Genomic DNA, 72,089 nt, shown 5'->3' with positions numbered 1-72,089 from the left:
CAAATATCTAAGTCCCTGCTTTCAATTCCTTAGGGTATTTACTGTTTGTTCATTTTTAAGCCTTTTCTTCTCCTTTCACCTTGTTCTCTGAAAGTTCCAAGTTTTCTCAAACTTCTCCTGATGCATTCTTCCACTCCCATTTCATGCTTCAAACTTCTAAGCCCAAGGGGGAAGAACAGAGGAAATTACATATTTCCAATAGCACCTCATACTCTCTGGACTTGCTTAATGATCAACGCACTTGCATCTTTAGTCATTCATTTTGATATTATTCAACAAATATTTTGCACACTCATCCTGTGCCTGACACTTTTCTAAGTATTTGTTGTTTATTCACTAAGTCATGTCCGACTCTTGCGACCCCATCAACTGTAGCCCGGCAGCCTCTCTGTCCGTGGGATTTCCCAGGCGAGAATACTGGAGAGGGCTGCCATTTCCTTCTCCAGAGAATCTTCCCAACCCAGGGACTGAACCCATGACTCCTGCCTTGGCAGGTGGATTCTTTACCACTGAGCCACCAGGAAAGCCCTCTAAGTGCTTGGGATACTTCAATTCATGATCTCTGCCAATATTGAGCTTCCATCCCACCTTTGGTTTTTTGTAACCCAAGTTTTTTATTTTATTTATTTTTAACTGAAGGATAATTCTACACTATTTTGTTGGTTTCGCCAAACATCTCCATGAATCAACTGTAGGTCTACTTCTGTCCCCTCTCTCTTAAACTTCCCTCCCACTTCCCTCTCCATCCTGCCCTTCTAGGTTGTTACAGAGCCCCGGCATGAGTTTCCTGAGTCAAAGAGCAAATTCTCATCGACTATCTATTTTACATATGGCAGTGTGTATGTTTCCATGTGTAACCCAAGTTTATTAGAACATTTTCAAATCATAAGAATGGTTTTTATGGGAGAGGAGAAGATAAAAGAATGTTAGTTATTCAAGAATGCATTTCTTAAATATGAATAAACTGGTGGAAGACAGGGCCCTTCTGAAAAGATTTGGACCCTTCAGAAGGAATAGAGTGATTACTTGACACTCTCCCAGCCATTGGCTCCTGCCATCCTAGGAAATAATGAAAGCAGAAAGTCAGGAAGAGAAAGAAGGAAGAGAATGAGGCAAGAGTCTGTTCCAGCATTAGCACATTTGCTTTGCTAAGTCCTATTTCCAGGAGCAAGCTACCAGGGTGTTTGCATCTTTTCATTATGACGTTTGAAAGTTAGATCCCCCGGTGATTTTACCAAATCACTTAGGAGACGACAGTCAGGTATTTTCTGCTGGACTCCGTGTCCACTGAGGATTCTAAAGGAAGTTTTCAGACTCTAACAAATCAAGAAAGATGACTTTTGCAACTGGGCTCCCTAGAAAAAAACACAGCCTCGTTCATTTCTTGTTACAATTCTAAAAAATTTCTGGTGTCACTATATATAGTACACTGCTGAATGCGCAAGCTATTTTAGAAAGAGCCGTGTATCTCTTGGCTCTGAAGTAACTTGAAAAGCATTGGCGCCGTTGCAAACTGGAGCATTATGTGTTCCCCAAAAGGCATGAACTTAGGGTTCGGCAACTGGCATCCACCCAGATGCAAGTTGTGGATGTGTGCAGCCCCAGCTGGTCTTTGGGCAACGCAGCACAGGGGGTCCTCAGTCATCATCCCCTATTCCTAGTTCTTCCTCACTTTTGGATGGGCTTCCCACTTGCTATTGGTTCTTCATGCACCTAATCTCAGATTCCTTTGGCTTTAGAAGCCACAGGCTAACTGCTTTGCCCACTCTTGCCACTGACTGTTCAGCTAACATCTCGGTCACCTACTCATACCTCCTCATCCCGAGGAGAGACTTAGACTATACTCTCCCCATTCTCTCATCCAGACAATACCTTGACAGGTGACCCCTGCAGGCATTGAGGTTAAGCTCACAATGGTAAGGTCTCATATCGAAGGAGACAGTGAGCTGTAATGAAGAACTCCTGGTCTTGGATTTAGAAAACTTGAGTTCCCCCTCAAGATCTACATACCCCTTATAGGCTATATGACCAAGGGACTTGGGTAAGTCCAAACTTTCTATGTCAGGCACACAAGACCCTTTACTGTGGGATTCCTGATAAATTTCCTGGTGTCATCTCTTACCACTACCTCCATCAATCCCTGTGATCCAGCCATTCAGTTCCAGTGGTAAATCTTCATGCTCTGCAAACCTTATTGTCTTTACTACATTTCACTTCAACTTTCCCTACACTTCATGTCATTTCTCCTTTTACCTAACTCCTGCTCATCCTTTGGAACACATCTCAGGGGTTTTCATTGTTACAAAGCCTTCACTGTCATTATACAGCCATCCTCATCCTCTTCTGGCCTTCTTCTCTGGAATTCTTGGGATCAGACACTGTGCCATATTTGATTGTGATATTACACTTACCTGGCACAGAGAAGTACTCAAGAAATGTTTGTAGAATGATGAGAGTTAAGATGCTTCCTATGCCTCCTCCCATAAAAAACTTACAAGATCTGTATTAATATTCCATTTGGCAGGTGCCAACCGAGGCTTCTCATCTATTGGCTAATTATCTGGTTGAAGTCATACAATTACTGGGTGATGCAGATGCTTTGTGAACTCAGGCCTGCTTCATTCCAAATCCCAATCTCCTATGACATCACGCTTCTATTGCATAGAACTAACCTCAGTGATGGACTTGAGGTATTCAAGAAACCCTAATATGGACTTAGCCCCCTTTGAAACCTTCTAGATCTTAACAGAATGAAATATGCCATTTATCACACCTCCAAGTAATGGCTTTACACTTAACAGTGGATCTATGTCTGTGAAAAGCTGCAAAACCACTTCTGCACTATTGTAAGATGAAATTTTCACCTCCTCAAAACTTCAATAAAGAGAGAAGGAGGGGAAGTGGGTGGGAGGAGAAAAAAACATGCAGGGGAAGAAGAGAAAGCAAAACAAAGAAGAGTGGTTATAAGGTGAAGAAAGTTATGACAGCTCATAACTCAGAATGTTATGATCACATAACCGAATGGACAGGCTTCTTTCCTGCAACTGGTAGGACCTGTCAATCAAGGTTTCAAAGACCTTTTCTTCTGGCACAGTCATCTAGCTGCTGTTTTTTTCTATAATAACCTCATTCATGTGGTTGACCTCTCCTGTGCTTTCTGTAAGCAAAGAGATCTCTGGAATAAGAGAGGGTTATGGATAGCTGTCACTAGATTCCTAGAAAAATACAGTGTAACCAAAAATTAAGTTTTCAGGGTCTTTGAGCCCAGTCCTTACCACAAGCAACTGCCGTTACTATAACCCATGGTGTGTGTGTGTGTGTGTGTGTGTGTGTGTGTGTGTCTGTCTGTCTGTCTGTCTGGGCTCAAAAGAGAGAGAGATTCTGTGCTGAGGCAGAGATGAGATGCATCCAGCAATTAACCAATATTGACAGGTCTAATAATAGTTTATCCTCAGCTAATCCTATAATGTACTCCCATAATATGACAGCTAATCATGCAGAGGTCTGAACCTCTAGCAAGCTTGCCTCAGCACCTAACTTCCTGTTATGGGTGGGGCACCAGGTACGTAATTGACTGTTCTCTATTTTAAAGATACTGACACAGCTGTGGCTGCTTTGCCTGTATTTTATTAATTCAGTTATTAATGCTAGAACCTCGTTCTTGCCATGAATTTTAGATAAAATATGGAGCAGAGAGCTTTTGCCTACAACATTAAAGGAAAATTAAAGTAAAAAAAAACAAACAAACACGTAACCAATTACAAATGTTAACCCATCTGAAAGTGGAAATATTCTATTATATCTAGCCCAAAAAATCATTTTTAAAGCTGCCCAGTTCTGTAATATTGCTACCTGGTTTATAAAATTTGCAATAGGTATGCTTTTTCTTTTGTTATTAATATTAGACTCTTTCCTATCTAAGGAATAGGGAAGTTTTTGCTTTTTACAATTTTCCATAGCATGAGAAAGGATAATAAAAATGCATCTTTATTTTCTACCCATTAAGCTCTAACTTATAAGCAATAAAGGACTCTTCATTCTCACCAAAGTTATCTGTATAATAACTATATAAGTGACATATTATTAGGATGATTTTGACTGCATGTAACAAAAAACATGACTGTTCAAATCATAAAGAGTTTCTTGTTTCACTTTTTACAAAATCCAGAAGCTAGTTTCCTCAGGGCTTGAAAACTGTCATCATGGATTCAAATTCTTTCCATATTTCTGCTCTATCACTCTAGGCTTCTCAGCTTGTCCTCAACAGGCTCCCTCATGATTGTATTAATAAGTTGGTTGCAGTTGTCCCAGGAGGTCAAGTAGGCATGACGACAATGGGGATTTTGCTTTATTTAAGGAGTCCCTTCTTATAATGGGGAAACTTTCCTAGAGTCCTGAAGTAATTTTCCCCTAACTTATCATTACAGTCAAAATTAAATCTCACAACCATGCTTAATTCAATCCAATCACAGGCAAAAAATGTGGAATCACTAGGACTGGCCAGTGCCACTTTTCAGCACTGGGTCTTGAGAGAATATCCCCTGAAACTTAGGGAGGTGGAGGAGGGTAGCAGAGTTCTATTCCAAAGAAGGATGGAGGCATGACCATTGGGTTGACAACAAGAATCTCCAACAAACGCAAAAGCTACCTGATACGTTCATCTTTCATTCCTTTAACAAATATTGCCTGGCAATAGCAGCAGCCCAGTAAATATCACACATTGTTCTAAGTATCAGGAGAACATCACAGCAAAAAAAAAAAAATAGACACAGTTCTGACTTCCTGGACCTACTGATCTACTGGGCATTTCCTGCTTATTCATAGTTCGTATGGTTCTAAAGCTGGAAGTGACTATGGGGAGCCAGTATTTCAACCCTCAGTTTTAGAGGTCAAGAAACAGAAGCTATGCCGTAAGTCATTTGCTGGACCAAGTGTGTTAGTCACTCCATTCTTTCTGACTATTCACAACCCCATGGTCTGTAGCCTGCTATGCTTCTTTGTCCAGGCAATTTTCCAGGCAAGAATACTGGAGTGGGTTGCCATTCCCTTTTACAGGGGATCTTCCCAAACCTGGGATCAGACCTGGGTCTCCTGCATTGCAGGCAGATTCTTTACCATCTGAGCCATCAGGAAACCCGAGAATACACCTAATTTTGGATTATCTGCTGTTTGCACTTTTTGAGGCAGTGATTATTCTGGCTACAGAGGCTATATGTGTATTATAAGTTTTCAGATATTGGTCCAAACTTTGATTTATTATACAACAAATCACTTTAGGGAGAACCACTTAGGCTATAAATGATTCTCCAAAAAATTCATGTGGATGACATCCATCTGCTAATAAAATAAAATTTAATTAATAAAATTAGTTCATAACCTTCTGGAGGGGTAATCTCTTTTTAAATCATGAAGTTCAAAGGTCTTCCTCTCATATCTTATTGTAAATCCAGTCCCTCTCTCCTTTCCAACTCTGGGCAGTGCCAGTCAGCCCCTGAGAGTTGTCAAGGAGTCTCTAGTCTGCACTTCTAAGGGTCCATTTACAGCAGTAGTCCCCAGCCTCCAGGACCTAATGCCTAATGATCTCAAGAGGAGTTGATGTAATTGTAAGAGAAATAAGGTACACAATAAATGTAATGCACTTGAATCATCCTGAAACCATCCCCTCCACCCACTGAGTCCATGGAAAATTTTTCTTCCATGAAACTGGCCCCTGGGGCCAAAAAGGTTGGCACCTAGACAGCTGCTCTAGGATCCCTGTTAACAGGTATCTGCTGAGCCACCCAGGGCTTTGGTGTGGTCTGGACATGCCCTGTAATGAACTGCAATGAAAGTGATCAAATATCTGCTCAGAAATGTTAAATTTATGCTGAATTGTTAGTACTGATTACTCCTTTGTGAATTTATTCTACAAACAGAATCACAGAGGTACACCAGTGTACAAGAATATCCACTTTAGCATTACTGTGGAAGGCAACAATCAGAAATAACCTAATGCTCCTCATTACATCACAGCACAGGCCTGAGTATCAGGTGGCCAATAAAATGGAAGTAACTCTATGAACTGGCATGGGTTGACCACCAGGAGACTGGAACAGAAAAATCTCAGTGCAGAACATCATACGTAACATGAAGGCTGTTCCCGGCATAAATAAATATACCAGAAAACAGAAGGAATGTATTGAGTATGCATAGAATGCCTCTAGAACATGGGTCACCAAACTATAGTGTGCTTAGTCACTCAGTTGTGTCCGACTCTTTGCGACCCCATGGACAGTAGCCTGCCAGGCTCCTCTGCCCATGGGGATTCTCCAGACAAGCATACTGAAGTGGGTTGTCATGCCCTTCTCCAGGGAATCTTCCCAATCCAGGAATTGAACCCAGTTCTTCCACACTGTAGTAAGATTCTTTACTGTCTGAGCCCCCAAGGAAGCCCAAGAATACTAGAGTAGGTAGCCTAATCCCTTCTTTGGGGGATCTTCCTGACCCAGGAATCAAACCAGGGTCTCCTGCATTGTAGGTGGGTTCTTTAACAGCTGAGTTATGGCTAAATCCAGCCCACCATCTGTTTCTGTATGCTATGAATGGTTTTCACATTTTTAAATTGTTGGAAAAAATCAGTAGAAAACTAATACAATTTCATGAAAATGACATGAAATTCAAATTTCAACGTCCATGAATAAAGCTTTATTGGAACACAGACAGATCCTCTGTATTCAACAGTAGAGTTGAATAGTTGTGACAAAAACTGAGTCTTCAAAGAGCAAAACACAGTTGACCCTTGAACAATTCGGGGTGGGGGATGTTAACCCACATATAGCTTCTGGCTGGCCCTCCATATCCTGGGTTCCTCTGCATTCAAAGATTCAACTGACTGTGTATTTACTATTGAAGTATTTACTACTAAAAATTTTTTCTCATTGAAAAATAAGTGGACCCACAGTTTAAACCTACATCATTCAAGGATCAGTTGTACTTATTATTTTACCTTTTACAACCCCTGTTCTAGAAGAATAACTAGTTTCCTCTTGGGAAAGATATAGGATTACAAAGACAAGGAAGGAGAAACCTATTTTACTTACTTTTTATAGTTTTATCCATTTTTGAATTTTTATATAATGGGCAAGTATTATCTAATTTTAAAAAACTCAGAATTTTTAAAAACCTGACTGATTTTAAAATTGTAGAAAAGAATAATTGAGCTAAAATATCAAAAATAGTTGTGGAAGACACAGAGGCAGAGAATTCTGGAAAGACAGTGCATTGATGTATCCTGTCTTTCCTACACATACAACTTCATAGCAGCTTCATCTCATTTCCTGTGAGGCTTGAATCATTTCATGCAGTGGATAAGGGAACTGACAGGAGGGAGTTGCTTTAACCCTCTGTGCCAGATGAGAGGCAGGGAAGGAGTGGGGTGCACAGCCCAAGACTGTCTCAGAGCAAGGCTCGGAAGCAGTCAGCTTTAGGGGAGAGCTTGATCCTCAGGGATTCCTGGACCCCTGCAGGAAAAGCTGACATCAGGAAACCTGAGCACCCCCAGACGTGGGCCAGTTTCCAAAGACTGAAGGGGCTGAGGAGAAGGGGAATGGGCAGGCTAAGGGTTCCCACCCCTGGGGCTGAGGCCGGCTGTGCAAAGCCTCCCTCCGCTACCCAGTGCCTTGACAGGGAACTGATGGTTTCCTGCTGCGGCTCTGCCAGCCTTCAGGGTCAGAGCACCACACCTTCCAGGGCTCTCAGGCTCCCACCCCACCCTCCAAGCAGGCAAAGGCATCCCAGCAGCTGAACCCCAGCAAGCAGCAAAGAGAAAAAAACGACGGTAAGAGAGCTGGGTGGTCAGAGAGAGGCAGGGCCAACAAGGATTAGGGCAGGGCTCTGATGAAACAAAGCTTACTGGAGCAGATGGAGGGCAACCTTAAAAAAACTGTAGGCACGTGGATGGACCTAGAGTCTGTTATACAGAGTGAAGTCAGAAAGAGAGAATCAAATATCATATAGTGATGCATATATGTAGAATCTAGAAAAATGGTTTGGATGAACCTATTTGCAGGGCAAGAATAGAGATGCAAATGTAGAGAACAAACTTGTGGACACATAGGGGAAGGAGAGGGTGGGGTGAACTGGGAGTACAGCAGAGACCAGCACAACATTGTAAAGCAACTGCTGCTGCTAAGTCGCTTCAGTTGTGTCCGACTCTGTGCGACCCCAGAGACGGCAGCCCACCAGGCTCCCCCGTCCCTGGGATTCTCCAGGCAAGAATTCTGGAGTGGGTTGCCATTTCCTTCTCCAATGCATGAAAGTGAAAAGTGAAAGGGAAGTCGCTCAGTCGTGTCCGACTGTTTGCGACCCCATGGACCGCAGCCTACCAGGCTCCTCCCTCCATGGGATTTTCCAGGCAAGAGTACTGGAGTGGGGTGCCATCACCTTCTCCATGTAAAGCAACTAAACCCCAATAAAAATTTCAACAGTAATAACAATATGAGCACTACAGATTCAAGGTCAGCACACAAAAAAAGACTTAATTTTAAAAAAAGAATCTGTACATCATAAGAAGATGATCCCTCTTGATACTCAAATTCAGTGGCCTGGACAGTCAACAGGGTGAAGTAAATAAAACCACAATGCAAAACACAAAGATCTCGTAATCACGAGGGGTAAAAAGAAAAGCTTGGACAACAGACCTAGGAAACCAACCAATCTTCATGGCAGGCATCCCTGAAGGAGAAAAAGAGAAGAAAAATAAAATATCTTCTCTGAAAAAAAAAATTGAGTTCCAGAAATAGAGAGCTTAATGAATTTTAGGCAAAATTACTGAAAGAAGAGAGCCGTTTATCCATGTTCTGGCAAAATTCCCAAACTTCAAGGGTAAAGAGAAAATCTTAAAAGCTTCCAGGTAGAAAGAAAAGTTCTCTTAAAAGTAAAAGAAAATCTACACGCTTGAAAATTTTTTATCTTAGTACTATTTAAAAGTGAAGAAAAGTTACAGATTTCTATCAGTAGATGTATAACTAAGAAAATGATAATCTATGTGAAATTTTATACAGCCACTTAAAACAATCATTAAAGTGGGTGAAGGGGGTCAAAAAAGGTACAAACTACCAGTTATAAAATAAGTCTTGAGATGTAACATACAGCATGATGTCTACATAGTTGACAATACTAGATTATATATTTGAAAGTTGCTAAGAGAGTAGATCTTAAAATTCTTATCACAAGAAAACAAATATGTAACTATGTGGTGATGGTTGTTAACTAGACTTATCACAGTGATCATTTTACAGTGTTTACATTTTTGAATTATGTTGTACACCTGAAACTAATATATGTCAATTATAACTCACTTTTTTTAAAAAAAGAAAAACATTAAAAATCTATAGTTACATAGAGAAGTATAGATGTAAGGTAAAACTGTACATTATAAAGTGTGTGAGTGCTCAGCCTTGGCTGACTCTTTGCGACACCATGGACTGTAGCCTGCCAGACTCCTCTGTCTATAGAATTTTCCAGGCGAGAATCCTGGAGTGGATTGCCATGTTCTACTCCAGGGGATCTTCCCAACCCAGGGGTCGAGATTAGAAAATTATGAAATTCTGTGTGCAGTGTGATTAAAACTTTTTAAACCTACATGGAAAGGATAGTAGGAATAAAAGGGATAACGGTAGAGTAATTAATAGGATTGGGTAGTTTCCCTCTTTGTTTTATAAACTTTCTATAATGTAATATCAATAATTTTTGAGTTAAGTAACAGTTAATGTAAAGTTCATTTTTTTTAAAGAAAGTTATATTTTTTAAATTAATTTATTTATTTTAATTGGAGGCTAATTACTTTACAATACTGTAGTGGCTTTTGCCATACAACGACATGAATCAGCCATGGGTGCATATGTGTTCCCCATTCTGAACCTCCCTCCCACCTCCCTCCCCATCCTATCCCCCTCTGGGTCATCCCAGTGCACCAGCCCTGAGCACCCTGCCTCATGCATCGAACCTGGACCTGCGATCTGCTTCACATACGATCATATACAAGTTTCAACGCTACCCTCTCAAATTATCCCACCCTCGCTCTCTCCCACAGAGTCCAAAAGACTGTTCTTTACGTCTGTGTCTCTTTTGTTATCTCGCATACAGGGTTATCGTTACCTTCTTTCTAAATTCCATATATATGCATTAGTATACTGTGTTGGTGTTTTTCTTTCTGGCTTACTTCACTCTGTATAATAGGCTCCAGCTTCATCCACCTCATTAGAACTGATTCAAATGCATTTAAAGAAGAAAGTTATATTTTTAACAAGTAACATGAAAAATCATAATTTTAACCTGTAGATGCTCAAGTTCACCTACAGCACAGGCCTAGCAGCTAGACCTGATGACATGGGCAGGGCTCCAGGATCAATATGCTAACATTAATCTTTCAAACTGACACTGCCTGGGATAGGGGTTTGCCCTAAAACTTTTGAGGGATTAAAATTCTTTTCTTGCTATATGGGATAAAAGAGGCCTCATTTTCCTTAATAGCCTGTGAGTTTGAGCAGGTTCAAGCCAAAGTCTGAAAAGAACATCTTGTCCCTCTTTGAAGCTCCATTCCCCATCTAGTGGGGTGCCCTCCTGATGAGCCTCCTCTATCCCTGCAATGTGAGAAAGACAAAATCAGGCCCTGATGGCAGACAGCAGGCCTGGCAGAAGCAAACAGAACTGAGTGTGGCTAGAAGACAAGGTCAGACAAAGTCATTCTATCACTGTGATAAAGTGAGACAAAAATAAATCCACTCAATAATCACGTCTGAGTGTAGACAGAAATGAGGTGCAGACGCCACCAAAATAATCAACTACCCTCACCTCAGCTTGTCAGAGAGCCTTCCGTCCAATCATAGCTACCCCTGCTTCAGGCCTCCTCGTGTTCCAGAGAAAAACTAAGATACTCAGTCAAACAAATGCCCCAAGTTCCTGATAACACTCAGTCCCTTCTTCCTTGAATTCCCCCCACCCCTCACCCAAATCACCTAACACTAGCTCCAATCCTGTAATATAAACCTTCTGGAGTCTTCTTCCCAAGACTGCCACAGTTCCTGCAGGTGTGCCGTCCCCCTCAATGCAATGAGCCAAAAAGCCCTACCCAGTTCAGCTGCAGGTGTGTTCCCAGGCGTCTCTGGCTTTGGGACACTGGCAAATGGAACTGCACCTTTACTCCCTGGTTGGGGGCACCTTTAGGACAAGCAATCAAAGTTTGGTTGGCAACCTAGCGTAAGTTCTTGCCATTGTATAAAAACTGAATTTCTGGAAAGGATGTGGAAAAAAGAGAACCCCCTTGTATTGTTGGTGGGAAAGTAAATTGATACAGCCATTCTGAAGAGTAGTATGGACATTCCTTAAAAAATGGGAATAAAACTACCGCATCACCAGGCAATCCCACCACTGGGCATAGACTCTGAGAAAACTGTAATCGAAAAAGACACAGGCACGCCAATGTTTACTGCAGCACTGTTTAGGATAGCCAGGACACGGAAGCAACCTAGATGTCAATTGACAGACAAATGGATGACGAATTGGTACATATATACAATGGAATATTACTCAGTCATAAAAAGGGATGAATATGAGTCAGTTGAACTGGCGTATATGAACGTAGACCCTGTTATAGAGTGAAGTATATCAGAAAGAGAAAAACAAATATCGTATATTAACACATATTGATGGAATCTAGAAAAATGGTACGGATGAACCTATTAGAGACACAGATGCACGAATAGAGACACAGATGTAGAGAACAGACTTGCGGACCCAGTGGGGGAAGAGGAGGGTGGGACGAATTGGGAAAGCAGCCCTGAAACATACACTCCGTATGTAAAACAGGTAGCTAGTGAGCCGCTGTACAGTACAGGCAGCTCAACTCAGTGCTCTGGAACAACCTAGAGGGCTGAGATATGGGGAGGGGAGGGAGGTTCAAGAGGAAGGGAACGTATGTACACTCAAGGCTGACTCACATTGTTGTACGGCAGAAACCAACACAACATTGTAAAGCAATTATCCCCCAATTAAAAATAAATTTTAAAAAATAAAAGCAACCCCCTGCCCTGAATTCATTGCTCCTTGCTACCTAGTGTTTATTCAAAGCTCACTTGAGAAAAATAGTAGGATGGAAGCATGTTATCCCCTTCCTTCTCACCTCTGAAACCTACACCTAAGTTCAAGGAGCTCAGCAAAGAACTCTGCCCCCAAACCCCACTGTTTGGCATCCATAGGCCTGCCTTCTCTGAGTTCAGCTTTGCTGTAACCCTAGGAGAGCTTTCACAAAACCTCATCTATAGGCCACTGTCAAGGGGTCGAGATGTTAGTTGGCTTCCATACCATATGGACTGGATAGCTGTGAAGTTTCCATCTTTTTCAAGTGGGTTTCTTGAAAAGGGAGCCAAATCTGTAGCCAGACTAGCCTGCTTTCTGCCACTGGTGTCATTCCTGGCATTTAAGTGTGAGGTGGGGTGAAGAATAAGGAGACTCGCCCAACTGTCGGGGAAGTTCATGCTGGGGAGATAATCACAGGAGGAGAAGGTGGAAGGGGACTTGGAAACAGAAGCAGATGCCCAGGCTCCACAGGGCTCTCATCTGTCCCCCCCCTTTTTAGTGTGTCTAACAAACACAGCTGTCCTGGCCCCCACGCTCGGGATCGTGGACAGAGGTGGCAGAAGGGGGGTATATTCATTTCCTAAGGCTGCCACAGCAAAGGACCACAGACCAGTGTCTTCAATAACAGAAGTTATTTTCTCACACTTCTGGAGGTTAGCAGTCTGAGTGCAGATTGTGGACAGGGTTGGTCGTTCAGAGTTCTCTCTCCTTGGCTTGTCCGCGGCGTTTTCCTCCCTATAGCTTCACATTCTCCTTCCTCTGTGCATGCCTGTGTCCTAATCTCCTCTTCTTCTAAGCACACCAGCCATATTGGATTAGGATCCACTCTGATAACCTCATTTTACCTTAATTATCTTAAAAAAAAAAAAAAACCCTATCTCCAAATACAGCCACATTCTGAGCAACCGGCAGGGCTAAACACAATTCAGCCCTTAACAGTACAAACCTACAGTAGCTTCTGGAGAAGACACAAAGCACACGGCAGCTAAAACACTTACAATGAGGGTCACCATGAAAATGAAAGTTGTCTCTAGGAGATATGGCACCCTGAAGGAAAGAAGCTGGAAAGAGTGATCTTTTGATCACCTTCCTTGATCCCCTGAAAATTTTCTCTGTCCTAATTGCTTATCGGAAGAGTTCATAGATGCTGCTAACGTATCATCTCAATGTCTTTCACTGAGAAAGCATCAACTGAGTTCTATAAAAGTCAGGTTTTTCTTAATTCTCAGTATCATCTGCAGAAAAAAAAAAAATGCTGGCTGCTTTTCTCTTGATCTCCATTAACCCTAGGCTGGCTGTGTGATGCAGGGCCTCTCTGCTTCTCTAATCTGAGCTTTCCGTTGGTTTTAGCAGCTGCTCATGTACTGTAGAAAGAGCATCTTCTTTGTGGACATATCACTCCTGGAAATATCACCAAACTCCGGGCTGATATGGGAAGAAAATGTCACACCCTTTGTAAGAGAATGAATTACTTTTGGTTGTGGGTCCCTCTGAAAAATGAATCCTTTAGGTAAACAGCATAGAGCCTGTGACAATTTCCATGCAATCAACTAAAGACTCCCTTCCCAAGAATAACTCCTGACATTATAATTTAATCACTTCAATATTGGGTTTCTTAGATCAACAAGTAAATTCTCTCCCTGCCTTTACTGAAATCCCTTCAGGTTGACTTTTGCCTTCCTGTGGACCCCATCCATGCAGTATTTCATCCCATTCCTGAAAGTTATACCCATTATAAATTCAGTTGATTGAAGCAGCCCTCAGTTTTCACTCTAAGTAGACATTCTTTCTAATATAAAGACATTAGACGAATAAAAGCAGGTCTCCACTTCAACTCGAGAAGGCTTGAGCTTGAACTATGGAGAATAACTGGGTGTTACTAAGAAAAGGATTGAATGAGAAAAGTCCTGGTATCACATTCAAGGCAGGCAAGGCCAGGAAAGGACTGGAAATTCAGGGGACAGCTTGTGAGGCATTTCAACACCCCAGCATGAGGTGACAGTTCAAGTTCTCAAGCTCCCCAAAGCTGTGAGAAAATACACGATCCTGGGAACAAAGGTAGAATCTTCAGAAATGACCACGGGTAAAGGAGAATTTTTAAAAAGTAGACCAACCAAAAGAGTAGGACAAGGGCTATTTGGAACAGATGACATAATCAAAGTTTTGAGCCAGAAAACAGTAAAACCTTATAGCCCAAACTGCTTGCACTCAAGATGAGGCCCCAGACTTTGAAGGTGAACTCAGTGTCCCCAAATCTTCAGTCCCAGACTCTTTCCACAACCCCTGCTGGAAGAAACAGCAGGATAAGCAACATAGAAATAAGCCAGCAAGTTCCTGGCGGATAAAACGGTCCTAACAGAAGCTCTGTGCCTCCAACGCCTCCCCACAATCAACTCCCTGCCCCATTAGCTTTCTGGCCTATCCCTGTTTCGACACTGATGGGGTGCAAAGCCATGATATATGTCATCACTGAAGCTGCTCAGCATCACTGCCTGGCTCCCTCCACTGACAGGGAGGCACTGATTTAGTGATACTGCCCTTCTTGGTGACAGCAAACAACTGCCAAGAGTCTGAAATGAGAACTAAAAGCCAATAACCTTGCCTATCCCGAGAAGATGAGTGAAGTCAGGACATTAAATAATTCTTTGTCCTGTATTCTCTCCTGATCCCTTACTAGGAAAGAAATAGCTTGCTTTCAGGAAGACCTCATGGATTAGTGCCTACAGTACAAGGCCAGACTTGGCTTTGGGAGGGAAGAAAGGTGAAGGCAGGCTGGTGGGGGCAGGGTGGAGGGAGGGCACACGCCCTGCATTTAATGGTAGTCCCGTCATTTACCAGCTCTGGCTGTCATTGAGGGTTTCTGAGATTATTTCCTCATCAGCAAAAAGTCAGTATAATAGTGCATTCTCTGGAGGTTGTAAAAAAGAAAATGTATGATAATTCTGACATGGAATGCATTAAAAAAAAACAAACTGTAACTATTACTGTCATTAAGAGAAGGAAAGAAAAATTCTTGACCATATTCTGTGTGCCAGGCAGTGGCCAAGTACTGTTGACATAAATTTTCTCATGTAATCCCCATCTCTGCCTTATGCAAGGCATTTTATTTTACTGGTTCAGAAAGGTACAATTATTAGCCCAAGGTCATTTGGCTGGTAAGCAGTGGCTCTAGCTGTCCCCCCAGATCAGTTTCTTTCCAAGGCTTCTTCTAGCAGATGACAGGTTTAGTGAGGTTTTAGTGGCCCAGGTCAAGGCATTTGGCAAAGGATGCTGCTATTTCCCTGGCCCCGCACCACTTCTCCATTACTCAGCTGGTCTGAAAGTCAGCAGAGCTATGACTTTGAAGATAGGCTGGTCACAGCAGTTCTTAGGGCAACTCAAAGGGGCTTGGGGGCATGCTGGCACTAAGTTCTGTTCTCCTTACATTGAGTCAAGCAAAATCCTATTTTTAAGTTGTTTCACCCAATTCTGAACATTACTTCTCTTTGGATAAATAAAGAGTGAGTACTAAAATTTTAAGCTATGAACTTGTCCTCCTACACATACACACATATAGATCATGTGTGTGCATGTGTGTGTATGTTTATACACACATAATACTGGAGTTCTGTGTTTCTTTGCATGTATGTGTGAAAGTTTGCAGCTTCAGTTTTTTTCCTTTTTAGCACCAGACTCATGACCTACACTTCGGGATCCTTTCCCAAGGTGAAGAGGCCTCCTGCCCCATCATTATTTCTTTGTAAACATAACTCATGAATGTCCTTCTAACTTCCATCAGGTCCTCTGGTATTCACACAGCTCTTCATGGCCTACATATGAAGTCACCCTTTCTTCCTAACCTTCAAAATACCGCTAAAACCTTACTTCCTTTGCTTGAAACAGAAAAATAAAAATCTGAAATAAGGTGCTAAATTTGCATAAATAAATTATAACCTCAAAGAAGGCAAGTTTTGAACCCAGGCCTCTGGTGTTAGCATCCGACACCCTTAAGCACTGCATTCTACAGCCTGCTACCAATGCCAGCCAAGTAGCATTTGAAACAAGAGTGATTAGAAAGTGAACTAGATATTACAAGGGCTGGTGGGGGGTGGGATGGGGAGCTACTGTTTAATGGGCACAGAGTTTCAGCTTGGAACGATAAAAAATGTTCTGGAGATGGATAATGGGGATGGTTGCACAACATTGTGAATGAGCTAAATACCACCAATTACACACTTAAAAATGGTGAAGGTGGTCAATGGTATGTATGCATATTTTTCCATAATTAAAAAAAGAAAGACAAAAGAAGAAGCAGTGATCACCACTCTGTGGCAATTCATTTAACTTTTCCAAGCCTTAGTTTTCCCATGAGTAAAATGGCGATATTAACACCTACCTTAGAAGATTGCTGCGATGACTAAACTCTAACATACACAGTGCACCTAGCCCCCACGTAGCACACTGTGATGCTCACCCTATAGCCACTCTCTTTGCTTTGTCCAATGCTAATATCCCCATGCATTTCAACTCCTTGAGCTCAGCTAGAGGAGGTGGGGAAGGTGTGGGCTAAACGGGAAGCCTATTTGCTATTTAGAGCTGGTTGACCATCTGCAAATTCCCAGCACTTAATAGATGTCTCATAACTGTTTGTCCAGGGAATTCTCTGATGGTCCAGTGGTTAAGACTCTGTGCTTTCACTGCTGAGGGCCTGGGTTTGATGCCGGGTTGCGGAACTAAGATCCCACAAGATTGTGTGGCATGGCCAAAAAAAAAATGTTTATCCAACTTAATTGGACTGAATAGATAAACCACAAAGGGAAAATAGAAGGATGTGATGTCCTGTTTTAAGACAGTTCTTGGGCCGTGTACTGGGGACTCTTAATCCACAGGGGATATAAAGAATATTTGTTGTTCATGAGGCAATTCTGTGGTTCACTTGATTTCATTCCAGATTTAGGCTATTTTTTTTAAGGCTGTTATTTTATGTGCAGTTTTACTATCTTGAACAACTGGAGCCAATGGGAAATTGGTGTTTGGGGGGCTATCTGTAATGTCAGTAAGAGGCACAAGAAGCAGATTCGCAGGGTATAAATTACTTAAGGCCCAGTGGGGGATTACACCTAAGTCTGAAAAAGAAAATAGACATTAACTGGATCCACCTTTTACTTTTAAGGTGGCCAAGAGTCTATATAGGAATGATCATTATAATTATGTAATTCGCTACACTGCTTTTAAAACAAAAGCAAGGCGCATAAGATGTGCCCCAAATCTACAAATTCTAGATGTACATAGTACTTTCATTTTCTGCTCTGGTTGGTTAAGTGAAGATGAGGAGGCTGAGTGGAAACAGAAAGGAACATAATAGAGAGAGAGAGAGAAAAGAAAGAATTACAGAGTGGATCAGACAGAGAAGCAAGAAAAAGGAGAAACCATAGAGGAAGGAGGCATGAGTACAGAGAGAGAGAGAAAAACAGAAGAAAAACAGGGTGATAAAAAGTTCTCAATTGGTTCTGAGGCAAGTGGAAGTGTCACCGACTCTCACATCCTGAGGTCACCATCGACCTTGATCATTACCATTTGATGGCCACAATGTTCATGGTCCTCCAAGTCCTCCCCTTGTGTTCCCTGTCTCTGAAAAAGGCTCATCATTCACTCATATACTCACAGGAACCCTGAGCATCCTTGAGCCCTCTCTCTCGTCCTCATCATGGTTGCCATGTTCTGCTAATGTTAACATCTATGTGTATTACAGATCTATTCACCTACCTCCATCTCTACTGCAGGCCCCTCTCCTTTCTCACCTGGAAAGGAAAAGTGTTGCCCATCAGATCTCTGCCCTCTACTCCAGCATCTATGCTACTGGCAGTGATTTCTCAATGGCAAAGCTAGTCGTCCTGGCTAAGATTCTTTCTTCTCTAGTAACAGAAACTCACTCAAACAGGCTCACATGCTAAGTATGGAAATCTATAGTGCATACACTATGTAGAGTTTTTTTTTTTTTTTTTTCCTGCAAGAAATGTCTCCTCTTCTGTGAGTTTCGATGGGCATCACTTGGGGAGAAAGAAGAGAAGCAGCTTCTAGAATTAAAGGAAAGCAGAGATTGGAAGGGAAATGTGACTCTAAGCAGTGAACTCCTAATTCTGAGCCATGCCCCCTGAAGCAGCCGGGCCTCCTGGGAACCTACAGGGCTGAAATAGTGACAGCCCAGGTCAGCCCAGGTGCAGCCCCTAGGCTGAATGTGGTACAAATCACAGTCCCTCAAACTCGGAAAACCACTATGCCAGGGGTCAGGGGACTCACCAGCCATATCACTGAGGCCAAGACTGGCCATAATGAGGGGAGGTCACCAGACACAGGGAGGACAACTAGCTTCAGGGCTACAAGACAATGCAGGCAAGCTGGCCTTCTAGTCACCGGTAAACATTGTGGATATGTCTGGGGCTTCCCTGGTGGCTCAGATGGAAAAGAATCCACCTACAGTTCAGGAAACCCAGGTTCGATCCCTGGGTCGGGAAGATCCCCTGGAGGAAGGCATGGCTACCCACTCCAGTATTCTTGCCTGGAGAATCCCATGGACAGGGGAGCCTGGAGGGCTACACCTAGGGGTCTTAAGTGTCAGACATGACTGAGCAAATAGCACGTACACAAAAGAGAGACCGACTGAACTTTCTGCAAATCGGGGAATGTGGGCGAGATCATCTGATTGCTTGAGTAAGATTATTTTCACAGCCCATCAGCTATAGTCAGGCAGGCCTATCAGAAAAAGAACACACAGCTGCTGAGAAAACACTCCTGCTGAGGAGCTAAAGGGATGAAATTCATCCTATGAAGGAGATGCAGGGCCTGTCACCACCCCCAGACTACCAACTGTGCCATCCAATCCAGAAACTCTTCAATTCCCTTCTCAGGAACCACACTGACAGTTCTCATACTTCAGCCAACATAAAAGTCACCTGCTGCTGCTAAGTCGCCTCAGTCGTGTCCGACTCTGTGCGAGTATTAAAACACAGACTCCTGGGCCCCACCCTGGGATTCTGATTTAGTGGTCTGGGATAGGGCCAGAGAATTTGCATCTCCACGGGCTACAACCCCAAGTAGCATTATCCTACAGGATAGAGTCCAGGCTTTTCTAACATGATCCAGCCTCCACTCCCGGTTCTCTCTTCTCTGTAGCATCCTTACCTGCCACTCCGCTGCACTGCACATCATACACCAGCACTATGCTGTACAGCATGGTATCTGGAAGAGCTCTACAAGACTTCGCTTCCAGAGTTCTACTTGCTCTTCTCCCACAATCCCTCAATTTCTCCCAAAGGAAGAAAACTTACTGTGAGTTAGACTGACTCCAGAATACTAACTGGGCCATGTTTGCTAGTGAGTGGGTGCAAAGGTCAAGCTCTCAATGTGCATCTCTCTCTTCTGTCTACTCCATGTGGAAGGGCCAAGACTCCTGCACACCCCCCACCCCCACTGCCATCCCACCCCCCAGCCAGGTCCCTGTGAGGGCGCTCTGGTCGATCGCTCTGGCCATCCTCCTTCCCTCCCACCCAAGGAAAGTGGTGGGCTGACCCCTAGGAAGAGCAGGCTGAGCCCTGGGTTTCAGTGTCTCCCGGTCTCACTCTCTCTCCTGTTTTCCCATACTACATAATAAAAGCCAGTTTCCATCCAATCTGGACCCACTTCCGCCTTCTCAGTTTATACTGAAGTGTGAAGGGGAGGCTGCTGCAAGGTGAGTCAGTCCTGAGAGGGAAGTCCCTTAAGCTGAACCGATGTGTGTCAATGTCCTTTTGTACAGTCAGTGGTCTGGCAGGATCCACAACATTCAGATGTGGGAGGAAAGAGGGTCCTCAAATTTTGAGCTCAGGACCCATGTTCCAATCAGTATTGGGATTTGGAGGGAAAATCCAAGCAATAATAAATAAGTAAAATGATATTCGTCTTTTCTTTGTCACTATTCTTTGTTGCAAGGTCTCTGCATCTACGTCACTGGGAGGGTAGCAGTATACCTGGATCCACTGGCCTTTGTGTCATCATAATGCTATTCAAATCCCACTCTTATTCCTTACAGGACCTGTTTCATGATGGAAAAGACAGCCCAGGGTCCAATGCCTGGCCCTTTCACAGCCAAACGGAGATTTCAAAAACTGACCTCACAGCACTGTTAGGAGGTGTAGCTGAGAAAAAGAACTTTGAAAAGTGTTTAAAGAGTATGAAACCTCAGTCATTTAGCTAAAGTTTTATTCTTTTCAAGGAGCACCAAGCCTGTGTCTAAGTGCTCAGTGCCAAACTCCTGGTGCCCCTTCTGGGTCAATCAGTTATTCTTGTCTGGATGACCCTCTTCCAAGGCAAGAAAGTCAAATCTGGAGCCTAGGCATTGTCAACCCCTGTCCAGATGGTTTTCCTCCATACAACAGGATGTTAGCCATTGGTTGCATCTTCAGCCACAAGCGTAAAACGGGACTGCTCTGTGTCTGATTAGCTCCAAATATATTAACCAGGGATCTTTGCCTTTTGGACTCACATTGCGTGTGGGAATTCACCCATGACGATATCACATCATTTTAATGAGAACTTTTTACAGCTGACTGGTCGGTATGAAATACATCCTGGGGTAGACCAGGGGGAGATACCACCAAGACCTCCTCCTGAACTCATGGCCACTTCAACAGGCACATTTTGACACCCTCCTTCGCTGCTTTCTGCAGATCACCAAGCTCTCCTCTGTGTTGTCACGTTATACTTTATGCGGTTGTGTGCGCTGACCTGTACCCTAACTTCTTCTGTACAAAAGGACATTGACACACATCGGTTCAGCTTAACGGACTTCCCTATCAGGACTGACTCACCTTGCAGCAGCCTCCCCTTCACACTTCAGTATAAACTGAGAAGGCGGAAGTAGGTCCAGATTGGATGGAAACTGGCTTTTATTATGTAGTGCACACTCACAGGCCTTGTCTTATCTTAACTTCAAAACAACCATGCAATTAGGGCATCGTTAAATCATTTTTATCAGTTGAGGAAACAAAAGACGGAGAGGTTAAGCAACCTATTCCAACTTGGTCACACAGTTTGTGTTGGAAACCAGAATTCAAATGGACAGGTCTGATTGATCAAGAAGTTATTTGTCAAGATAGGAGCACAGAGACATCCTTTGTTTTCTGTTTAACTGCACCAGCCAAATCACCAGCAAACCTACTTTCATCCCCAAGCCCCAGGTGTGCCTATGGTCTGGTCTCTCGGCAGCTTCTTAGAAAATACAGTGATTTCTAAACCAATGACTTTACTTGCGCCTCACCATGTCCGAAGTTCTTGAGAACAGGACACTTCAATTGTTCTGGCATCTACTGTCTTTCTCTCTCGGAACTGGGCAGGAGCACTCACCCTGCACTTGGGCCCACCCTGACGCAGCAGTACATCCCATTCACAGCATAAAGAGAGTGGAGGAGTAGAGCATGCAGATTTTATTACAGAAACAGTGACCCTGAGTATTAGTCATACAACTGTGGCTGAGGGGTATGAGTTGAAAGGATAATGCAAATAACCTCCCCAAACTATTCACCTACATTCTCATAAAACGGCTGACAAAGAAGGCAATGACTAACGTGATTTAAACTTGCATGTCGCAGTTGTCCAGAAAACTATTCCGAAAACAGGTTTTAGGTGGGGGAGGAGAAAACGGATTACAGAGGTGAACAGGACCTGAGACAGATGAATTTCAACATTCAGCTTGATCCCCAAAACTCATCTCCATTTGCCATATTCTTCCTCATCTTCAGGCCCTGGTTCTCACAATCAGCTGGGAATTAGCATCTTCCTGGGAGTTTTTGAACATGCAGATTCTCAAGCCTGCTGTCAGATCTAAAGAATAAGCATCCTTGCAGAGTGGAACTAGGAATTTGTATTTACTAAGCTTTCACTTCTGTATCATCAGTTGACTCTAATGCAACCAATCACTCCAGGAACTGGCTGTTTTAACAGACACTGACACATGAAACAGCTTTCTGGAAGAAAAGTGTCCTTTGCAATAACTCAGAGCTCTTCACTGTTTGAAATGTCTCTGGGAAGTCCGAAGACGTCTTCTGCAGAGGGACAGCATCCGCCCCTTAGTACAATTCACCTCTTCTCTCTCAACTCCCATGAGCCACCTGTCTACTTTTAACATCTCTTCTGTGTAAGAAAATGCTAATAACTTTGTAGCATGATGTTTCCATTTGTATTCTGGACCAAAAAGGAGGAAACACTCTGCTGACAGGCAAACCGTTCACTTTCCCTTGGTGATACTAATGCTTATTATACACAGAGAAAGTGGGAGCCTGGCACTAGCTTCTCTCTTTATGCTCTGCTGCAGCTAAGCTCAGACCCTGACTAAGATTAACAATAGAAACAGGACAGCAAGCAATTCACTTCCTATTCCCAAAGCAATGTTAAGTAAGCAAAGGTTTGTGGCCAGCTCCTCTTTGTGGAATAGTTGTATCAAATAACATTTGTACAGCACTTTACAGTTTCCAAACCACCTTCCCTTTCAATACAGTCTCATCTCATCATCAGAATACCCGAGAGCAGTAGATAGTATTTCCTTTGTTAACCTGTAGCGGCTGAAGCTCAAGTAGTTAAATGACCTATACAAGTTCACACAGCTGGGAAATGGAAAACCCACTTTGGAACCAGGTCTTTTGATTTCACCTCTGTCCTGCCTTGATAAATGCCTAACAAATATTGCTGAATGAATAAATGAAAGGATAAACGGATAGATGGGTGGATGATCTTTTATGAAACACACACAATGGTAAAGATTCCAATTAACTTTAATACACACGATTGGCTGTAACAAAGGATGATGTCAAAACCTAAATCAAGGTACTTCCCTGGTGATCCAGTGGCTAAGACTCTGTGCTCACAATGCAGGGGGCCCGTTTTGATCACTGGTCAGGGAACTAGATCCTGCATGCTGCTACTAAAAGATCTCACAGGCTGCAATGAAGATCAAAGATCCCACACACTGCAGCTAAGACCAAATGCAGCCAAACAAATATTTTTTTAAAAAAAAAACTGAAGAAAAACTCAGCGTTGGAAATGGACTTTCAAACATAAACTGAGTGTGTGAATTTGCTAATTCGACTTTTCTCAGTAAGGCATTTGTCTTCTAGCTATTCCACAGGAAGAACAGCATGGTGAGGAAGACTGCAGCAGCAGAAAGCTTGAGTTCAAACCCCAGCTCTGCTGTTTATGAGCTTTGTGACCTAGGGCAGGTTACTTCTTTGCACCTCAGTTCTCTGCCCATAAAATTGGAATAATAACAATCGAGTACCACTTACAGAGCTGGTTGAAGATTTTAAAAATTAGATCTATGCAATGTATTTTGAATTATATCTGGCACACAGCAAGTTATCAGACATTTCCTTGATACATTAGTAAAAAATATCTGCTCATACACAATCAGTTCTCAACTGTTTATATGTGGATTATTCATTGGGTTTTAGGTTTTAGCTTGGTTTACACCCATAGTGATCTGTGGCCTTGATACTCTGCTGCCCTTGAGGAAGAAGAAAGGAATTCACTCTTGCAGAGCAAGTATCACATACCAGGCACTAGGTCAGACCCTTCACACGTGCTACCTTACGTAATTCTCACCGCTCCACCATGAAGTTGCTATCATTGTCCCCATTCCACAGATGGGGAAAATCCAAGGCTTGGAGAGCTTAATAAACCCTAGCTGGTAAGTAGAATGGAAGGTTAAATCCAGCTCTTTCTCTTTCCCAAGCCCTTGCTCTTTCAGACTGTCTCATACTCAACACAGATATGAATGCTATCCTGACTAAATTCAAACCGTAACCACATGCCTTCCCCCAAATCATGCCATATTGTTGAACGAATAAATGAAGAGATATGCCATATGTCTCCGTCTAGCTCCAATTTTGGGGCAAATCCCAATGTCCTAGAGCAGTGATCCCCAGCCTTTATGGCTCCAGGGACTGGTTTCATAGAAGACAATTTTTCCACACAACAGGGGTGGGGCGGGGGGGGGGGGTGGGTGGTGAGTGATGAGGAGTGGCTGTAAATGCAGATGAAGCTTTGCTTGCTTGTCTGCAAGCAATCAAGCACTCACCTCCTGCTGTGCAGCCCGGCTCCTAACAGGCCACACACAGACTAGAACCGGCCAGTGGCCTGGGAGTTAGGGACCCCTGGCCTAGAGGAACAACTTCCTGGGAAGTCATAGGGCATAGCAAGATGAACCACTCAGCCAAGCCACTATCAAGCCAATGCTTTTACTCAGGAACAAAAGTGTGCCCTGTGACTCAATATGCCAAGTACTATGATAACAGTACTTACCTGAGACAGTGGCTATGATGATTGAGTTGTAAAAGCTCTTACCGCCCATCAAGGTTTCAATAGCTGTCAGCTGTAACAGATAGGAAAGCATAATGCTTTAGTGCATGAACTTGGGAGCCAGATCGCCTGTGCTCGAATCCTGACACTGACTCACTCACTGGTGTGAACTTGGGCAAGTTGCTGAATCTGTGCCACAGCTGCTCACCCGGAGATAACAGTAACACCTACCTCAAAGGGCTGTTGCGAGGATTACATGAGCACTATAAACGAGGCCTTAGAACAGTGCCTGGAACATAGTAACTACTATGTAACTGGGTGGTTTTATTATTAAGAAAATGGGAGGCTTCACTGGGGAGAAAAGAGGTTGGGGAAACATGGAAACAGACACTTAATGTATACTGTGGGTGGGGTTTTATATTAATGCAATTGATTTGGCAATATCCAACAGCATTTCGAATATTTTTGATTTGTGGTTCATCAGTTCCATCCAAGGAATGTAAACTCCAGATATACCAGCACGTGTGTGTGTGTGTGTGTGTACGCGTGTGCATTTGTGTGTTAAGGGAAATACCTAGGGATAAGCGAAAACTCCTTTAACCCAATAAGGCTATATCTATCAGAAGCCTAGGAAGCAACATTCACAAGCAGTATAGAATCACAAAATCCCCTTAAAATCAGGATCAGGAAAGACACATCCCCATCATCATTTCTAGTCAACATCATACTAAAGACTAAGCCAAATGCATTAAGAGAAGAAAAATGAATAAGGATTGGAAGGAAAGAAATAAAGCTGCCATTAAGTGAATATAAGATGACTGTCTACACAAAGTTCAATAGAGTTTATAGAGAATTTATTATTAACAGCAATAAGAGAGCTTAGCAAGGTAGCTAGTTATTAGAATAATGTAAAAAAATAAATTCCATTTCTGTCTCTCCAGCAGCAACAAAAATAAAAGTTTTCAAAACCTCTATTAGTTTTGAAATATATTACTCCGAAACAAACTATCCCAAATTTTAGTGGCTTAAGACAGCTAACATTTATTATCTCTCATTATATCTGATGCTTTGCTGACTACACTAAAGCCTCTGACAGTATGGATCACAGCAATGTATGGAAAGTTCTTAAAGGGATGGGAATACCAGACCACCTCACGTGTCTCCTGAGAAACATGTATGCAGTTCAAGATGCAACATTTAGAACCTTACATGGAATAACAGACGGTTCAAAAGTGGGAAAGGGTTCAAAACTGGGAAAGGGGTACGTCAAGGCTGTATATTGTCACCATGCTTATTTAACTTCTATGCAGAGTACATCACCCACTTCAGTGTTCTTGCCTGGAGAATCCCAGGGACAGGAGAGCCTGGTGGGCTGCTGTCTATGGGGTCACATGCAGCTGGACACGACTGAAGTGACTTAGCAGCAGCAGCAGTAGAGTACATCATGAAAAATCCCAAGCTGGATGAATCACAAGCTGCAATCAAGAATTCTGGACAAAATATCCACAACCTCAGATACTCAGATGATACCACACTAATGGCAGAAAGTTAAGGGGAGCTAAAGAGCCTCTTGATGAGGGTGAAAGAGGAGAGTGAAAAAGCTGGCTTAAAATTCAACATTCAAAAAACTAAGATCATGGCATTCAGCCGCATTGCTGCTAAGTCGCTTCAGTCGTGTCCGACTCTGTGCGCACCAGGCTCCCCATCCCTGGGATTCTCCAGGCAAGAACACTGGAGTGGGTTGCCATTTCCTTCTCCAATGCACGAAAGTGAAAAGTGAAAGTGAAGTCGCTCAGTCGTGTCCGACCCTCAGCGACCCCATGGACTGCAGCCTTCCAGGCTCCTCCGTCCATGGGATTTTTCAGACAAGAGTACTGGAGTAGGGCCATTGCCTTCTCGGTTAGCTGCATTACTTCATGGCAAATACATGGGGGAAAAGTGGAAACAGAGACAGATTTTCTTTTCTTGGGCTCCAGAATCACTGTGGACAATGACTGCAGCCATGAAATTAAAAGACACTTGCTCCTTGGAAGAAAAGCTATGACAGCATATTAAAAAGCAGAGACACCACGTTACTAGAGGCCCATATAGTCAAAGCTATGGTTTTTCCAGTAGTCAAGTGCAAACGTGAGAGTTGGACCATAAAGAAGGCTGAGTGCTGAAGAATTGGTGCTTTTGAGTTGTGGTGCTGGAGAAGACTCTTGAGAGTCTCTTGGATTACAAGGAGATCAAACCAGTCCATCCTAAAGGAAATGAACCCTGAATATTCATTGGAAAGACTGACGCTGAACTGAAGCTCCAATATTTTAGTCACGTGATGTGAAGAGTCAACTCATTGAAAAATACTCTGAAGCTGCAGAAGATTGAAGGTAAAGGAGAAAAGAGCAAGAGAGGATGAGATGGTGAGACAGCATCACCAACTCAATGGACATGAATTTGAGTGAAGTCCAGGAGATAGTGGAGGACAAAGGAGCCTGGCATGCTACAGTCTGTGGGGTCACAAAGAGACAGACATAACTTAGCAACTGAAAAACAACTATATCTGAGGGTTAGGAATCCGGAAGTCACTCATCTGGATGATTCTGGCAAAGCGTCTGTCTCTCAAGAGACTGCAGTCACATGTTGGTGGGGCTTTAGTCATCTGATCCTTGACTGGGGCTAAAGGATCCATTTCCAAGATGGCCCACTCACATGGATGGAGGCTGGGTATTAGCACGCCTCAGTTCTTTCCAGATGGACCTCTCTACGGGACTACTTGAGTATCCTCAGGACATGGCAGCTGCCCTCCTGCACAGAAGGTGATCTGAGAAAAGACAAGGAGGAAGCCGCAGTACCTCTTATGAATTAGTCTCTAAATTAGTTCTGCTTTATTGTTTCATTAGCAGAAAGTCTCTAAGTCCATTTCACACCTAATAGGAAAATTAAGCTCCATTTTTTAAAGGCAAGCACTTCACAGAACATCTTGACAGACTTTTAAAACTACCAGAGATATCATTTTGAGCAGAAAAATCTAATCTACTTAGGAATAAATCTAATGAAAGATGCTTAAATCTTTAAGGAGAAAAATTTTAAACTTTAGTGAAAGACATTAAAGAAGACCTAACTTAATGTAGAGATTTATGTTAGGTAGCCTCAAAAGCAATTCTCTCAAATTGATATATTAAATCAATTTGTTTCTAATCTAAGCCTCTGGCAGAATTTTTTTTTTTTGAACTTGAAAAGCATATTCTGAAATTCATATGGAAATTCAAAGGCCCAAAAATAGAAAATACACTCCTGAAGAAGAAAAAGTACAATGCTGAAGAACACACTCCACATACATCAAAATGTCTCATGGAGTTTGATAGCAATAGCAGTGAAAATAGTGTGGGATTGTCTCAGAAATAGACGAACTCTGCAGTGGACAGAATAGCAATCCTAGACACAGATCTATACAGCTATAGAGACTTGATGCATGCCAGAAGCAACACAGAAAATGACTTGCTATAGTATAGTATAGTATTTATTTATTTATTAAATAGTATAGTATTTAATAAATAATGCTGCCATACTGCTTATTCACAGAGAGAGAAGATGAATCTATATCTTTACCTCAGACCAAATCTTTAAATAAATGAATCTCAAGTAAATTTAAAACTTGAATGTAAATGTCAAAACTCTGAAAGTCACAAAAGAAAATATACAAATATGAGTTGGTGACCTTATGATATGGAAAGGCTTCTTAAGCAGACATAAAAATGATAGCCATGAAAATAACTGATAAATTTAACTATATGAAAATGAAAAACACTGAACAACCAAAAAATTTAAAAAAAGAAGGATAAAGAAAGTGAAAGAGACAGGCCACGCATGGTAAAAATACTTTTACCAAGATTCACAAAATGTGTTTCCATATAACAGAAGGGAAGAGAAACTATTCTGGACAATTCTTGTTCATTTATATCTGGCTAAAAGCAAGGAGGTGGGAATGAACTTGGTGTATTTGGAGGATAATTCAGAATGCTGGTAATCTGGCACTTTCAATCATTCTGCCAATTCTTATTGGGTACTTTCTATTAATAAGAGAGTCCCACGGGCGGAGGAGACTGGTACGTTGCAGTCCATGGGGTCCTGAAGAGTCGGACACGACTGAGCGACCTCACTTTCACTTTTCACTTTCATGCACTGGAGAAGGAAATGGCAACCCACTCCAGTGTTCTTGCCTGGAGAATTCCAGGGATGGGGGAGCCTGGTGGGCTGCCATCTATGGGGTCGCACAGAGTCGGACACGACTGAAGCGACTTAGCAGCAGCAGCAGCAGCATGCTCAGCTACACATGAGTTATAATCCATGGAACTGAAAATGATTTAGTAGTAACAAAAGACAGAGTAAAAAATAAAAGTAATAAATCAAAATGTCACCTTGAATGACACCTTGAATGTCACCTATACTTGTGTCATTAATTGGCAGACATGGAAGCTGAAGTCCAAATCGGAGATGTGATTTGTTGAAGTTCTTAACAACTAGTAAATGTAAGTTGGGACTAGTTCTCTTGATTTCCTCAGCATACTCTTCTGCCTCTCATATTATAGTATGAGGGAGTTTAGACTGTACTCCTTATTGTAGTCTAATTCAGCACTTCAGGAGATTTCATAATATAATTAATATACACATGATTAGAGGCATACAACTTGAGAAGAAACTAGGCATTGTGATGATGCTCAAACCCTATTACCATTTTGTTAGACAATGAGCATAATACAGCCAAACAAGGGAATACCAGACAGTCAATAAAAAGATGATGTAAATCTAGAAATAGATCTGTATATGAAAGAATGACTATGACATAACATTAAATAAAGATTATAGAAAGTTACATTTATCATATCCTATATATGTAAAATTATATATATAAATACAGGTATGTGAAACTATACCATGTATAAAATTATATAAACAATTATATATGTATGGATATATATGTATGTATATACATATAGTGTGGGTATGCTTGTGTTAGTTGCTCATTCGTATCTGATTCTTTGAGACCTCATGGACTGCAGCCCCTCAGGCTCCTCAGTCCATGAAATTCTCCAGGCAAGAATACTGGAGTGGGTTGCCATTCCCTCCTCCAAGAGATCTTCCTGACTGGGGATTGAATCTGGATCTCCTGAATTATGGGCAGATTTTTTCTGTCTGAGCCACTATATCAGTTCAGTTCAGTCGCTCAGTCACATCCGACTCTTTGCAACCCCATGAATCACAGCACGCCAGGCCTCCCTGGCCATTACCAACTCCCGGAGTTCACTCAAACTCACGCCCATTGAGTCGGTGATGCCATCCAGCCATCTCAACCTCTGTTGTCCCCTTCTCCTCCTGCCCCCAATCCCTCCCAGCATCAGAGTTTTTTCCAATGAGTCAACTCTTCGCATGAGGTGGCCAAAGTATTGGAGTTTCAGCTTCAACATCAGTCCCTCCAATGAACACCCAGGACTGATCTCCTTTAGGATGGACTGGTTAGATCTCCTTGCAGTCAAAGGGACTCTCAAGAGTCTTCTCCAACACCACAGTTCAAAACCATCAATTCTTCGGCACTCAGCTTTCTTTATAGTCCAACTCTCACATCTATACATGACCACTGGAAAAACCATAGCCTTGACTAGATGGACCTTTGTTGGCAAAGCAATATCTCTGCTTTTCAATATACTATCTAGGTTGGTCATAACTTTCCTTCCAAGGAGTAAGCGTCTTTTAATTTCATGGCTGCAATCACCATCTGCAGTGATTTTGGAGCCCAGAAAAATAAAGTCTGACACTGTTTCCACTGTTTCCCCATATATTTCCCATGAAGTGATGGGACCAGATGCCATGATCTTCATTTTCTGAATGTTGAGCTTTAAGCCAACTTTTTAACTCTCCTCTTTCACTTTCATCAAGAGGCTTTTTAGTTCCTCTTCACTTTCTGCCATAAGGGTGGTGTCATCTGCATATCTGAGGTTACGGTTATTTCTCCTGGCAATCTTGATTCCAGCTTGTGCTTTTTCCAGCCCAGCATTTCTCATGATGTCCTTTGCATATAAGTTAAATAAGCAGGGTGACAGTATACAGCCTTGACGTTCTCCTTTTCCTATTTGTAACCAGTCTGTTGTTCCATGTCCAGTTCTGACTGTTGCTTCCTGACTTGCATATAGGTTTCTCAAGAGGCAGGTCAGGTGGTCTGGTATTCCCATTTCTTTCAGAATTTTCAACAGTTTATTGTGATCCACAGAGTCAAAGGCTTTGGTATAGTTAATAAAGCAGAAATAGATGTTTTTCTGAAACTCTCTTGCTTTTTCGATGCCATTGTACAGGTATATATAAATATGCAGAGATATAGTGATTTCTGGATGAGTGTTTGTTGTGTTTGTTGAGTGTTTGTTGATGAGTGTCTGTTAAGAGTAGTATTTGCTAGAATATGAGATGGATTTTATTTTCTTCTTTGTACATTTCTCCATTGTTGATTTTTAAAATATTGATCTAGTATCTTTTTTAAAGCAATGAAATTTAAAAGATAGATTTCTTTCTGAATAACTTCAAATATCAGGAGCATGCTAATGGGTTAAACACATATTCATGATAGAACATGGACAATGGAAATAGAGAGCACAGCAAGACCTACTTATCTAGAAAAAGGGATGGGAAAACAAACCTGCATGTAGGACCAAGTGATACAACTTCCTAAAATAATCTGAAGGAGCTTGCATCCTGGATGACACACTAAGTCTCCACCAGCCTTGGACTTCCACGGCTTCAGGCATCTTCTGACAGGAGAAAAACAATGCCTGCATATACAACCTCCTACTTAGCATGCTTTCAGTTATATGCAGCTGAATGAATTTGTAAAAGCTGCATGCAATAAACTGCCTCAAATTGACTTTGCTTAGTCATAGTTTGTGATGTCCCCATATAGCAGGAGCTAAAATTGATTTTTGCCAAATTAAAAATAAATCAAGAGTGAAATTATGAGGGCAAGGAAAATGATTATCTTTGCTGAAAGACTAAGCTACTTATTAATCACAAGCCCTTTAGCAGCACCAAGCGCAGAGTTACATACAAATAGTTCCTATGTCCACTATAATTATTTTTATTTATTCTGTAACACTTTTGGCAATACCTTCCTAATCCTGTTCCAACTTGTCTGAAGTCCAGTATACTGACTTTTCTCATGGAGTTCTTGAAAATTAGCTGCAAAGCCTTAAAGTTTAATCTACAACAACTTAAGTATACGACCACAAACATAGCAGTTACATCTAATATCTATGCTTTCCAGTGAGTGTAACTCACACAAACATGTACATCACTTAAGGGCTAACTCTTCTGTTCCAATTATATGAATAACCTTTACAATCAGAGATACAATATTTTAGAAAGCTGCACAGAAAGTACTTACCTACCCTATGCGATTCTGCCATGACTGAAAACTATTGATCTGTCTTCCTCCCCCCAGAAAAGGTTTGGAGTAAAACTACACAGGCAATGTGAATAATATAATTGAGTCATTATTAATCACTTGTAATCCCTTTCCTTTGCCACATTTATTAATCCTTAAAGGTTTTCAGAAAATCGTTCTACTCCAAAATTCTTCACATACCATCTGTTTAGGCACATTCCTCGTATTCTTACTAGGTTTTCACAGATGCCACTTTTTAAATCGGCAAATCTCCTCAGGAGCATCATCTGGCTCCCATCACCCCTACTTCAGGGAGCCCCTAATCATCACAGTAATACCAGCATCGGAACAGCTGTTCCATATTCTCAGGCAGATTTCCCTCCCTCCATAGAGTTTCTGAATGCAAATTTTGAGATGGGGAAAAAAAAATCTTTTGGGTGCAAGAGTTTTCTGCAGTTGCTTCCTCTGTGTCAAATGCAGGCTGCAACCCTCATTTCTGCTCTTCTGGAGAAGACATGGTCAGAGGGAATCTCTTCTCAGGGTGTAGGGAGCAGAAATGAACACATAGAGACACAGACCAGAGAGAATCCTGGAAAGCCAAAGGGAACAAGATGCAAAGTCGAATTATACCAGGCTTAGTTCTTGTTTAGGTTTTGGCTGCCCTGCACAGCATGTGAGATCTTAGTTCCCTGACCAGGGCCCCATTCAGTGGAAGCACGGCGTCTTAACTACTGGATCGCCAGGGAAGTCAAGGCTCAACTTCGTGAAGGTCAACTGGGTCTGCTCTGCCATGGAAATCAAGCAACATTCTGATTTGTGCAGAAGGGAACAGATTGTCTTTGGAAGATATGTGGAAATACAACTGTGACTCAAAACAAAATGGAAGACCGAGAATTTTTCCACGGAATTAGATCACTGAAGGCAATTACTTTGGATAACTGATTTGTTAACTGCCAGGATCTGATACAGAAATTACCCCAAAATACTCTTTCCAGATCTATAACTTGCTTGTTCCACGTGAACACAATCTCAAAGTGAAGCTACATGCTGCAGTGATGCTGGAAAGGCCCTGGTATGAAACAGGGCTCTGCCCTTCTTCACTGTTGTTGGGAATGTAAACTGGTACGGCCACTTTGGAAAACAATATGGAGGTTCCTTAAAAACCAAAAACTAGAATTACCATATGATCCAGCAATTCCACTCCTGGGTATATATCCAGACAAATTTACAACTTGAAAAGATATATAGCAGCGCTATTTACAACAACTAAATGTCCATCAGCAGATGAATGGATAATGAAGATATGATATATATATATCATGTGATATATATAGTGGAATACTACTCAGCCATAAAAAAGAATGAAATAATGCCATCTGCAGCAACATAGATGAACCCTGAGATTATCATACTAAGCGAAGTAAGCCAGACAGAGAAAGATAAATATCACATGACATCATTTAAATGTGGATCTAAAATATGACACAAATTGCCTGCCTACAAAACAGAAACAGACCCACAGACATAGAGAAGAGATTTGTTGCTCCCAAGGGGGTGGGGGGAGGGAAGGAATTGGAGTTTGGGATTAGCAGATATTTATACAGAGAATGAATACACAACAAAGTCCTACTGTACAGCACAGGGAACTATACTCAGTATCCTATAATAAACTAATGCAAAGCCCCACCCCAAAAAATAGGGTTCTAGAATCAGGCATGTACTAACTTGCTCACTATCTATAAGAGCCTGGATAAGTGGCCTGTTTTATCTGACACCTCAGCTTCCTAATCTCTAATGTGAGCAACTGAACTAGATGACTACTAGGTCACTCCCAGCCTGAAAGTAGCACAGTGCCTTGTGCACAGTACGAATGCTCATATTTTATGATGAACTGGGTGTACCCACTTCCAAAATAGCATAACAGATGTCAAGATCTACTGGATCAGCTGGAGCAAAAAGAACAAAAAGAACCACGTTGAAAGACTATGTATGTTTCAGTTCAGTTGCTCAGTCGTGTCCGACTCTTTGCGACCTCATGAATCACAGCACGCCACCACCTAATCTTCAGACTCCATTCAGTTCAATTCAGTTGCTTAGTCGTGTCCGACTCTTTGCGACCTCATGAATCACAGCACGCCAGGCCTCCCTGTCCGTCACTAACTCCTGGAGTTCACTCAGATTCATGTCCATCGAGTCCGTGATGCCATCCAGCCATCTCATCCTCTGTCATCCCCTTCTCCTTCTGCCCCCAATCCCTCCCAGCATCAGAGTCTTTTCCAATGAGTCAATTCTTTGCATGAGGTGGCCAAAGTACTGGAGCTTCAGCTTTAGCATCATTCCTTCCAAAGAAATCCCAGGGCTGATCTCCTTCAGAATGGATTGGTTTGATCTCCTTGCAGTCCAAGGGACTCTCAGGAGTCTTCTCCAACACCACAGTTCAAAAGCATCAATTCTTCGGCACTCAGCCTTCTTCACAGTCCAACTCTCACATCCATACATGACCACTGGAAAAACCATACCCTTGACTAGACAGACCTTAGTCGGCAAAGTAATGTCTCTGCTTTTGAATATACTATCTATCTAGGTTGGTCATAACTTTTCTTCCAAGGAGTAAGTGTCTTTTAACTTCATGGCTGTACTCACCATCTGCAGTGATTTTGGAGCCCAAAAAATAAAGTCTGACACTGTTTCCACTGTTTCCCCATCTATTTGCCATGAAGTGATGGGACCGGATGTCATGATCTTCATTTTCTGAATGTTGAGCTTTAAGCCAACTTTTTCGCTCTCGTCTTTCACTTTCATCAAGAGGCTTTTTAGTTCCTCCTCACTTTCTGCCATAGGGTGGTGTCATCTGCATATCTGAGGTTATTGAGATTTCTCCTGGCAATCTTGATTCCAGCTTGTGTTTCTTCCAGTCCAGTATATTTAGAAGCAATAAACAGACTTCAGATACCAAAGCAAGGTTTTTCTGAGTGAGAAACATTGCTCAGGGCTGCATGACCTGCCGCTGAATTACAGAGAAGAGGATGGCGCCCAGAGTGGCAGATAGATGAGTCCCAGAGTCCAGATCCAGGTCTACCGGCCAATCACTGAGTGACACCAGGTAGAAAATCCACATGTCAATGTATGGCAAAACCAATACAGTATTGCAAAGTAAAATAAAGTAAAAATAAAAATAATAAAAAAAAAGAAAATCCACATCTCTGAACTGCTGCTTCTTCATCTTTAAAGAAAAATTAAAGAGGACAGATATGCTTTGGGAAAGTGGGGTGTACCCTCCAGATTTAAGTCTGATTACAAGACATTGACAAAAAGAAAGTTTAGTTACTGTCTTCTCTTCTCCCCATCACTCATTCTTTCTTTCTCCAAACTCACAGACAACTTTAATTCGGGTAGGAAGAATGTCATCTGACTAAGACACTTTGCAATCAACAACTGTTCCCATTCATTCCACTATTCACCTATGACAAGACAGGTAAAGTTACAGAGGAGGAGGTCAGCAAAATCTCAACTATTCAACTATTGGAAGAAATTTGTCAGGCTTAGCAGAGACCTAAAAACAATAACTTTTTTTTCTTTTTTATAAGTTGGGGAGATTGTTGTTTTTTAATTTCTTAGTTTGGGCTCAGGTACTAATCATCCATATCTTTACCTCAACTTTCCACTGAACAACTACAGTCTTAGTCATGTTCTGGCAGCGACCTCAAAGATCTTCAAGAAAAACAGCTTTCCAACTAAATCCTAAACTTCTTGCCTTTTCTCTCTCTGCCTTTTAGGACTAAGTCTGAATGAATTTGCTAAAATGTATTCGGCTAGCTTGTTGTTCTTTCCATTTGCCTCAGTTTCTTCCTTTGAATACTACTCTCATCCCAAGCCATCTGAATCCCTTCTGTCATGCCCCCCACACTCAAGCCTGCCCTCTACCTATTCACACTTCTCCACCCCATCCCCTGGCTCCATTCATTCCTCTCAAAATTACTTTCTCTCTGTCTCATTCCCTTTCAGTCTGGGAAGTGGTAGGCCAGTTTATGGGGTCAAACTCCTACAACCATGAGGTTAGTCTCTTCATTGTTCTTTGCTGCTCTATGAATTTAAGAGAGATTGATTCAGACACAGATAGTATCTTAACACTGCCCTGCCCAACATGGTAGCCACTAGTCACTTGTGATCATTTAAATTAAATAAAATTTAAAATTCTGTTCCTGTTTATAGTCATGTTTTAAGTCATAAGATTATTTCTAACAACATAGAAAGTTCTATTAGTCAGCACTGCCTTCACATAAAGGAATTCATTGTAATGGTGAGTTGCGAATATGACCATTATTTCTGGGCTGAGAAACTCTACAGGTGCTAAAAATGAATATATTTGTGTGTTATAAGTATATAATCAAGAGTTGGGGTAGGAGGTAGCTGGATGAGGGAGAGACAACTCTCTTTTGACAAGTATATTAGGCCTTGATTTGGGCAGAGGCAGGCTAATTGAAAATAGAGTGGCATTCTCTTTTTTGGCTCAAATGGTAAAGAACCTGCCTTCAATGCAGGAGACCCAGGTTGGATGCCTGGGTTGGAAAGATCCCCTGGAGAAGGAAGCGGCAACTCACTCCAGTATTCTTGCCTGGAAAATCACATGAACAGAGGAGTCTGGCGGGCTACAATCCAGGGGGTCGCAAAGAGCCGGACATGACTGAGGAACTAACATCTTTCTCTTTTTATATTCACAGGAAATCCTCCAGCAACCTATTTTACAGGTGAGAAAACTGAGACAAAAAGGTGTTAAGAAGTTTGCCCCAAACTTAGAAACCAGAATGTAAACTCGAGTCTGCTTGAATCCCAACATTCTTCCAATTGTACCATGCTGCCTGTCAACCTCTGTTACCAGGGAAATGGGACTCCCAGTAAAGGTTCCCAGCCACTGGGTCTCAGGGCTTACTAGTTTTCTTTCCCCTTCAAAGTAGGGCTTGGGGGCATGTAATATAGAGTAATAAATATTTTCTAACACTTCCTTTTGAGATAATCCTAGATTCACATGCATTTGTGAGGACTAAGACAGAGATCTTGAATATCTTTTCAATATGTGTGTGTATATATATATATCTAATATGTTTTTGCTTTGTTTTTTAGTATTTATTTATTTGGCTGCACAGGGTCTTAATTGTAGCAAGTGGAAACTTTTTTTTTATTAAGATTTTATTTATTTTTAATTTTATTTTTTGGCCACACTTCAGGGCATGTGAGATCTTAATTTCCTGACCAGGGATCAAACCCATGCCCCCTGAATTGGGAGAGTGGAGTCTTAACCACTGGACCACCAGGGAAGTCTTCAATTTATATTTTTAATCTTCTACAGACTGGATCTGCTATAAGACTGTCTTTATCCTAGAAGAATTTAGAAGCTATCAGGGAACACATAAATAAATAATTAATATAGAGCCTGTTAAAACAAAAATGCAATGCCATTTTCATCTTTTGATTACCAAATAAGGATAATAGCAGTAACACAGTAGTAAAAGCACACTGACAGACACATTCCCATATTTATTGGTTAGAGTGTAAAGTGAGGCAAACTGGAAAGCAGGTTGGCAATACACGTGAAACATTTCCATCTTTCAGCCAGTATCTTTTGAGCCCTGCTATATATGTGCCAGGCCCTGGGCTAGGCCCTGGGGAAAAACGGAAAACAGAGCAGACACTGTCCAGCCCTTCTGGAACTTACTGTCCTGTCTTGTTTATAGGCAGATACGCTTTGGTGAGAAGTGCTGTGATAGGCAAAGTACAGATGTTATAGAAGTGCATATGAGGAAAGCTGAATTCAGCCTTAGGCAACTAGGGGAGGCATTCCTCAAGCAGAGGACAAGGGAAGATAGCCTTCCATCCAGTGAGTGATAAACAGGAGCTGGCCAGAGGAAGGAGACCGTGTTACGTGGAGAAAGAGTGTCCTAAATGGAAGAAGCATGGGAATGGCCCACAGGAAGGCTCAAAATGAAGAAAGAATGGACTAAAACATCTGGCAAAACTACCCTAAGGAATAACCTAGAATACCAAAACAAACAAACCAATAACCTTTAAAACAGATAGACATTTTACCACATCATTAGTTAAAATAGTAGACTATTAAACAATATCTATTTCAGTAAAAGATACTTGGCTATGTTATGGAGGGAACACCCACAATACGGAGTATTTTGTAGCCATTTAAAATAATGCTTACAGTGCTTTTTTTTAAATACTGAAAATACTTATGTTAAAATGCTGAATGAAAAAGGCAAGAAACATAATTTTATATCTAATATGACCACGATTGTGCTATATATATATCAAATGAGGGCTTCCCTTGTAGCTCAGCTGGTAAAGAATCCACCTGCAATGCAGGAGACCCCAGTTTGATTCCTGGGTCAGGAAGTTCCCTGGAAAAGGAATAGCTACCCACTCCAGTATTCTTGGGTTTCCCTGGTGGTTCAGACAGTGAAAGAATCTGCCTGCAATAAGGGAGACCTGGGTTCAATCCCTGGGTTGGGAAGATCCCCTGGAGGAGGGCATGGTAACTCACTCCAGTACTCTTGCCAAGAGAATCCCCAAGGACAGAACAGCCTGGTGGGCTACAGTCCAAGGGGTCACAAAAAGTCACACATGACTGAATAACTAAGCACACAGCAGCATAATCAAATGAAGGAGACAAGTTAAAAGATTGATAGTGATCGTTTTTTTTGTTAATATGTATGCTGTCAAAGGAAGCGTGGTAGTCTTTTGATAGTGAGATTACAGATGATTTTCATGTACATGCCATTTTATAGCATGATGGTTACTTAGTCTGAGGCAGAGCCCAGCCCCACCATTTCCTATCTGTGTAGCCTTGGTAAGTCACATAACTTCTCTGTGCCTCAGTTTACTCGTCTGCAAAATAGGAATAATTATAGAACCTATGTAACAGATTGTTGTAAACATTATCATAGTAGTTTCTCAGCATGCTGGCTATTAATGTATATTCGTATTCTGTTAAATATAGTAGCATTCTACTTTCTATTTGTAAATTTTTCTTTGATGCCCTTACATGACTTTTATAAAGGGAAAATCACTTTTCATGAAAAGAAGTGCTTCATACTGTAAGCTAGCGGTATGTGTTATCTTAAATGAGAACACTGAGAACAGGCAGCTCACCCATTGCGAGGAAAAAGAGGGATGTGAGAGAATGGTCTCTGAGAAGGTGAAATCTGAGCTGATTTTTGAAGACCAAGGACTTAGAGAGGAGAAGGGCAGTGGAAAATTCTAGACAAATGGAACATCAAGCAAAGACTTAGAATCTTAGGAATCTCAAGGGAGAAGGGGGCTGGAAGATTAGCCAGCCCATCTTTCCACCCACTCGGGTCTCCTTCTGCTGCATACCCTACAGATGCAGACATGCATTCAGGGAGGAGGAGCTGACTGCTTCCAGAACGAATCCATCCTCTGGCTGGATAGTTCTCTTTGTTAGGAAACGCCTCCACATTTAGACGCTCATCTACCACTGCACTTGCATACATACACATCCGAGAAAATCCAAGTCACACGTTCACACCAATATACACACGTGAGAGTGTTGGCCACCCAAGTGTGGTCCATTAAGGCAACACTCCTCAATCGACCGCATGGCTGTGGTGTTTGTGGCTTGACTCTGAGACGCCTTACAAACATTACTAATTCTATAACTTTTAAATGCAAAAAGTCAGGAGAGTGTTCAAGTTTTAGGTAAAAAGTAGCACATGATTGCAATAGAGGAAACAAAATATAAAAACAGTGATGCTATCACTTTCATAATAGCATAATTCTTTCTGAAGGAAAAAGATGACTTTTAGCACCACATGAAAATTCTTGTAATGGTACAGCCTAGAGAAGAGATGGTGCTGGAAAATGGACAAGTGTGTGTCTGGAGAAAAAGCATCAGTATTGTATGCTGGAGAACCCTGGAAATTCACTAAGCAACTCAAGAGGCCAGGCCTGACCTCTGAGGCTTTATTGCAAGCTTGTAAGTCTAAGCCCTGTTGGAAGCAAAACACCATCTGCCGATGTTAATCTATCGAGTGCAAACCTTGTAGCAACTGTTACCTGTCCCAACACCTCTGAAACACAGTTAGAACTGAACTACATGATAAAGATAACACAACAAATCCACAAGGAAAAGATAAGATTATTCAATTAATGCATTTGAACATCCAGATAAAATCCCACAAAACAAAGCTGGGTCTCTACTTCACTGTCAACATCGAAATTAATTCCTGATGGATCAAATTCTTGCATGAAAAATGAAACTATAACAAGTAAATTTTTTAAGAATGGCAGAGAGGCAAAGACATTTTAATATAACATAACACCCAGAAGTCATAAAATAAATATCTTACATGGAAAAGAATTTCACCAAAGGATAACAGGAAAAGTATTTGTAATTCATATCTCAGGCAATGGGTCTATTTTCATAATATAGAAAGCTCTCCAATGAATCAGAAAATAAAAACTCAGTGAAAAATAGAGAAAGAAATACAGCAGCTCTTAATCACATGAAAAGATGCTCAGTTGCATTCATAACAAGAGAAATATAAAGTAAAATTAACTCATGTATCATCTTTTATCTATAAAATGGCAGAACACAGGAGTGTGATAATACACTTTAATACACTGATGAGGAGTTGATTAGGAAAGATTTCATGAAGGAAATCTGACACCATCAATCAAAATTACAAATACATGGTCTTTGAGGTAACAGCTCCACCTCTAACAATTTATCTTTCATACATCCTAACACATGTAAAATAGTGTGGGTACCAGGTTTTTAGCTGCATCATTGTTTATAAAAACCAAGATAGAAAACAACCTGAAATCTGCTACTATCAAACTACTAAGGGGCTACCTTCAAGATGAGGCAGATACTTATTTCAGATATGAAAACACTTTGAAGATATACGGTTAATTGGAAAATAGCAAAATGAAAGTGGAAGTCGCTCAGTTCTGTCCGACTCCTTGCAACCCCATGCACTATACAGTCCATGGAATTCTCCAGGCCAGAATACTGGAGTGGGTAGACGTTCCCATCTACAGGGGATTTCCCAACCCAGGTCTCCCACACTGCAGGCAGATTCTTTACCAGCTGAGCCACAAGGGAAGCAAAGTGAATCGCCTACTATAATTTGTGTTAATAACAAAGAGCTATTCAGATGATGTAGATGGAGCTAGGTTTTTGCTTGTATATGTTTAGACTATTTCTGGAAGGGTAATCAAAACCTCAGAGGTACACTCAATAATAGCTAGAAGTTTGAGTTGGGGGAGAAAGAAATTTTCTACTAAAATGCATCTTTGTACCTCTCAGATATTTTGTCATGAACATATATTAGCTATTCAAAATATTAATAAATTGAATTCGGCAACAAATTCCTGCTTGCAACTAATCCCTTCCTCTCCTCCGCTACCCCTGTATTTTTCACTCACTTATTTGTTGTGCTTGTATATGTATTTGTATCACCTACAAAATCAAGAACATCTTCAGGGCTGCAACTCTGTCTCTATCAGGTTTCTATCTCCAGCATCTAGCACAGTGTCTTACACACAGCAGGAGAATTTTTTTTTTAAGTGATGTCTTGAAGACCGATGAAGACTTTTTCATGGAAGAAGTCTGGTTCCTTGATACAGCAGCTGAGCAGGGCTGCAAGACCTTAAGAATATTCTACCTTGCAACATGTCCTTATTCTTTAAAAGAAGGGAGAGAGAGACAGAAAAAAAAAATAGAGAGACACAAAGAGAGAGAGAAAAACTGAGACAGACTCAAAGATCAGACTAGACTTTAGAGCAGTGCCGCTAGGAGGAATACATTTGGGGGGGGAAATAGTATGATCATGTGACTAGATGGGAAGGAGATCATTTAAGATCTTCCATAAAGAGCCTCTTGATGAAAGTGAAAGAGGAGAGTGAAAAAGTTGGCTTAAAGCTCAGCATTCAGAAAACTAAGATCATGGCATCTGGTCCCATCACTTCATGGCAAATAGATGGAGAAACAGTGGAAAGAGTGGCTGACTTTATTTTTCTGGGCTCCAAAATCACTGCAGATGGTGATTGCAGCCATGAAATTAAAAGACGCTTGCTCCTTGGAAGGAAAGTTATGACCAACCTAGATAGCATATTCAAAAGCAGAGACATTACTTTGTCAACAAAGGTCTGTCTAGTCAAGGCTATGGTTGTTCCAGTAGTCATGTGTGGATGTGAGATTTGGACTATAAGGAAAGCTGAGCACCGAAGAATTGTTGCTTTTGAACTGTGGTATTGGAGAAGACTCTTGAGAGTCCCTTGGACTGCAAGGAGATCCAACCAGTCCATTCTAAAGGAGATCAGTCCTGGGTGTTCATTGGAAGGACTGATGCTGAAGCTGAAACTCCAATATTTTGGCCACCTGATGTGAAGAGCGGACTCATTGGAAAAGACCCTGATGCTGGGAAAGATTGAGGGCAGGAGGAGAAGGGGACAACAGAGGATGAGACGGTTGGATGGCATCACCGACTCAATGGACATGGGTTTGGGTGGACTCCGGGAGTTGGTGATAGACAGGGAGGTCTGGCGTGCTGTGGTTCGTGGGGTCACAAAAAGTCAGACACGACTGAGTGACTGAACTGAACTGATGATCTAAACAAAAGGTAAATGCTGAGAGGAAAAGTAACTTGTCAGGAAGTCCACTTTTTAAGCATTCTATTGTCATTTCTGTCCCTGTTCATGGTGGGTTTACCTAAGACAGAGGCTGCACCTTCAACAGTTAAGTGTCAAGGCACAGGTGTCTACATTCTATAGCAAATTCAGTTGATGCCATCTCAGCACACCGACACTGCTCGCTTCCTAAGGGTAGGGTTGGCAGACACTTTTATTAGCAATCATCTCTGCCACCTTCTGATTATCTACAGATTTAAGGCCACATAATCATCCCCTGCGTCACAGAGAGGAGGGGGGTGGGTGGAAACTAAGAGTCTCTAAATCCCTCCTAACACTTGCTTCTTCCCTACCAGCAAGATTAGAGCAGTCAACAGCTGTGGGCATATGTGCCCAGAACAGACAGGCTGGACTGGGCTGTCCGGAGCCTGAAGAAGGCCAGTTCTCAGGGCAATGCTGAGGACCCCAGGTCTGTTGGTCCAGGCGTGTCTCTCTGAGACAGTAGAGGGCACGTGACCAACTCCTAGGGGCAGTGAGCAGGCTAGGGACCCGACCACGGCTAGGAGGGCAAAGCCAGGGCTCCCATTCCTCCAGCTATGCTGAAACAGACTGAGAGGAGACGGTCCTGGGGCTACAGGTCCTGGAATACTACAGAGGGTGAAGACGCGACCCAGGAGGCAGGGAGTCAATCCCACCGCAGGAGCATCTGCTCCGTGGGGGGCCGCTCGGGTTCCCAGGCCAGCATCCCACCGTGGACCGAGGGCAACTATAACTACTACATCGAGGAGGATGAGGATGGGGAAGAGGAGGAGGAGCTGTGGAAGGACGAGCCGGCCGAGGAGGAGGACCGACAGCCAGGGGAGGCCGCCACCACCGAGCGCGCGGAAGGCGGCGGCGCCGACACTCCACTCGTGTCCACCACGCTGAACGTGAACGTGGGCGGCCACAGCTACCACCTGGACTACACGGAGCTGGCCTGCTACCCCAAGACGCGCCTGGGCCGCCTGGCCACGTCCACCAGCCGCAGCCGCCAGCTGGGCTTGTGCGACGATTACGAGGTGCAAACGGACGAATACTTCTTCGACCGCGACCCTGAAGTATTCCAGCTCATCTACAACTTCTACTCGTCCGGGGTACTGCTGGTGCGCGACGAGCTGTGCCCGCGCAGCTTCCTGGAGGAGCTGGGCTACTGGGGCGTGCGTCTCAAGTACACGCCGCGCTGCTGCCGCATCTGCTTCGAGGAGCGGCGCGACGACCTGAGCGAGCAACTCAAGATCCAGCGCGAGCTGCGCGCCCAGGCGCAGGCAGAGGAGGCGGAGGAGCTCTTCCAGGACATGCGCTTCTATGGGGCGCAGCGGCGCCGCCTCTGGAACCTGATGGAGAAGCCCTTCTCATCGGTGGCCGCCAAGGCCATTGGGGTGGCCTCCAGCCTCTTCGTGCTCATCTCCGTCGTGGCGCTGGCACTCAACACGGTGGAAGAGATGGAGCAGCAGCCGGAGCGCGGCGAGGGCGGCGGCAACCCGCGGCCCTTTCTGGAGCACGTGGAGACACTCTGCATGGCCTTCTTCACGCTCGAGTTCCTGCTGCGCCTGGCCTCCACGCCCGACCTGCGGCGCTTTGCGCGCAGCGCCCTCAACCTGGTGGACCTGGTGGCCATCCTGCCGCTCTACCTGCAGCTGCTGCTCGAGTGCTTCACCAGCGAGGACCAGCTGCGCGTCAAGGGCTCGCCGCGGGAGCACGACCTTGAGACGATGGGCCGCGTGGGCAAGGTGGGCCAGGTGCTGCGCGTCATGCGCCTCCTTCGCATCTTCCGCATCCTCAAGCTGGCGCGCCACTCCACAGGTCTGCGCGCCTTTGGCTTCACGCTGCGCCAGTGCTACCAGCAGGTGGGCTGCCTCATGCTCTTCATCACCATGGGCATCCTCACCTTCGCCGCTGCCGTCTACTCCGTGGAACACGACGTGCAGGGTACCAACTTCACCAGCATCCCGCACGCCTGGTGGTGGGCCGCGGTGAGTACCATGGCCCGTGACCTTTCCCTCTCGCTTCCCCAACTTGGCAGAAGCTGCTGCTCTCCTTCCTGAGTGATGCCGCCCTCCTTGCTTTGTTCCATCATCTTTCGCCTGCCTTGCTTAAGGGTCATTGCTTTCTCGTTCTCACTGTCCTCAACCAGAAAATATAAAGCAGTAGCAGCAAAACAGGCTGGGTGTGAAAAAGCTCGAAAGACAGTCCAGGAAGAAAGACGAGTCCAAGAAGCTTGCCGTGGTCCTGACGTGATGCTAGGAATCTCCAAAGCTAGATTTAGTTTTAATACCCCTGAGAGGCTGATTTTAAGCAACAGTGACTGTTCACTGATGAAGCCTGATGAACTTCATCATCATCACTCCTGTTATCTGTCACTTACTGAACACCTGTTGTCCCGAGTGGTTTATAATGCTTAACTTATTTCAGCATCACAACCATGTGAAGTGGCTAGGATCACTATTTTTTAAAAGGAAAAAATTCCTTCAAGTGTTGAAGGAAACTGTTGATGTCTGCCGGGGAGGAAACAAGACCTGGCTGAAGAGTGTCAACCCTCACTGAAATTTCACCAGTTCTAGCTAAATCTGAGCATCTAACTTTGAAACTTGCTCTGGGATCACAAAAATTACTTCTGGACTTGGCATTATTGCCCCATTTTACAGCTAGAGGAATTGAGGTGCAGAGAAATTGAATGTAGACACATAGATAATAGCAAAGTGAGGATTGGAATGCAAGCCTGCCCAAATGCAAAACCCATGCCCTTTCCCCACCAAAACCCATGCCCTTTCCACACCCCAGCACTGCCCTTCTCAAGCTTGAGTTTTTCTGCATTCCTTGCTTAATTTGAAGTTAGTGCGTGAGTTATTTCTGTCATTATTTTCTTTGGTGTTTGCCTTTTATAATAATTTATGCCAGTTACTCAAATATCTGTTTCTCATGTGCTAGACTAAATCCTTGGAAAAATCCCTGAATGCCTGGAAATGTTGATTGGTTCTTAAGTCAATGAATGAACTGACATATGTGCATAGGAAGGGGCTTTCTTGGTGGCTCAGTGGTAAATAATCCACCTATAATGTAGGAGCCATAGAAGATGCAGGTTCCATCCCTGGGTCAGGAAGATCTCCTAGAGATGAACGTGGCAATACACTCCCATATTCTTGCTGGAGAATTCAATGGACAGAGGAGCCTGGTGGGCTATAGTCCATAGGGTTGCAAAGAGGGGGGCATGACTAAAGCGATTTAGCACACACAACACGCCACATGCACACATAGGAAAGAACTAGGTGTATGCTTTCCTTATTTTTTAATTAGCTTGTTTGTAATGCTTTTAAAGACAATAAGCAAATATAACCAGTTTTGGCTGTGTTAGAAAAGATACTTTTGACATTAATATTGGATATGTTATAACCCACAGTCTGGTGTAAAATTCTGTTGTGAACCTACTCAGGGCTCCTACTAATAGTGTAGCATAGTAAGATGGAAAATTGAGGTTTAGGTTCCAGTCACAGATCTGCTAATAATTAACTGTGACCCTGCATAGTGTGTGGCCCTTTCATTAACTGTGAAACCTCGCCCCCTTTCTCCCTGGCCTCAGTCTTCTCATCTCCAAGAGGAAAGGGTGTAGAGCTCTACAGTTCAGTGAGTCTCACTTGCCTGGAAAGCAGAGCACTCACATGTACAACAGGGTTTGTGAGCTTTCCTTGGTGACAGGATGATGTTCTGCTCTTCCAAATAAGCATTTGAGCCAAATGCTGCTCCTCTGATCATATTCCAAATGATGAAAGGTCATCCCCATAGTAGATAGCCATGTGTACAGATGGAACTAATGGAGCATGATTTATCCATTATTGGATAAATAATGGATTCATCTAATTTATTGAAAAAATAAATTTTTTATTTATAAAAAAATTGTTTATAAATTTTGGCCAATGCCTTGGCCAAACACATGCATTAGCAAACAACATTGATGTTAGAGATGAGTAAAGCAAGGAGGGAAAAGAGAAAATCCACAGGCTGATAACATAAAACCAAGTTGTAGAAAGTCAAGTTTTCATTCAGCCAAATATCTTAGAAGGCTAGTGTTTGTAAGCTGGACTTAGTGGACTCTTTGATACTGTATTTTTAATGCACAAAAGGTTTTTTTTTTACCTTTTGTATATTAAAATTTATGATGAGAAGTCTGTCGCTAATGAGTTTCCTCTTTAAAAAATTTTCCTGAAGTGAATGCTTAATAATCTCCTTTAATGTCTTGATCTGTTTGATATATAATACTTAAAATTTTTTCAACTAATCCCCCTTTTTATATTAACTAAAAGTTGATATTTTCAAAGATTGGTAATTTGGTAACTTCAAAGTTGGTATTTTCTATCGATTTGACAATAAAAATTGAATTATCATTCAGTTTCTATCTGTTACACAGTTTACCAATTATTACTTTTACCAGTGTGATTTTTCTTTTGTTATCTCTATAAGGCATGGTTTTCATAGGCCAGAATTTGCACATGTCAACTTGCTATTAACCAACCTTAACCTCTGCCAATGGCATTTATCCATTTTGTTCTCTAAGAATTAGTTATACTAGTAAAAATCATTATGAATTAGACAAAAGACTGATTGCCTGTATTTGTTTCTGAACTAACCTATGATAACAATGAGAACAACTCCCCTTGAAGATTCCTCAGGACCAATATATTATTAACCCAATTCATCTATATATTTCTGATAACATTGCATATTGTATACTAAGGGCCCTTATTTGCAATAAAACAAAGAGAAAAGAAGATGCAAAGTAAAAAGATACATAAGATTAGGACCAAATCTTCATGTAACTCTCAAAAATCCATTTTCATTCACTGAGCAAGATTTTTTTTCCCTCATAGAGTTTGCATCCTAATGGAGAGAGATAATAAATCATTTCAAATGTCAGTGTGTTTTTATAGGATAGCGAGTGATCTGGGTGGTAGAATCTACCTTTGATATAATAGTGGAATAGTCAGAGAAACCTTCCTGGAAAAGAGGACATTTATTAAAATTTGAGTGGTGAGCAAGCTGTGAGTACTGAGCCCCCGGGGCCTAGAATCAGCAAGGTGCCGCAACTACTGAAGCCCATGAGCCTAGAGCCTGTGCTCTCCCACAGGAGAGCCACCGCAGTGAGAAGCCCACGCACTGCAGCTAGAAAGGAGCCCCCGCTCTCCGCAACTAGAGAAAGCCCTCACGCAGCAACAAAGATCCAGCACAAGCAAAAATAAATACATAAATACAACAGTGTGCACATATATTAAAAAAAAAAAGAGCTTGACTGGTGAGAAGCAGCTCATCTAAACAGGCATGACCGAGCAGACAGGAGAATCTGAGAAGCAGAATCCTAATGTATGATTATGATATCATACATCTCGTAACTTAAAGAATTTTGAGCACACACCCATGATAACTGTGTAGTTATTCATAAATTATAAGCAATCTGTTGCTGTAATAATGACGCATTACAAACCACCCCAAAATTCTGTGGCTTAAAATGTCCAGCATCTTTTTGGCTCATGAGTTTGCAAGTCAGCAACTCGGGCTGGTTTCAACCACAGGATTCTTGTCATTTGGATTGGTGTCAGCCACTCATGTCCCAGTCTGACAGTCAGCTGGCTGACATCTGGGATGAAGAGGGCGACTAGGTCTTTCCTCATCCAGGTGGCATGTATCCATGGCTGTGGCAAAGGGCAAGAGAGACAGAGTGTGCAAGCCTGATCATGCAAACTCTGATAAGTTTTGTTCTTGTCATATGCTCAACACATTGGCCAAAGTAAGACACAAAGCCAAACTCCAAGTCAAAGGGCAGAGCAAATTAGCCCACTCACTGTAGGAAAGCACCACAAAGTTGTATGGCAAAGAACCTGGATACAGGAAGACATAGAGTCTTGTAATATTATCAACCTACTGCATTAAGGTATTACTTCTCAAATACATTGTATAGTTCAGAAAACATATACTCCCACATTGAAAATCTAAAGATGAAGTAAAGAAAAATAGTAGTGATATTTTCTTGCCCGCTGCAGTGCTGTAGCCTCTGAGGTATATTCACCCACGTTAGGAAACGGGTTCTCTCATCCCTCCTTCCATGTGTTTTTAGTGCTCTCGGACAACCCAGCATCTGACTTGTTTTTAATAATCTCCTCTGTCTCTATGCCAAGGATCCTGCAACTTTCCTCAGTAATTCAACTCAGGGTTTTTAAGAGAAGCATGGCAGTTTTCATTATTGTGGATTCTCCTATAGCTGCAGAACAAATCCCTCATGGACACTCACGTCTGGAGATGCTCACGCAGTAGCTCATCTGTCACATGTAGGTTATTTGTAAGCATAATGTGATAGGAAACATATGTAAAGTACTAGCTGTATGCTATCCACAGTAAATAGAAGCTACCATATCCGACCAGTTGATAGTCTTTATCACATGGAAACAATCATCTCTGCTTCCAGATTCATTTAGGGGAAAATAAAACAGAAGTGATTCCTTCTCTCCTGGGGAAAAGAGAGAGACTATGAGATGCACAAGAGGGGCAGCTGTTCAATCCTGGGAGAGCTCCTGAGCACGCAGATACACAGGCCCAGGCCCGGAGGAGCTCCAGCCGAGTGGAGGCGCCCTGGGTTGCCTGGGTGTGGGAAATGCATGGCGCAGCTTAACAAGCACAGTTAGCTCTGTGATCAAGCTGTAAGCATCGGCCTCGGTTGCAGCTGTGTTTCTGAGGAGAAAAGCAACAACGGGACGGTTGAACAGACCGTTTCCTTCTGAGCTTGGCAGAGCAAGTTAAAGCTGTGGAAACCAGATAGGAAATTATATCATAAACTCATGTCTTTAAAAACTAACAAAATCTCTTTAAAAAAAGAAAATTTATCTCTGGCTGAGGCATCACATAATTGTGGCCCATAGACTTTGTTCTTGTTTCTGTTTTCCTCAAGCATGTTATCATTTCTTTGCAAATAGGTGGCTCTTACAGGATCACTGAGATTCATTTTATTCTTGTCACCTGCTTGCTTGGAGAAGGCCCATTTGAAAGGTGAATCAGGAAAACAGAAAACAAAACCAGGGTATTTTAAACAGAGGGCATTTGATACAGGGAGATTGATACATAGGCTGGAAGAGCAAAAGGGCGAAAATGAGATAACCTAAAGATTCATAAGTATAGGAAACAATATTGGCCCCAGAATTAGGGGAGCAAATAGGAGAGGGCAGAGTTACTGGAGAAGGCAATGGCACCCCACTCCAGTACTCTTGCCTGGAAAGTCCCACGGATGGAGGAGCCTGGTGGGCTGCAGTCCATGGGGTTGCTAAGAGTCGGACACAACTGAGCAACTTCACTTTCACTTTTCACTTTCATGCTTTGGAGAAGGAAATGGCAACCCACTCCAGTGTTCTTGCCTGGAGAATCCCAGGGACAGGGGAGCCTGGTGGGCTGCCATCTATGGGGTCGCACAGAGTCGGACACGACTGAAGTGACTCAGCAGCAGCAGGAGTCGCTATGGCTGTGGCCGACGACAGGACACCCAAGATGGCACCACGAGGCTGGTGCTGGGTTTGCTGAGAGAGGCCTGAGCCGTGGCTCTCTGTCATTGTTGAGGGATGATGACAGAAACCTGATGCAGCAAGAGAGACCCTCGCTTCCTCATTCCATCTTCTAGGCTCCCAACAGGGTCTCTCACTGGCAGAACCTCACCACAAGACAGCAGGCAGGGGAACCTGGAAATTGTGGTTTGCATCCTTCCAGTTGCTGAATTACAGAAAAGCACCCAGAAGGGAATGGGGCTTGAGGCCGAGAAATAAGGAGTAAAGGCTTGGCACAGAAGGCACTGAAGTTCTCCTGGCTCCTTCAGAAATAGCACAGGAGCCATCAACTGGGCAAAGGCTCTTAGGCACCCTGGGGATTTTTGCTCTGGTGGACTCCTGATTTTGAGGTGGTCGCCTTTTAGCTCTGTAAGCTCTCCCTGTTGGCCAATATAACTCGAGTGGGACATGATAGAATTGTAGAGGATAGGGAGAAGTGCCAAGTAAGCTGAGCATGTGAAGGCATCATCATTCTTGTATGCAAAGGCCAGAGTCCAAACTGGCCTTAGCTTCTGGACAGCCTCCCCCTTATGGTACAATTCATGCACATCTCAGAACTTTCATACACACACGAGACTGGTTGTGCTCTTCAAGGAGATTACCCATGACCTCATTCTAACAGGGCTTCCACTGATCAAAACATTTTTTGAATTCCACTGAGGAATTGTTCCACTGAGCATTTGTCAAAACATCTGCGACATGTCTACTTACTTCTTCATAGTGGGGTTAAATCTTTCCCTTTATGAGGCTGGATTTAATGTTTTTAAATAGTCAAGACCCTTGATTTTAAGACCTAAGGTTAATCCTCAAGGCGGATAAGAACACTTGTTTCAAGATCATACCACTGAATTCTCTGTATAGATTATAATCCCAAGAAGGAATTCCTAAAATATTTCTAGTAGCCACAGCCACATGAGTAGGCTAAGTACAGTTTTTGAAGCTAAATTCGTTAAAGGACAACATGAAGTATGCAATAATCTGAGCCAGAAAACATTACTCTTGACTACCTCAAATTCTTTGGGAATTAAGAGAAATTAATTCTTTGGCAAATCAGTTTTGTTCCTTGAAATCATTATTCCTGGATGTAGGGATTACTGGGTGCTAAGACATAATCTTGGAGTAGGAAACGGCAACCCACTCCAGTAATCTTGCTTGGAAAATTCCATAGACAGAGGAGCCTGGTGGGCTATAGTCCATGGGGTCACAAAGAGTCAGTCACAGCTGAGTGACTGAACACAAGATGTAATTTATGACGAGGTCACTATGAAGGAACTAAACATTCCTTGCTGAAGGAGAAGTTCAAGTATAGTTATTCTAAAGTTTCAGAGACAAATGGGATGCTTGTCCTCCTTGTAACATTTAGCAGGTCAGGATTTGCTGACCAGTGGGTGAGCTGCTAGGGAAAGGCTACATTCTGGCTTTGGGAACCCAAGAGCTAGGAAAAATATGTTAAGTTTTCAACAGAATGGTAGAGTGGCTGAGCCAGTCAATTTTTTCAGTGTATTAAGATGGATGGTGGAAATTTCGGTCACATGTGCAAACCCAAATCCTGCTAAAGAGAGAACTTGCTCTGTGAGGTCACTGGAGTCATTCTGGGACCTTCCATTTTTAATGCTCTCTCAGGGAGAAATGGTTTGGTCTGTGGAATGTAGAGAAGTTTCCATAAGCCAAGGAATCCTGGGTTCCTCTGGAGCCAAGAAGCAAGAACCAGATCACCAGTTAAGTCAGATTATCCCCCAAACAGGCAGTGCATAAATTAGCTCTGCATTTTGAACGAACTCTTCAGAATCAGTCATACAGTCTCCTAGCAGAAGAGATCTCTTGTCTAAAAATAGAGATCCAAGACACACAAAAATATTTAGACCATATTATGCACATCAAATATTGAATCTTTCTTCAGCCAATTCTCTTTGCTTCTGACTTTTCACTCAAAGTTCAGCCAAGAAAAATTAAAAAAGCAAGAAGTTGGGGTTGGGAGAGAATCAAAGCCAACTGTGGGGACTGAGCAAAGGTTTAAATTAGGCACTTTGTCTCAGTTATTTTCCTTCCTGTGTATCCTCATGTTTCCAACCCCCCCACCCCTCCCAGTCCTGGATCCTTGAGGGGCTGGTTTAGATCAAAGTCTCTGCTTTGGCCTTTCATGGGTGCTTCCTGATCTGAACTACCCCTTCCTGTCACTCACCCTTTCATCCAGACTCCAGCTAAGTTGACTGACTAAACACAAAGAGGTGTGAGTAACAGGGTTAGTGACATATGGAAGCTGTTCACACACCTGGATAGAGAGCTGATGCAGTTTTTTTAAACTTTTTATTTTATATTGGCTTGCAGCTGATTAACAATGTTGTGATCATTTCAGGTGCACACCAGAAGGACTCAGCCATAGGTATCCATGCATCCATTCTCCCCTTCCCTCAGGCTGCCACATAACATTAAGCAGAGTACTATGTGCTGTGCTATAGGTCCTTGCTGGTTACCCATTTTAAGTATAGCAGTGTGTACACATCCATCTCAAACTCCCTAACTATTCAGGTTCGTTTATGTTCTGTGAGGCCAATGACAAGAAACACACACACATACACACACAACGCAAACTTTTCTTTTCTTTTTTAAGATTAGCCCATGATCTTACTTTATCACTGTCTCTCATCACCCTTTAACCAGAAGGTAGGAAAAGGAGATTCTCTACTGGAGACGTGGTGTCCCATCCAGTCTCCCCCAGCAGCATTCAGCATGAGTCTCTTCCCCAGGCTGTTGGACTAACAAGCACAGCTAACATTATCCCTGATATCCCAGTGCCAGACACTCCTTCAGGTGGCGCTGGTGGTGAAGAACCTGTCCGTCAGGGCAGGAGATGTAAGAGACGTGGGTTCAATCCCTAAGTGGGGAAGAGCCCCTGGAGAAAGGAATGGCAACCCACTCCAGTACTCTTGCCTGGCAGAGGAGCGTGGCGGGCTACAGTCCATGGAGTCACAAAGAGTCAGACACAACTGAAATGACTTAGCAGCCGCAGCAGCCACTCATTTAATTCCCTAACAACCCTCAGAGGTTCACACTATGATTCTCTCCACATTTCAAAAGTAGAAACTGAGGTAGAGAGCATTCAGGCCACTTACCCCAATCCCACAGCTGTGGCCTAGGGCTGCACCTGCTTTCTAACCTAGTCTCAGATGCAGGCTTGAATTTTCCCACTAGGGGAGGAGCATCCCCGCACCCCCCACCCCCTCCAGTACACACACATCCTCTGCAGGTCTCTCTCTGGAGATGGAGTAGTTAGAGGTGGCGTGTCACCTGTCCCAAGAGGAGTTGCAACCTCCCGCTTTGATGGGCTGCATGAAGCTCTGGTTCTTATCAGGGCCACCAGATTTGCCCAGCTGGCCTACTTGTCCATTTCATTCTAACTCATCAATCACACTTTAAGTTCAAACTGACCCTTACGTCATCGAAACAAAAAGGTTTACATTTCTAAGCTAGAGGCTGTCTCTGTAGAGACCCATAGGGTGATCAGATCTGTGCATTTATAACCGTATGCTGGAAAATTGTGCAACAACACAAACCGATGAAGCTGACACTGCCCTCTAGAGTTGTGCAAGGCAGTCTTTTCAACTGTAATCAACAGCCCTGCCTAAAAGACTTCTAGTAATTCTGCCAAGAGTCTGGGGACTAACGGGAGTCTCAGTATATGAGGCATAAAAAACAGGCCCCGAGAGATTTTCCTGGGCTTTCTCTCGCTACACTAACTGATAACTAGTCCCGTGGGTATCTGCATGTTAAAACAGAAGCTTGTTAACCTAAATACATCTCTAATTAGTGGAATTTAAAGCAGTGACAAGTGTGATGGGAAGGATTTCATGCAGGGTGAACATATTTGTGGTCAGTGATGTCTTACAAAAGTCCCTTCGAAGAATAATGAGTATGTTTCTCCAGACATTGGCAATTAAAGCACCTTAAAGATAAAATATCTCATTCAGACTACCTTAAAGCTCTGAGAAGTATGAGTTCAGTTCAGTCGATCAGTCGTGTCCAACTCTTTGCGACCCCATGAACTGCTGCACACCAGGCCTCCCTGTCCATCACCAACTCCCAGAGTTTACCCAAACCCATGTCCACTGAGTCGGTGATGCCATCTAACCATCTCATCCTCTGTTGTCCCCTTCTCCTCCTGCCTTCGATCTTTCCCAGCATCAGAGTCTTTTCCAATGAGTCAGCTCTTCACATCAAGTGGCCAAAGTATTGGAGTTTCAGCTTCAACATCAGTCCTTCCAATGAACACCCAGGACTGATCTCCTTTAGGATAGACTGGTTGGGTCTCCTTGCAGTCCAAGGGACTCTCAAGAGTCTTCTCCAACACCACAGTTCAAAAGCATCAATTCTTCGCTGCTCAATTTTCTTTATAGTCCAACTCTCACATCCATACATGACCACTGGAAAAACCATAGCCTTGACTAGATGGACCTTTGTTGACAAAGTAACGTCTCTGCTTTTTAATATGCTATATGAGAAGTATGAAAGTTGCCCCTATTTTAAGGATGAGAGGAGGACAACAGAGGAGGCTGATTTTAATGTCTTTTGTGTGCCTGATAGTATGAAGCACTTTATAATTTTTTTTTCCCTGAACTTTAAACATTTTATTTTGTATTAGGGTATGAAGTAAAGTGTTAGTCAGTCAGTCATGCCCAACTCTTAGCAACCCCATGGACTGTAGCCTACCAGGCTCCTCTGTCCATGGAATTCTCCAGGCAAGAAAACTGGAGTGGGTAGCCATGCCTTTCTCCAGGGGATCTTCCTGACCCAGAGATGGAACCTGGGTCTCCCACACTGAAGACTGATTCTTTACCATCTGAGCTACCAGGGAAGCCTGTGTTGGGGTGTAGTCAATTAGCAAGGTTGTGGTAATTTCAGGTGAAAGTGAAGGGATTCAACCATGCATATACATATAATCATTTTTTTATGTAGCCTTCATGAGAACCCTGAGACTTAGTTATTATCCTCCTGTTTTATTTTTTAAATTAAATTACTTTTAAAATTTTAATTGGAGTATAATTGCTTTATAATGTTGTGTTGGTTTCAGCTGTACAACTCCGTGAATCAGCCATAAGGATACATGTATTCCCTCCCTCTTGAGTATCCCTCCCGAGTATCCCTCCCGCCCATCCCCCACCCCACCCTTCTAGGTCACCACAGAGCACTGAGTTCCCTGTACTGCACAGCAGGTGCTCATTAGTTCTCCACTTTATACAGTACTCTCGCCTGGAAAATCCCAAGGGCGGAGGAGCCTGGTTGGCTGCAGTCCATGGGGTCACTAAGAGTTGGACACGACTGAGCAACTTCACTTTCATTTTTCACTTTCATGCATTGCAAAAGGCAATGGCAACCCACTCCAGTGTTCTTGCCTGGAGAATCCCAGGGATGGGGGAGCCTGGTGGGCTGCCCTCTATGGGGTCGCACAGAGTCGGACACGACTGAAGCGACTTAGCAGCAGCAGCAGTGTATATATGTCAACCCCAATTCCTCCCACCTCCTCCCTTCCCCCCTTGGTGTCCATGTGTTTGTTCTCTATGTTTCTGTCTTTATTTCTGCTATACCATTTTTCTAGATTCCACATATATGTGTTAGTATATAATATGATATTTGTTTTTCGTTCTGACTTACTTCAGTCTATGTAACAGCCTCTAGGTTCATCCACATCACTACAATTCACTCAATTTCATTCCTTTCTGAGGTTGAGTACTATTACATTGTTTATCACTACCATACCTTCTAGCTTCCTGTTTTGGATGCAAGGACCAAGGCTTAGAGATTCTGAATGCTTTGCCCAAGATCACTCAGCTGGGAAGGATCAGAGGAACCTAGGTCTGACTGGTTCTAAGCCCAAGCTCTTTTTAGTACATGTACCATGTAGGCAAGCCCACGGACCCTGTTCTAAATCTGGCCCCAGATGAAAGAGGCAGAGACCTACATTCCTTGAGCCTGTTCTATGCTGGGAACTTCATGCGCATGCTCCTCTGTGCCCTTCACAACAACCCTTTAGAGTAGGTATTGCCTCCTCTGTATTGTAAGAACATGTATAAGTGATGGTCAGGATTTAAACCCAAGCCTTTCAGCTCCAAAGCTTGTATTCTTTCCATGACACAAGTCTTGCAGGCAAAATTCCTGGTACCTTCGAAAGCTGGCTCCACGGGGAGCTGTTACACGACCCACAGGCACCTTCAGGGGGATGGAAGACACCTTCCTACCTGGTTCTCGCTTTTCCTACGTCTCCCTCTCGATGCTAACAATTCCATTCTACTTTCCCTCCCTCACAGGTGAGCATCTCCACTGTGGGCTATGGAGACATGTACCCCGAGACCCACCTGGGCAGGCTCTTCGCCTTCCTCTGCATTGCTTTTGGAATCATCCTCAATGGAATGCCCATATCCATCCTCTACAACAAATTCTCTGATTACTACAGCAAGCTCAAGGCTTACGAGTACACGGCCATACGGAGGGAGAGGGGGGACGTGGAGTTCTTGCAAAGAGCCAGAAGGAAGATAGCAGAGTGCTTGGCTGGAAGCAACCCACAGGCCACCCCAAGGCTAAATAATTAATATTTCTTAGTACCTGTGGCTGGTTGAAGCCATGACTTCAAGGCTTCATTCCACTTTCCTTTTTTTTTTTTTTTTTTTATTATAGGATTGACAGTGAAAGGGTATGTGAAGCAGACACACACAAAAGGCATTCAGTTCACAGAGTTCTACCTCTAGAAATGTTCATTTTGGCCCAAACTCAGACTGCCTCCTGCTATTCTTTAGTGATGTCGTATAAGAGTCTGACCCGCTCAATGACACTGATATTGAAAACTCCTCGAGAGGAGCAACAGTTCCTTGTATTTCTCTTGTAGCTTCTTGTGGCTTTTCAGCAAATACTTTTAGACTTGAGCTGACTTGAATTTCCTGGTTGAAATAAAAAAAAAATTCCTAATTGTCTAGAGAGAGGGAGTGTTGCAGCAGGAACCTTTAGACCAACCTCTGTCAGAAATCCAGGTCTCCCAGCTGTTCGATTTGGGACAAGTTACTTTTAACTGTCAGAGCCTCAGTTTCAACTTTAAATTATACTTTAAAAGGAAAGCTTTCCTTACAATATCAGCATGGGGATTAGGGATGATCCTTATAAATGTTCAATAAATGGTAGCTGTTAAAATTGTTAGAGCAGGTATTGTGTGGTCAGTTCTTGACTGGTGATTCTCATTCAAGGGAGATTTTGACTCCTCCTCCTCACCCCTTGCCCTAGTACATTTGGCAAAGTCTAGAGATGGTTTTGACTGTCAACACTGTGACAGAAGATTAGACGGGCTACTGGCACTAGTAGGTAGAGACCTGAGTTACTGCTCAACATGCTCTGGATAACCCTATCACAAAGAATTATCTGTCCCAAAATGTCAGCAGTGCCAAAGTTGAGAATCCTGGGCAAGCTGTAATGTGGGTGCCCCAGACTTGACTTGTGAAACATGCCTGAGGGTGTTAACCCCCTCCCTTGACAGGAGCCCCCACGTGTCCCCACCTCTCAGAGCCTCCTCTCCTCCTTTCCATGAACAGACAAAAGCAAACAGAAAAATCCTCTGCCTTTGGACAACTGTTCTGAGCTAAGCACTGAACGAAGTGAATTAAGTGAGCACGGCCCTCTGTTCTGGGTGCAATCTGTGGGTCAGAAAACCAATTCCTACAGGTTCTTTCTCTCCCTGTTCCCTTGTCCTTTTAATTCTTTCCTCCCTGCACAGGACTGTTGGCAAGTAAAGTCCTGGGCATTAGAGGCACTTTTGAATGGAACAAAAAGAAACTTCCTCTGTAACAAGGGGCTTGCCATGCTGACCATCAGTTTTGTCCAGGGCATGATCAGACCTCCACTTGTGTTGTAAAAATAAGGGTAACCAAGGGATTTCCCTGGTGGTCCAGTGGTTAAGACTCCATGCTTCAAATACAGGAGACATGAGTTCAATCCTGGTCAGGGAATTAAGATCCCACATACTACGTGGTGTGACCAGAACATTAAAAAAATTTTTTAAGTTAAAAAAAAAGAGTAAACATTTTGTGCATTCTTACACTCACAGGCACTATGGACTGCACTTTAGAATATATAACTCCACTTACTCCTTCATCCATCCCTACATAAAGTGTTATATTCCCTTTTATACTCAGGAAGAAACAGCCTCAGAGAGGTTAAGTAATGAGGCCAAGTTCACACAAGCAGTAGATGGTGGGACTGAGCTTTGGCCCAGGTGTGTCTGATCCCTAAAGCTCTTGCTGAGAGTCTAAACTGTTGGTTCTCAGACTGTATCAGCAGCAAGTGGAGGATTTGTTACACACAGTGTGCCAGGCACCCCCCAGACTGATTCAAGAGGTCCAAGTGGGGCCCGAGGATGTGCTTTTCCACCAAGTACCAGGGGATGCTGATTGCTGCCGGGCCACAGACCACACAGGAGAACCACAGTCTAAGTCACTCCACTCTGCCCCTCCCATGAGATGCTCTCAATATGAAAGTAGGGTGTATCTGGTGAAAACTAGATCTAGCTTTCTTCAGTCCTAAGCATCCTTAACAGGCTTCCCAGGTGACTCAGTGGTAAAGAATCAGTCTGCCAATGCAGGAGACACAGGTTCCATCCTTGGGTCAGGAAGATCCCCTGGAGAAGGAAAGGGCAACCCATTCCAGTATTCTTGCCTGGGAAATTCCACGGACAGAGGAGCCTGGTGGGCTACAGTCCATGCAGACATGACTTAGCAACTAAAACAACAACAACACATCGTTAACATCATTATAATGACCTGGTACCTAAAGGATGGACAGAAGTCTTACTATTGGAAGGCAGCTAAATAAAACAGGATGTCCAGGTAAATCTGGATTTTAGATAAACCACAAATAATTTTAGTAGAAGTGCATTCCAAATATTGCATGGTTTATAGGCTTACTAAAAAATTATCTGTTGTTTATCTAAAATTCAAATTTAACTGGGTATCCTGTAGCTTCATCTGCTAAATCCAGCAGCCCTATACTATTGCTTTCAAGAGACAAAGGTTTCTCATGTGGATGGAAATTACCCCCCAGGTCCTAAAACCCTACCCAAACATCAGGCCCCTCAGCCAAGGGGGACTTCTCTCCTCTCTTGCCAAATAAAAGAGGGAGGAATTTCAGATCGGGCTCCTTGCCAGAAACAATCATGAAAACAGGGTTACAGCGTGAAGGAGGTCCGGTGCACAGCTTACAGAACCAGCTGACGTGCTCACCGCCGCAGCCAGCCCTTCCTCGGGAGGGGTGTGCTGATGAAATGCATGTTCTGGGGCTGTTGAGGGCATGAGGGATAGGAAGAGCCAGTGTTCATCACCCTTCCCTCTGCTCAAGACCCAGAGGAAATGACCCTGACCCTTCTGAGCAGGACAGGCTCCGTGAGAGATAGGGGCAGGAGTGGCAGAGGGAAGGGTGGGGCGGTCTTGGTGAGGAAGATGAACTTTTCCAGGTCCCTGGGAGGGAATCTGGTCAATGGCAGAGGCCCCCTCCTCCCAGTCTCACTGGCCCTATCTGCTTAGACAGCTGTGCTCTGCCTTCTGAGACAGCGGGACTGACCAAAGGGTGAAAAAACAAAAAGAAGTAGAATTTCATGAGCCCAACCATGCACCAGGAACAGAATCAGTGTTATTTCACTTAATACTTGAATAGTCCTAAGAAAGCAGTTTTCCAGGTGGTCCCTTAAAAAGGCTCAGCCACAGTGACCTTGACAATGAAACTGGATTCAGAATCTGACTCTGCCAACCACTATGAAGTTTAACAATATAAAATTGCTATTTTCTTTAAAAAAAAAAAAAAGATAAATATTGGCAGTTTCATATGGTGTAACTGAATAGCTGTGTGGTCACTTAATTTCTCTGAGCCTCAGTTTTTGCAGCATTAAAATAGAGATAGTAGTAGTGTCTTCCTTTGGGTTGTGGAAGTGATTAAAGGACATAATGTCTTTAATTACCTTAGCACCCTGTTTAGCACATATTAAGAACTAAATACATGTGGCTGCAATTATCATTATCTCTGCTATTTTGCTGGATATACAGAAAAATATGTAATAGAAAAATTGTACCAGCCCAAAGAAGGTTGTTTATCATCAGGGAGAGAATTCTGTGGGTGAACTCAGAATCCTGTCACCAGCCATCTTGCCATCCAGGGCTGTGCACAAGAATCCAGACCAGTCTGTCCAATAAAATCATCAATGATGATGGAGACATTACGCACTAATACTGCATAATGGCCACAAGCCATGTGTGGCTACTGAGCCCTTGAAATGTGGCTAGTGTGACTCAGGACCTAAATTTTTCATTTTATTTAGTTTAGTATAATTGACTAGTAAAATAATACTTGTTTCAGGTGTGCAACACAGTAGTTCAATATTTTCATAGATTCTACTTCATACAAAGTTATTATAAAATACTGATTATATTCCCTGTGCTATGCACTACAACCCTGTAACTTGTTTCTTTTATACCTAGTAGTTTGCACCTCTTAATCCCCTCCACTTGTTTTGCCCTTCCCCCACCCCGCCCCCCTGGTAACACTAGCTTGTTCTCTGTATCTGAGTCTGCTTTTTTTTTTTTTTTTAATTCTACAAGTAAGTGAAAACATATAGTATTTTTCTTTCTCTGACTTTTTCCACTAAGCATAATACCTTCCAGGTCCATCCATTGTCACAAATGACAACACTTTATTCTTTTTTATGGCTGAGTAACATTCCACTGGGTATATATCCCACAATGAGGTATCACCTCATACCTGTCAGCACGGCTATTGTCAAAAAGACAAGAAATCACAAGTGCTGGCAAGAATTAGGAGAAAACGGAACCCTCGTACACTGTATGGAGTTTCCTCAAAAAATTAAAAATAGAACTACCATGCTGCTGCTGCTAAGTCGCTTCAGTCGTGTCTGACTCTGTGCAACCCCATAGATGGCAGCCCACCAGGCTCCCCCATCCCTGGGATTCTCCAGGCAAGAACACTGAAGTATCCAGCAATTCCACATCTAGGTATTTAACCAAAGAAAACATAAACACTAATTCCAAAAGATATAAATACCCCAGTGTTCATAGGATCATTATTTACAGTAACCAAGATATGAAAGCAACCTAAGTGTCCATCATCAGATGAGTGGATAATTAATTTCATAAACAGCCACATATAGCTACAGGCTGCCAGAGTTGGCAATGCAGTTAAAAACATTTCTTCTTTCACCCTCATGGAGGCATCTGCTCTGAGGTCAAGAGGACTGTGCAGATTTTGGTGGGAGAGTGATACCAAGAGAAGAAATTAGGACAACCCCCCTGGTCTGGCCCAGAAGCTTAGACGGGTTTCCAGGACAACACAGAAAGAACTGGAAGCAGAGGTTGTCAGTTCAACTGGTGGGCTGGAATGACCTCTTTTGTTAAAGAGAAAAGAATATAAAATTTTCTAAAGCAGGCACACCGACAGCAAAAGAGCGCTCCTGCTGGCTCAGCGGTAACGGATCCACCTGCCAGGGCAGGAGACATGGGTTCCATCCCCGATCCAGGAAGATCCCACATACTGCTGAGTAGCTAAGCCTAAATCAGCGAGCCGCAGCTACTGAGCCTGTGCTCTAGAGCCCGCGTGCCACAACTGCTAGGGCCCGTGTGCCCTAGAGCCGGCGCTCCACAGCAGCAAGGGCCAGCACAATGAGAATCCTGTGCGCCGCAACTAGACAAGAGCCCGTGCGTGCAACAGCAAAGACGCAGCACAGCCAAAAATGAATACATACCTACATTTTTAAAAGAGCTCTAAAAGGACCGTCATCATCATTTAGTGACTCCCAACCTTCACCCCGAGGGCCTACCAGTGATGGAGTTCTCCTGCTCTTGCTAATCCCTGAGCATCTCACCACCCCTTGTTGGCTTCCTTAATCCTGACCACATGTCTGTAAACAGAACTGTTAAATGATACAAGGAGGATATTAGAACAAGTTGGTTCTAATACCCCGTCAGCCTATGCATACAAACCAAAATCTCTGCCAATACATGCTTCAAAGTTAAAAAAAAATAAAAATCTAAGCACAATGACAAATAGCCAGCTAGCATTTCCCAAACAAGGCTCAGGCTATACCCAGCCAAATAACGTCCTTGCTTTGCTTCTGTCTTTCTCTTTAAGTCTTTCCTCTAGCTCCTGCTGGTGGAAAGTGAAAACGAAAGTCGCTCAGTCATGTGTGATTCTTTGGGACCCCATAGACTGTAGCCCGCCAGGCTCCTCTGTCCATGGGGTTCTCGAGGCAAGAATACTAGAGTGGCTGTTCCCTTCTCCAGGGGATCTTCCCAAGCCAGGGATTGAACCCAGGTCTCCTGCATTGCAGATGGATTCTTTACCATCTGAGCCACTAGGGAAACCTCATTGGTGGAAGACTCCTAATCATCACTTCTGGTTTGGCACTGCTCAGTTCAAATCTATTTTTGCTAAAAAAAAAAATACTTACAATTTATAGTATGTGTCACTGGATCTTTTAAAAGAATCTTTATTAAATCTCTTTGATTAAATCTCTGAGTGTGTCATCTATTTTCCATTTGGATCCTAATCCACCTTGCCTAGCTTAAGAAAAATACATTGCTCATATTCCCTAAATCACTGCTGAAAAGATGAGATGTTTATCTGAGGATCTGAATCTCCCCAACATATCACCCCAGACTGAGAAACAGAGCCCTTGGATCTAAAGACTAGGAGCCGTGTCCAGTTCACAGAAGTCCGGGAGGACGGTGATGATTGGCTCCTTTAGCTGCCAATAAGTGATTCATTCTTCCCGTCAAAGGCCTCCACCTCGACTCTCCTTAGGGGCAATTTTCAATGACTCAGTTTGTTGAACTGCCTTCCTCAGTCCCATCCCACACATATAAATGGATTCTCATGACTTCATGATGGAACAGTGTGCATACAGTAAGTTGCAATATTTGCAGCTAGGAACACACATTTTGGTGGCCTCTGAAGACATCAAGAGACCATCCTGAACAGTCTACTACCTTCCCTCACACAAGTTTCATTAACCTTGCTTCGTAAGTGATGTAACTGAAACACAGAGAAGTTAAGAAATATGCCCAGAGATGGCAAACACCTGTTTTTCATGCTGCCACCCACCCCGTGCCCACAGCAGACACTGTTAATCAATCTCACGTTACTCTTTCCCATTGGAAAGCTTTCTTACTGCAGCTCTCCAGCAGCCAACACAAATCTGTCAGAGTTGACACTCAAGACATGTTTGCCATCCTCACACATGCTCAGACTTTAAAAATTAAGAAGAGGGACTAGAAACCAGTCTCTGAGTCTCCTAGTACACTGTTCTTTTTTAAGGATTTCTCTGTAAATCCAGAAAACCTGAGCAGACCGTGTTCATGCTATCCTTAATACCTATGATGCCTTTGTTAGGAAACATGCCTGAGCCTCCAATTCTACCTTACCATAATGAGATTATGATTAGCTGATACATGAATGCTGTCCTTGGCACACTCCTATCATATACTAGGTACTCAGCTCATGGTAGCTCTTATCCATTCTTTATAAACAATGCCATTAACATCCACCATCCAGAGCATGCCTTCATGGTGGTCATTAGGGTCCATGTCATTGAGCTGTTAAATACTTTCATTCTCCTGGAATATACGCATGGTAGATTGTATTTCTCCACCACATTCAAGTTATGTGTGGCCAAGTGGCTTGCTTTGGCCAAACACATGTGAGCAAGAGAGACATGTATAACTTCTGGATAGAAGCATTTAATTGCTGCATCTGTATTCCAGTCTTCCTTTCTTTCTGACTTGGTAATTATGGAAACAGATTTCAAGATGGAGTATCCATCAGCCCACAGCTCTGAGTGACAATGATCAGCAGAACTTGGGTTGACCCTACCTTGACATGTAGTGAGAAATACTCTTCTGTTGGGTAAAGCTACTGAGATTTTGTAGTTGTTTCTTTCTGCAGTCATAACCTAATCCACCTAGATGAAGACTCTTTTCTCTAGCAAGGTTCCAGGGAAGCTGAACTTCTCCATTTCACCACAGAGAAATGACTTCAAATAACCATGTGTCTTAAAGGGTCCTATCCCCAAAGTGACTCTGCTACACACCACTGCATATAATGCTACCTAAAATGTATTAAATGGCCATTATGTGCCAAACAGTGTTCTGGGCACTTCATGGGCACTAATGGGCACACTTAGAACAGTTCTGGCACAGAGTAAACATGCTAATTCACGTTCATCTGCATCACTGCCCTCATTACCGTTATCACACATCATCTCCAGTCCTGATCTCCTCTAGAGGAGGAAACTAAGGCACAAAGCAGTTAAGTAACAGGAGCATGGCTTCAGAGGCAGAAAATAACAGTAAAGATTTGCACTCGAGTTCACTGGAGACCGATCCTTATTCTTCCCTTGCTACTGCATACACATCCGGATGAAGCCCACCAAACTCTGTGTGGTGCACATTCCTGGGCCCCGCCACTTTCCCCTGGTGGGGTGGGTGTCCCGCCATCAGAACTATACCCCTTGGTTCCACCACTTGCAACAGCTGGAGCCTAATTCATTGAGAAGGCAGAGAACCCAGCACCCTTTAGGCCAACTTATCCAAGGAAATGAAACCCTGGCATTCAGGAACAGGGTTATGCTTTTCTACCAGCTGCAAGATTCACCGTCAGGAGGGCTTTCAAATTTCTCCAACATCCCTAGGCTGTCATTTCTTCCTTTCCAGAAGTAGCACAGGTCCCAGGACCAGTGGTAAGTTTGCCCAGCCCTGTCCATCTCCCAAGGACATCAGAGGCCAAACAGGGAGGGAGAAAGAATCTCAGCACGGACAGACCCACCAACCACCCTCCACTCACCACATCTTCCTCCAGGCCATTTATTTCATTAAAGAGCAGGGTGCTCAAGGGAATCTCCAGAAAGGGGGCAATTTCATTCTTCCCACATCGTAAAAATTAAAATTCTTTCCAAAAAAATAATGTGCTCTGTTCTTTGAGAAAGCTAAGGAGAGGAGAAAAGGGGTCAAGGAGTGAGAGGTAAGAAAATGTGAGGGAGAGAGGGAAAGTGGAAAGAAAAATAGAACAATAAATCGAATAGGGAAGACAGGGAGATTAAGAAGGGAAGAAAAAGAGGACAGAACAGAGTAAAGCAGCAGTGAGACTGGCTCTGTGCCTTCGTGAGATCAGCAAACCCTCTGAATTTTCACCTTTGCTCAAAACTGGAGTTGGTACTATTTTGCCAGTCACCCACATCTCGGTGTGTCCTGGCATCCCTTCCCTATGCTCCTTCCCACATCCTGAGAAAAGCTACTCACTCAGTAGCTTTCACAGTCTAATTCCTACCCAGAGTTCATTTTGAAAGAACATGGAGTAGGAGGAGGAACTTTGTAGTCTGACTGCACTGAGTTCAGAATGCAGCCTTAGCACATTTTTTCCCTTCAACAAATATTTATGGATAACCATCTGTGTGCCAAGCACTGTTCTAGGCACTGGGTTACAGTGAACAAAACGCCCTGCCCTCATAAAACGTCCACCCTAGAGGAGTAAATAAAAATGAAAATCTATATTATCTTAGTGTTAAGTACAATGGAGGCAAATAAACCATGAGAGAATAAGGGGTAGTAATATCGGGGGAGGGTCCCCAGGGAAGTCCCACTGTGAAGGATGCTCCTGAAGCAGAAGGTGAGGAGTTACCCAACCCATAGGCATCTGGGGAAGAGCAGAGCAAATGCCCTGGGGCAAGAACACACCTAGCGAAGGCATGAGGAACAAGCAAAAAGCAGACGGTTCCATGCAGTGTAGCCCTGGTGCGGTGAAGGATTTTAGAAGTTCAGACATGAACTGGAAAAATAGAAAGTGATGAACGAAATATGGGACAACTGAAACTGACTTTAGGGAAAGGCTGCAGTTCCCTTAATGACACCTTCTAGGATAAGACCAGGGGAGTGAGTGTCTGAAGAAAGACAGCACATACAACCATTAAAGAAGATTAGGTGAAGGACCTGAGAGGCAAGGCCCTGGAAGTCTCAGTGCTAAAAGCTTTTTTTTTTTCTTTTTGGCCACACCACTCAGCATGTGGGACCTTAGTTCCCTGACCAGGGACTGAACCAGGGTCCCTTGCAGTGGAAGCTCAGAATCTTAACCAATGGACCGCCAGCGAAGTCCTGGAAGTCTCATCTACGGAAATGGTAGGGTCACCAGGAATGAGAGAGGAGTGGTGTTGGAGAGGGAACCAGGGCCCTCTCTACAAGGAATTAGAGGGAGGGCCTGGAGATCAGTAGATGGTGGTGATCAGAAGGGGAAGAGGTCTAATGATGTGCAATTTACATTTAGTTTGGAGCAGTTAGGGAGAAGGCAGGCAGAGTGATCTGGAGGCAGCAATAAGGAGCAAGGAGAGCAGGCCCAGTAGGGAAGGGCTGTTGGACAGAAACCACTTGATTGAAGTGGAGGTGAACAGGATCTTTCAGGAGAGTTAAGTCACAGTGAGGTTCATTGTCATCTCACTGGCATTTAGTGTGCAGAGGGGCCAAGGATGCTAAAAGCCCTGCAACGCAGAGAACAGTCCCATGAGAGGACAGTCCATCTCGTCCAATAGTGCTCCCATGGCAAAACATGTAATCTGATTATGGAGGCAAGAGCATTCAGCATCCAAAGGAAAGGCTAAGTGCGCAGAGGGAATTGCTGACACCAATTCCAGGGACCAGCAGGGAAATACTGTAGAATTTGGAAAGGGGAGGAGATGAGATCAGAAAAGGGGGTATCGGAGTGAAAGTCAGGGGGCTGAGTAATGCCCCAGCAGTCCCAGGCTTCCTGTGCTGCTGCTGTTCAGTCGCTTTAATGGTGTCTGACTCTTTTGTGACCCCATGGACTGTAGCCCACCAGGCTCCTCTGTCCACGGGGTTTTTCAGGGAAGAACACTGGAGTGTTCCTCCTCCAGGGAATCTGCGGCGACTGTCATAACCATGGCTGAAGGGGCAGGGAAATGGTCCTGCTGGTCTCGGGGCCGGTGTAGTGATGCAGCCCTGAGCAGAAGGGAGGGACATGCGGTCCTGGATCCACCCTGCATCCTTCTGATGCAACTGTGGAGTCTCACTAAGGGCTGTTCTAATCTGGAGCACCTAGACCTTGGAACTGCCTCTTGGCCCTGAAGACTGGAGGAAGGGAGGCCCTACAAGGGCATTCCAAATGTCTCAGTTCCTGCCAAGGCTAAGCTCTGTGTCCTTGGGCAAGTTACTTAACCTTGCTGAGCCTGTTTTCTCATCCATAAAGTGGCCCCCAAAACCTATCTCACAAGGTTGTAGCAAGGCTTAAAATCAAAGCCAGAAAGTGTCTAGCCCAGTGTGTGATAGGCGCTCACTGCTGTCAGGCCCACAGCTGGTGGCTCAGGCTGCACATGCCTGAGTCCAAATCCTGACTCTCTTGCTCACTGACCGTCTAACCCAGGCTAGTTGCTGAACCTCTCCAAGCCTCAGTTTCCTGCACATGAGATTGGGAGAGTAATTCCGGAAGTATAAGGTGTCTGGAAGAAATACACGAAAGATGATGTAGTGAGCTGTGAAGTTTTGCCTTCTCTTCACTGGAAAAGACGCCTGAGCATAACAAGGTAATTTTCTTCTTCTAACAGTCTCTCGAGTGAATCAGCAGACCTCGGTGTTCACAGCCCCTGGCCTCAAGGAGAAGCTGGAACTCCTTTTGGAAGTTTTCAGGGCTGATACTAAGGGCTTCCCAGGTGGTGCTGGTGTAAAGGACCCGCCTGCCAATGCAGGGGATGTAAGAGACATGGGTTCAATCCCTGGATTGGGCCAATCCCCTAGAGGAGGGCACGGCAACCCACTCCAGTATTCTTGCCTGAAGAATCCCGTGGACAGAGGAGCCTGGGTGAGAGGCTAGAGTCCATGGGGTCGCACAGAGTTGGACATGACTGGAGCGACTTAACATGCATGCACTCAGGCCTTTGTTTGGTAGGCCATAGCATGTCAAGGAGGAGGGCAATATGAGCAGTCTAAATCCAGGGAATGAGAGGTGAACATTCTGAGACAGGAGGAGAGGAGGCCCAGGGTCTGTGAAGGAATGGCAGAGGCTTAGCCTCATCCTAAGGCCAACTCAGGGAGGGGAGGACGGCCACCCAGAGGGTGCATTTGGAGGTCTCACTCCTGTCTCAGCCCACCACACTGACAGCTGCTTCTGCAGCCTGAAGTCACATTTTCTGTAAAGGAGTACATTACATTTTCTTCCCTGTCTTGTATTTGGCTCAGAGTGTAGCAGTCCACCCACATGAGACATAGTCAGACAGTTTCAGAGTCCAAGTCATCCTGCATAGGGGTGTCCCTGGGGGTGTCACTTCACCCTCTCAGCATAGGGTGATGGGGTGACGGCAGATGCTGGCAGTGCAGCTGCCTTGCCAGATGGTTCCAGGTGGGGAGGGAGGGAAGGGGAGGCTGGGAGGAAGGCCCCCAGCGTCTGGTGCGTCCTGCTTCCCTACACCCTCCCCCCAGCCTCGAAATGTCACACCCTTGCTTTCTACTCATTCCTTGGTGACTTGGGGCCAATCATTTGGGAAAAACTCACTGAAGGTTAGGTCAGTTCCCTGGGAAATGAGAATCGTTCCTATGGCCTAGGATTACTGTGGCTCATGTGAATAACATAAACCCTTGAAATGGACGTGGCAACTAGTAAGTACGGAATGAATGGCAGAGGTAGTGGTGGTGGTGGTCAGAGAACTAGCAGTACTAGTAACACTACTAAGACAACAGGCAAAGTGCCGGCCGGCTCAGATTTGACCAGTCCCAAGAGTCCTGAGGCTGCTGCTCCGCTCCCAGCTTTGCCATAGACTGCGCTGGGGGAACTGGGTTGCCTCCCTTCTCTGCCTTGGTTTTTGCACCTGTCACGTGGGGATGGTCCCATCCACTTTAGAACAAGATCTTCCAGCTGGAAGGGTCCTTAGAGAACATCTGGTCCAGCCCTTTCTTCTCTGCATCCCATTTCACAGAGGCCAAAAGAAAAGCAGCCTACCTAATTCATGCAAAAATACTCTTTCCAAATCCATAGAAGCTCAGTTTATTTTGTTTCGTTTACTAGTATGGGTTGGGAGGATTGGGGGCAGCAAGGGGCAAGTGATGTAGAAATGTGACATTCTCTTCCTTTGACAGGCTTTTAATTTACTGGAAAAATGAGATTAAATCCATGAGGATAAAAAATTTTTTTAATGAGACATGTATGAGAAGTTCTCCGAAAATACTAAATACTTACACAGACAAATTGTGCAGATAGGCCTGCAAGACAGCTCCCAATGACCCCACCCCTTGCCCAGTCTCTCCCACACCATCCCAGCACTGATCAATGAGATCTACAGGACAGGCAGGAGCGATGCTATGTCACACCTGAGATTAGGTAACAGCAGACTGCGCCTTCTGCCTTGGGCTCTCTCTCAAGTCACTGGCTCTAGAAGAAGCCAGCTGCCATGTTCTGAGGACCATCAGGAAGCTCGGTGGGGAGGCCTGCATGGTGAGGGAATCCAAGCCACTAGCCACACAGCAAGTGTGGCCTATGAACAACCCCATCCCAGGAATGAACTTGAAGTAGACCCACCAGCCCCAGATGATGGCAGGACTGGGGTGACAGTTTGATGGCCACCTCATAAGAGACTCTAAGCCAGAAGCACCCAGTTAAATCTTGCCTGCATTCCTGTCCCACAGAAACTAGGAGATAGCACATACATGTTGTTGCAAGCTGCCAAATTTGGGGTAATTTTTTATGCAACAGTTTTCTAATACATAAAAACAGACCACCACCATTCTTCACAGAACACCCACTGCATGCCAGACCTGTGCTCCAGAAAGAATACATAGCAAAGACTCCAGACAGAAGCACCAGCTAGGAATTATGACAGCCCTGGGCTGAGGCATACCTTGGATGGGTCTCTTGGGAGCAGAGGGTGGTACGTGCTGATGGGGAGGACGTAGAACCCTCAAGAGAGCCTGTCAAATTCTCGTCATGGTTTCTTCCCAAAAGTGAGATCACAGGGCTCACGTGTGAGCCTGCATGAACGCAGGCGAGAGAGGAACATACACACAAATGTCAGGATGGGGCAGGGCTCGTAGGTGTGGCCGTCTTCCACAGGGGTATTGCTGCTGCTGCTGCTGCTAAGTCGCTTCAGTCGTGTCCGACTCTGTGCGACCCCCGGGACGGAAGCCCACCAGGCTCCCTCGTCCCTGGAATTCTCCAGGCAAGAACACTGGAGTGGGTTGCCATTTCCTTCTCCAATGCATGAAAGTGAAAAGTGAAAGTGAAGTCGCTCAGTCGTGTCTGACTCTTAGTGACCCCATGGACTACAGCCCACCAGGCTCCTCCATCCATGGGATTTTCCAGGCAAGAGTACTGGAGTGGGGTGCCATTGCCTTCTTCGACAGGGGTCTTAGAAGGAGGCAAATTCTGAAAGGTTCCACAGAAGAGGAGGGACCTTCAGTTGTTTCCATGGGAAAGCCTGGCTGCCTCTGTGAACTAGGTTTCAGTCCTACCTATATCACATATCGGGTGACATCAGTCTAGTGACTTCCCATCCAAAAGTGGAAATAAACTCTCCAAAGGATGCAGTGAAGTTCAGATGAGAAAATATACTTTGGAAACTATAAAACACTGAGTAACATAAGGAAAATAAAGTGAGGTGTCGTATATAAAGTCCCTAGAACACAGCCTGGCTCACAATATAAGGTTCACAAATGGCAGTGTTTTTTTCCCCCCTGTTGATAAGCTCACCTCTGGTAAAAGAAGAAACAAGCAAGAAAAGTGATGGAGCAGGTGTTTTCTGACATGTAGCCTGGGCCCCATTGCCACAGGAAGCCCCATCAATGCCCTGTCACACCTCCACCCACCCCGTCCCTTCCCCACCAGCAGGACTCACCCAGGGGGATTGGCGGGCTCTAGGTGACACTGCAGAGACCAAGCAGGATCGATCGCCAAGCAGGGGCAACAGGTTGGGAGGGTTTGACAACTTCCTCTCACAGGGATCTGAGGAGACGGAGACCGCCAGAAGGCCTGGGATGGAGTGATAAGGAACAGGAAGACTGAAAGGGCAGGAAAAGAAACCCAGAGTTCCCTTTAATCCCTCTGCTAGGGCCTGGATCCTGTTGATTTCAATCTCCACCTCTAGGATTAAGGGGGCAAGGCAACACACCTCTGCACACTGGCGTGTTTCTGAAGAACTGCAGTTGAGGTCTGCCCCAGGTGGAGGTCACTGGGGTGGGCACTAATCCAATATGACTGAGTCCATGCAAAAACAGGGAATTTGAACACGGAGCAGACGCACATAAGGAGAATGCCATGTGATGGCAAGATCAGGGTAATGCTTCTGCAAGCCGAGGAATGCCAATGATTGACAACAAATCACCAGGATCTCCAGTGGTTGAGAATCCACCTTCCAGTGCAGGGCACACAGGTTTGATCCCTGGTTGGGGAACTAAGATCCCTGATGTCATGGAACACCTAAGCCCAAGCACTGCATCTACAGAGCTCTTGCACTCTGGAACCACAGCTAGGGAGAAGCACACAGGCTGCCACAAATATCCCGTTGCACTGCAGCTCAGACCCAATGCAGCCAAACATGAGTAAGTATATTTTTTAATATGAAATAAGTTTTTTAAGAAAGAGGAGGAGGCATGGAACAGAACCTTCCATCATAGCTATCAGAGGAAGCCAACCCTGCTGAGACCTTGATCCTGGACTTCTAGCCTCCAGAACTGGGAGATACATTTCCATTGTTTAAGTCGTTCGGTTTGTGGCACTCTGCTGGAGTAGCCCTGCCAAACTAACACAAGAGCATTTGGCGTTAGCACAAAACCACAGGGCCAGACAGACCTGATGTGAACCTCTGCTCTTACCAACAGCATGTCCTGGGCCACTTAGGTGCCGCAGTGGGCCTTGGGTTTTTAACTGTTAAATGGGAAATTCCATACACTTTATGTATAGTGACTGAGAAG

The 72,089-nt window shown here is 43.6% G+C and overlaps 1 protein-coding gene across 1 annotated transcript; it reads left to right on the top strand.

The window, feature by feature from the left end:
• The first annotated feature begins 43,083 nt into the window (after positions 1-43,083).
• On the top strand, positions 43,084-56,684 carry KCNV2 (potassium voltage-gated channel modifier subfamily V member 2). The gene is made up of 2 exons (XM_068974746.1): positions 43,084-44,499; positions 56,403-56,684. The coding sequence occupies exons 1-2, from the start codon at positions 43,084-43,086 to the stop codon at positions 56,682-56,684; spliced, it is 1,698 nt and encodes a 565-aa protein (XP_068830847.1).
• The last annotated feature ends 15,405 nt before the right edge of the window (positions 56,685-72,089 follow it).

Source organism: Capricornis sumatraensis, chromosome 6 (genome assembly GCF_032405125.1).
Source record: "Capricornis sumatraensis isolate serow.1 chromosome 6, serow.2, whole genome shotgun sequence".
NCBI classification, from domain to species: Eukaryota; Metazoa; Chordata; class Mammalia; order Artiodactyla; family Bovidae; genus Capricornis; species Capricornis sumatraensis.
This window is presented reverse-complemented; position numbering and strand designations above follow the sequence as displayed.

Excerpts from the sequence above, each read along its gene's own strand:
- KCNV2 (XM_068974746.1), top strand. The coding sequence starts at position 43,084 with ATGCTGAAACAGACTGAGAGGAGACGGTCCTGGGGCTACAGGTCCTGG. Across the intron at positions 44,500-56,402 it reads ACGCCTGGTGGTGGGCCGCG|GTGAGCATCTCCACTGTGGG; the intron begins GTGAGTACCATG and ends CCTCCCTCACAG.